This window comes from Rhinolophus sinicus, linkage group LG13 (genome assembly GCF_036562045.2).
Source record: "Rhinolophus sinicus isolate RSC01 linkage group LG13, ASM3656204v1, whole genome shotgun sequence".
NCBI lineage: Eukaryota > Metazoa > Chordata > Mammalia > Chiroptera > Rhinolophidae > Rhinolophus > Rhinolophus sinicus.
In genome coordinates, this window is record NC_133762.1 from 38,011,054 (window position 1) to 38,080,551 (window position 69,498).

Consider the following 69,498-nt stretch of genomic DNA (forward strand, 5'->3'; position numbering starts at 1 on the left):
GCAGCCACAGGACTCACCATAATGAAGCGGATACTGTCCATGACCTTAAGGAGCTCTTGATCAAGTGGGAGAATGGGACGGGGGCAGTGACAATCCAGTGTGGCAGATGCAGTAACGGACCCTGCCTAGGACATGGGGAGGCTGGAAGCTGTGTGTCCCCTGCATATTGAGTGATAACAGGAGTTTTCCAGGCACACTTGGGGACAGAGAATGCACCAGGAAGAGGGAAGAGCTGTTCAAAGGTCTGACTACCCATCATGCACATTTACATGTGCCAGGCACTTTTCTGTCCTTTACAATGATTGCGTCATTTAATCCTCAAATGATCTATGAGTGAGCTTATCGTGTTCCCATTTCACAGATGAAGAGCGAGCGGCACAGAGCCCACCCTGATCCCTCTCCATGCTCCAGGAGGGATCAGCTGAGGCCAGATCATAGGCAGCCTCGAATGCCAACCTGGGAGTTTAGATGATTTCCTGTTGGCGGTGAGAATCCAGTCATTGAAGGGCTGTCAGCGGTGGTGAGAGGTGAGCAGATGAGGTTAAGCATGGGCTAGAGGAGGATGGGAGGGAAGAGAGGAGGGTGGGAAGTCAGGGAGGGGCAGACAGGTGAGAAATGAGGAGGTGTGGGTGGAGAGGAGGGAACAGATGAAAGCATGGTGAGGACTTAGAAAAATGCAGCAGTAGCATGAGCTATCGGGTGCTGAGGGCTTCCTATGGGCGAGACAGCACCCCGAGTGCTAGTTAACCCTCAAATCTTATTACTCTCATCCCCTAGTTACTGATGAAGAAATCGAGACTTAGAGAGATTAAATGATGTGCCCGAGGCCACGTGGCTAGTCAGCAGCTGGGATGGGATCTGAACACAGGCAGCTAACTCAAGCCACTCATTTCACCATTGCACTGTCCTGGACAGGAGTCATGACACTCTGGAAGTGAGAAAGGAGTCAGAAATAAATCCTAATATGTCACTCAGTACACGGCCTGGCATTTAGTAGGTGACAAAAATTGTAGGGTGGGTGGATGGAAAGGAGGGAGGCGGGGGAAGGGAGGAAGGGAGAGAGGGAGAGAGGGAGGGAGAACGGATGGATCAGTGGATGGGTGGATGGAAGGATGGTCACAGAATCATTGTTATTGGTGGACAAACCTCGACATGGACTCCAACTCTCCTGTGTCCCCCCAAGTCCTCTGAGCCAGTTCCCAAAACTTTGTTGGCACCTCTTCACTCAGGCCCACACATAAGTGTCACCTGGGAGCCATTCCCCAGAGCCAAGGAGGCCCCTCCTGAACAGTGGGGGAAAGCCCAGAAGCAGGAGGCAGGACCCCCAGTTTCCCATCCCAACTCTGTCGCTGTTGGCCTTGGGCCAGCCAGGCCCCTCTCTGACATCAGTGCCCCCATTTGCACTATGAGCCCTTGGCACAGCTTTGTTCTGAGGTGTGTCCTCAGCTGATGCGCAGCCAGGAGGAGTCCGTCCAGGGCAGGACTAGGTCTCACTCACCCTTGCTTCCTGGAATGCTGGCTCCTTTTCTCCCTGGAAAACTCCTACTCACCTTTCAAAATTCAACTCAGATGTCACTTTTGAGAATTGTCCCAAAGTCAGAGAGACAAAGACAGACAGACAGAGACCCAGACAGACTCAGAGAGACAGAATGAAAGATAGAGGTAGTTAGAAAAATAGAGAGAAGAGAGGAGGGGGACATGGGGAGCTTGAGGCAGAGGTAGAGGAAGACAGAACAAGACACAGAGGCTTCCCAGGCCAACCAGGTAAGCTTGGGATGTAAAGTTACAATGACGAGGCCCCAAATCCCCTCATCTCCCAGGAACCCCTGCCTGGAGCCGGAGAGGGCACTGGAGGCAGAGGCCAAGGTGGCCCCTGTGTGGCCGGGAAACAGACCAGCCGGGAGGTGTTGACATAGAGGAGTAATTTATTGAAAGCTCAGAACTGGCCACTGAGGCCCCAGAGCTCTCTCTGAAGCAGAGTCCTGTGGGTGGCACTGCAGTCCCCAGACTAGGGTTGAACTGCAGGGCCAAAGCACATGCATGGGCCTGGGTGGATAAGGGACACTTATACTGTCACCAACATAGGCTAGAGACTGGTAGGGAAATTGAGGCAGAGTAGGCAGGTGGAAGGACTCTGGAAGTCAACAGGGAGGGGCGGGTGGCCATCTCTCAGCCTCAGGATGCCACGGTCAGCACAACAGCATTCTGCAAGGAGCAACAGTCTTGGTTAGGCCCTCTGAGTCCTCGTGCCCAACCCCCCCTGCCACGCTCCCCCCCCCCATCTCTGCAGCCTTCTCTGTGTCCCCTACATCCATGCCCTGGGGTTAGCACTGTACCCGGAACACAGCAGGCACTCATTAAGTGAATGAATGAACAAATAAATGAATGAGGAATAAATGACATTCAGTGTGGAGAGGTCACTGACTTCAGGACTGAAGTTAAGAGACCCAAGTTCAAGTGCCATTTCTCCTGATAATTTACCATGTTGCCTTGGGCCAGAAATTTGACCTCCTTCAGCCTGGGTCCTCATCTGAGAAATGGGACCAGAACTCCCTGCTCTGCCCACATTCCAGACTTGTTCTAAGACTCAAAGTTGTGCTGGATTGAAAAGGATTGTGAGGCCATGTCAATATTCAGCAATAAAAAGTGTCATGATCTGTTAGCCATGCCTGCCACAAGCACAGGATAAGGAGAGACAGCATGTTTTTCCACCCCTGGACCAGAGAAACTGTGACTCTGTGAGTGAATCTGAGATTACATCCTATAGGCCAGACATGTCTGAATTCATTAGGAAAGAACTCTGTGATAGATTGACAATGTCTGCCATGGGCAAGTAAGGAAGGAATGGTAGCACCTGTGTCATCTATTTGCCATTCCCAAGTTAAGTAATTTGTAATTCCCTGAGCAAGTTAGAAAATGGTGCTGGAACAAACTGCATGATGAGGCAGAGCACTCCCCTCCTGAGTTTCAAGCAGGGCTCTCCCGAGATGAGCTTAAGGCCCATCTAGACCGCACCTGCACAGGAAACTCACCTCTATGATCTCCAGAACCGCATTGGCAAAATTGACATTGAGAACCTTAGGCAGGGGAATTCCAACATCCAGATCCACTGCAAAGAGGGAATGGTTGAGAGCAAAGATATGTGGAGGGCCAGGGCGGGGCCTGCTGACCCTATTCCACCACTTTCCTTGAGTCCGCCCTTTCTCTTCTTGGGGACTCAGTTTCCCTTATTGGCAGAAACCTACTCATCCTACTAAACCCAAACAAAAGCACCCCTTTTTTTGTATTGTCATTAGTGGCTCCCCTCAGCAGAGCCTCTTTGAGGATCTGTCAGTCCCTTGCACACTCTGGGTCATCTATATTCTAATCATTTGTTTATAGGACTATTTCCCTGTGGGTGGTGGACAGGACCCAGGTCCGATAGCTCTCGGGGCCAGAATCTGGAGTAATGTAATCAAAGTTGTTTGAGTGAAAGCATGGGTGCCTCAGTTCCTGCATCTTAGAAATAAGGAGCAAGCTCTCTGGCCTCAGTGTCTCTAGCAGAACAATGGAGAGAGGCAGCAGATTCAACAATTCCACATTGAGACACTCCACGTGTCCAAGAAGACCACAGAGGCCACACGTACATACCATTGAGCTTCGGCACATATGCCACCCGGACCACACTACTGAGCCATTCTTCTAAACGAGATGCCTGCAACAGACCACACGGAGGGTGGGGAGGTGTGGCTTCACAGGGAGCAGAGCACCCCAGAGAGGGAAATCCAGAGGTCCAGCTGCCCTAGCCTACCCCATGCTTGAGGACACAACTGCTGGTGGGCTGTCCACCAGTGACCCAAAAGGGGACTCTCATTTCGGAGGGCTTCACTCTGGGCCCTATCAACTTGGAAGAGCAGCTTTCCTAGAGGAAGGGTCTGTGGGGCCTGGAGGGGGGCCTGTGCCTGAGAAAGAGGGAGGAAAATGTGCCCAGCTCCAGCAGAACTCTGTGCGGTCTCATCTTAAAATTCCTATCAGTTTAGGACCCCTTCGAATGTTCTAGAACCTGAGACCATTGTGAGATTTCAGAACCTCAGAACTCTGTAAGAAGCAGGAAATGAAGGGTTCTGTGGAGCTCTGACATGTTAAAGCTTTCTGAGTTCAGAAACCTTATTAACTCATGTGAAGTTCCAGAATTTTGAACCCTTGTGAGATTCTAGATGTTTACAACTTTGCGAGGTTCCAAGACCTTGGAAGATCATGAGATTCACTGTCTGAAGGTGATTACTATTTTACACACACCCACACACACCTGCCCTGATGTTTGTCCATTCTGGCTGGTTGGGGCAGAGTCCAGACTGAGGTCAGCTCAGTCATATGGCTCATGTCTCATCACACCGCCTTTCCACCCCCACTTGAAGACCCTCACCACCACCAAGCTGCTCACCCTCCCAAGAACTTACATCAAAGGCGTGGACAAAGGAGGAGGCCAGCTTGACACTGAGCCTGGTGGAGAGAAGAGAGCTGTTGGGGGCCTCAGCCTCCCCCGACCACCTGCTGAGTGGTGCTCTGTCCCACCCCACCCCACCCCACCCTGGCCTGCCCACTCCTAGCTCTCCAGCATCAGGAAACATGGTTAGGGGCCCAACTTTGCCTCTCTCCAACCTTGAATCAGAGATTTGGTTTTCCCACCTGTAAAATGGACCCGGTGAGATCTAACCTCCCTCTGAGATATCATGACCACTACCTCCGACTCCATGGACCTGAAGCCTTGGTCTGACCCCCAGTTGTTTGATCCTGGGCAAGTGGCTGAACCTCTCTAAGGATTGGTCCTCCCAAGACTGAGCATTGGACACAGGGTGCCCTGCATCCAGCTGGCACTCACTAAAGCAGCAACCCATCAGTGGATCGCAGCTAGCCCAAACGCAGGGCCAGGGCCAGAGTCTAGACATTGATCTCTATCTCCTGAAGGCCTGAGGTACGAACTGCCACCAGGAAGAGGAGACAAACCCAGGCAGTGGGTGAGGTTCTAGAAATGGGACAGCGGTGGAGCTTTACAGTGGGGGCAGTAGTAAGTAGCCCAAGGGACCTACATGGGACCTGAAAATGGGGTCCGGTGAGCACCGGGTGCCTATGGCTCAGGATGGGCAGCTCTTAGAGACCCCTAAGAAAGCCCCCGCATGCAGGGGAGGGACAGACAGGCGCCAGGCCCCAGGCCACAGTAAGAGCACTGGGCCTGGAGAGTGGGGCCCAGACTGCAGACCTACTTCCGCGGACAACCCACTGTGTCAGCCTAGGCTTTGCCTGTGTCAGGAAGGATTGTCATCAGCATCAGCATCTTGGTTTTTATCATTATCTTGAGGCCTGGTTCCCATGGGGGTGGAAGATTAGAGAATTAACCAGTCCGCATGAACTACAAAGCATTTTACAACATTCGAGGACAGTTATCTCCCTGGCTAGCCGCTGGGACTGATAACTCAGGAGTTTGGACTCCACGTCCTGGCAGCAGGTTTATCTCCAGGACCAGGTTTTGAGTGGGTGCAGTGGAAGAAGCCTGCTCTGGACGCTGTTTCTCTGAGCTCCAGATGCCTCAACGGTAAAAGGGGCTAACACTGCCCCCTCCCTGGCAGGTCCTGGAGGCAAGCAGGATGCTGGTAAAACACCTGCAACTTAGTTGGTGTCCAATAAATGGGAGAAGGTTCCTGTTGCTTCCTAACTCTTGTTCCTATAGACAAGGCCCAGGATCCCACGTTACCGTTCCAGGGACAGTGATAGGTGCAGCTTGGTGGCAGAAGGAGCCAGCTGGGCATTTAAAATCATAACCTGTAGGGGAAGAGCAGGCAGAGGTTACACTCAAATTCAGCAGAAGGAGCTTGAGGACGGGTCTGCCTTGGCCAACAGGTGAATTTCCACCATCCATTCTCTCCACTAACCCTTACTGAGGCCCTGCTGTGTGTTAGGGTCCATGCTGGGCTATAGGGAGGTACCCGGAAGGTTCTGGTGGTTGATCATTAGAGTATTAAAACTGATGGTGATCAGTGTTGTTCGAGAGAAGCTCTGGGGCTGCAGGAGCTTGGAAAGACCCTCAATCCAGCCTGCAGGGAGGCAAGGAAAGGTGTCCCCAATGAGGTGACACGGGAGCTGAATCTTGAAAGATGAGGAGTTAGCCAAGGGAAGGGGGCAGATGGCACTGCAGGTGGTGGACCCTGCACAAACAAAGGCAGGGAGGTGGGACCTGGTAAGCCTGAGTAACTGAGACTTAGGGTGCAAGGACAGGTGAGGCAGAGAATGAGGCAGAGGGGCAGTGAATGGTGTTAGGCCATGGGGAGCTGGGAGAGAGACTGAGCAGGGGAGGGACCTGTTTTAGCCCAGGTGTATGTCTGGGAAAACTCGGAGAGGTGAGGTAGAAGGGAGCAGACTGGAGCTGGGGGGCCAGGAGGAAGCTGGAGAGTCATCCAAGAGAAATCTGAGCCCAGAGGCTGGGGAGATGGGAAGTCATTCCTGAGAGCCTGAAGAAGCAGTGGACAGGCCTTGGGCCTGGTCACATGTTCAATGAGGCAGGAATCTAAGTGGGCACTGAGGTCTCAGCTCAGACGATGGCAGTGAAGCAGTGGAACTCCCTGTGCTGTGCCACCTGAAATCAATGGGAAGACAACCCCCCAGCAGCCTGGAGAGGGTCATCCCCACTCAGAACCAATGCTGGGCTCCCTGATCTCGGCCACTCACCCCATTTAACTCAAAGAGGGCTTCAGGGGTCCCTGCAGGGAGGTAGGACAGCACATGGATGTTGGCTGGGATGGAGACTGTGGCCTTCTTGTTCTGGAGCATGACTGTAGGTGCTTCCTTCACCCGCAGCGAGAGCAGGAGCTGCTGGTCTGGGGGCAACTTCACCAGGGCCTGGAGAGAGGCAGGGGCAGAGCGGGGGCATGAGGGCAGCTTCGAGGCCCTACTACTAATAGAATCAGTCAGCGAGTCAACAAACACTCATTGAGCATCTGCTAGGCACCAGGCACCACGCGGAGCGCTGAGGTGACAGCTTGAACCAGACAGGTCTGGTCTCAGCCCCCAGAGGGCTGACAGTCAGGCGGGGAGACACCAACCCATGGAACAACCAAGTTAGACTCTTGCTAGTCCTCTAAACTGCCAGGCACATTTCCACCTCAGGGCCTTTGCACTTGCTCTTCCTTCTGCCTGGAAATGTTTTCCCCAGATACCTGCATGGTTCCCTCCCTCATCTCCTTAGCCTTCTGCTCAAATGTCACCTCCTCACAGCCCCCAGTTTAAAAGCACTACTTCTGCGCTCCTAACGTGCCTTCGCCACTCCATTCTCTTTCACCTTCTGACCCTGTGTACCTTCTACTTATGTATTTGCTCAATGTCTGTCACCCCCACCAGAATGGCAGCTCCTTGAACACAGAGGTTATTGTCTACTTGTCACCTTTTGCCCCTTCTGGATGCCCAGCACCCGACACAGGGCCTGGTACATAGTAGGTGTTCAGTGAACATTAGTTGGCTGACTGATTGAATCACACAATCAAGAAATTCTCAGTCTCAGAATCATGGAATTATGGAATTACAGAAGTGTTGGAAACCAGAGTCACAGAAGCTTGGAGTCACTTGAATATTAGAATCTGGGGGACCAACTCCTCAAGCCCAGACTTCCAGAGCTGCAGGATCATACAGCGAGGGAACCACCAAATTCCACCCTCATGTATCCACAGATTCTGAAGCTACAGAACCAGATTCAGAACTGGGGCGATGGGGCTTTGACACTGCAAGGCCAGCAATCGGAGAACACAGGCTTCAGCTTCCAGAGACAGGCCCAGGCTCCCTGAACTGGGGGGATATGGCCCAGCTTGCTGCATTCATGGGTCCCTGCTCCTGACACCTCTGCCTCTCCCAAGTCCCTCTCCACCATCTTACAACTCCTGCCCTCAGGAGGTGCTTCTGAATGTCTAGCCCCAACCTCGTCCCTTGCCTGAGACTCCTATGCCCTTTAGCCAAGAAGCAGAGGCCCCAACCACACTCACTGAGGCTGGTTTGAATCATCACCTTCAAGGATTCACAAAGTTTTTCCATATCCCCAAACTCTGTTTCCCTCTCCATCTTCTCTGGTACAAAACCAGATCTTCTGCGCCTCTTTCCAACCTCTGTGAGAACCTGCTGTTATGTAAGGACCTTGTAGTAGTCATTTCAACTTCAGTAAGAATTCAGACTCGTAGCTGGAAAGTATCTGGTCCAGCCCCAGTTGAATGGACAGGAAAGCTGAGGCCAAGCCCTTCAGTCATGTACTGATGTCCACTAGTCAAACCTCCCTGAATCTTTTCCCTTTTCTTTCCTTCCCAAGGCCAGTGCCCTGAGTCTTCTCTCTGGAGACAGAGAAGACCAAGATGAAATAAGACAGTTGGGGGAGGGGACTCAGTAACCTAGAAAGAATCTTCTGTGCTCTCCCTGATAGAAAAGGAACAGCGTAGGACAAATACCCAATTGACTTCGGGGGCAGTTAAACCCTAGTCCTTTCCACTCTGCTATCAGGAAAGGATACAATGTCAGCCATTCACATTTTAGTGTGAATTGAAATTCAACATTCAGTTGCAGCTATGTGGAGAACCGTATTGAGAAAGATTCTGGAGTCCATTCAGGCTCATCAGGAAAGAGCTACCAGGATCAGAGCTCATGAGAGCACCACTCACCTCAGGGACCAACGCCATGAGGTCTGTAGTTGTTAATGGCACATTGCTGGGAACCTGTACCCAAGACCAAATGAGAGGGGGGGGTGGTGAACACAGAGACAGGATCCCTCAGCACACACAAAGTAGTTTTGTTCATGCCACACCCCTACCCCCATCAATTATATACACATCTCTACAAACATTCATGTTCCTTTCTTTGGCCAGTGATTACTGAGCGCTCACTACATGCCAGGCTCATGCTCAGCGCCTTTGTTAATTTCACATTTACAACAGCTCAAAGATGTGGGTGCTATGATTACTCTCATTTTACAGATACGGAACCTGAGGCTCCTGTCCAGGCTCATAAGTGGTGGCACCAGGATTTGACCTGGGCAGGCCAAACCTACAAACTACTGTGCCTCAGATCGCAATCTGAAGGCCAGGAATCTGACCCCAAACATTTTTGCCTTTTACCTAAACAGTATTTTCAAAAACTATGAATTTGTTTCCAGTATTTACAAATCAGGACATTTCATATAAATTTGCCAGTTTGGGGCTGAAAAATTGGAAAATGTAGTCACACTGAGCCTGTACCCCCGCCCCACCCTTGGAGAAGCTGAGTGGCAGCTGCCTGAGAAATGAGGTGCAGGCTCCCCAGTTCACTGTAGTCCACCAGGCCTGCTTCTCTTATTCTGCTAATCGATAATGGCCCAGCCCCCTGGGCCCTGATGTTGGAGACCCCTGAACTACACATGTCCACTTCTCAGAACAGACCCGTTCACACAGGATAAACATACAGACGCACTCTCTCCTGCTCAGACTCTCACCCAACATAAGGCTGTCACTTGGTGGGGGTGGACAGCACCTGAGGATAGTGCCTGGCCTCTGAGATCTCTCTCTCTCTCTCTCTCTCTCTCTCTCTCTCTCTCCCACACACACACACACACACACACACACACACACACTCACACACAGGCTGCTCAAACACACACTCTCACCCTGAGAGACTCTGCCTGGTTATGACTGCCACATCTCTCCAGTTAGAAGACACCCGCCTCCCAGGTCAGGAGCCTGTTCCTGTGCTTTCTGGACCATATATGCAGGAAGTGAGTGATCAGCCCATATTTGCTTGGGTCTGAGCTGCAGGTTGGGTGGCAGTAGGGGGAAGGGTAGAGGCAAGTGGCTTTAGAGCCCACTGCCTTTGGAGAAGGCTGAGACCAAAAAAATGCCTCTGGGTGAGGCTTCTGGGGGCTGAGCCTTCCAGACCTCTGTGAGGTGTGAGAGGGTCCAGAATGAAAGCAGAGAGATCTCAGAAGCTTCAGAACAAATGACCTTTGGGTCCAACCCTAGTTTTGTTTTCTTCAACTCAAGTCTGCTCTTGGGATAGCAGTAGAAATGTTAGCCATCCACACTTGAGTGTAAAATTGGGCTTTGATTCTAAATGGGCTCATCTGGTGCAAGGATGGAAAGTTGCTACATTTCCTATACCAGTTCTGACTAATTGAAAGTGACTTCCTGGAGCGCCCTGTTGAGAAGGATTCAGATTCAGATTCAGATTTAGCCAGGTAGAGGGCCATTATGAATCAGCAATGTTTGCCGCAGAACAAGAGTGGGCATGTGCATGCTATAAACTTGTCCAGCTCTGTCAATTATAGGGAAAAGGGCCCATCAAGGCTGATCAATGACAACGTGACTGGGTCATGGCTAGCATTACCAGGGCACAGCAGGGCAGGGTGCCGCACTCACCAGCTCTGGGGTGATGTCTATGTCAAGAGCACCGTTGGTTTGCAGGAGCCCAAATATGGTGTTGAAGAGGTACAGAGGCACGGTCACCTGGGATGTGTGGTTCTCCTTGGGAGGCACCTTGATGGGTTTGGGGGCCTTGGGGAAATCAATGACGTCACCAGCTACGCTCTTCACAATGGACTGCAGGGGCAGGAGACAGGACATGGGAGGGTCTCAGGGCTGCTCACCCATGTGGCTTTGACCCAGCATCTCCAGTGTGGCCTCCGCCAGTACCCCACCACACCCCAACAGTGGGCAGGGCCTCGGAGGACACTCACGTTGATGTCCAGCTCTATGTACTGGTTAGAGGTGAGAGGCAGGGTGGCCAGAGTGAATTCCACAGACCCAAGAGCCCCAAGGGGCACCAGACCTGCATGAGGAGAGAAGGAGGACGTCCCCACAAGCCCCATCCCCAATAATAACAGGCCCTACTTCCATTTATTGAGTGCCTAGCACTCTACTAAGTATTCACTTGGGCACTACTGTCATCCCCATTTTACAGATAAAAAACTGAGGCTCAGACAGAGGAAGCCAACCAGCCCAAAGCCACACAAGCCAGAGTGGCAAAGCCAGGATTCCCGTCTTCCAGAGCTGGTGTCACTAACCACATTGATACCCTACCTTTCTCACATAATGGCACATATAGAGACATATCTGTCCCAATTTTTCTTTTCTTACCCTTGCTACGACTTTTTACAATTTTCAAAGCCCTTCTGTGAACACAAAAGGCATCTATGTCTCCAGAAGGCTCAGAGAGACTGGGGGCCACTGTGGCTGACGGGCCTTCGGTTCCTCATTTAAACTCTCTGGTCCTCAGTCACCTTGTCTGTCCAGATAATAATATCTGCCTCATGTTTCTGACAGCGCCAGACACACCACAGGTGCTCAGTATGTGGCCAGAAGCCCCTAGCAGATGGATACCTGGATGGCCATGAGTGCCCACACCCTGCTGAACCAGCCTCAGCCCAGACCTCCCCCATTAGGCCTTCTCAATGTGGTGGCTCATCAGTCTGAGGAGGAAGTGAAAGGTCCCAGCATTCTGCCCTTTCCTCTTCCCCTGGGACCCCTACCCACTGGGGTAATGGGAGGAGGATAGGAGAAGGGGGTGGGGCCCCAACTTACCCAGCACAGTCCCCAACAGCTCATTCACCACGTGTAGCACACTGTCCACCATAGGGCACAGCTGTGTCCAGAAGAGACAGGTGTTACAGGAAAATAAAAGTGGGCCCCAAAAGTGGCACAGGGGACAGCTGTGTTTTCTACAAATGACTTGCTATGTGGTCCCAAGGCTCAGGCAAGGCAGAATGTGGAGACAGGAGGAGGACACACAGGTGGGCGGCACAGGCGGGCTGGAGCTTGACATGTTGGAGAGTAGAGTAGGTGGGGCAGAGAGCCCCTCAGAAAACCTCAAAGGATGCTGGGGGATGGGGGCGACATGTTTCAGAGGCCAGTTGGGACGTGTGGACAAGGCTTTCCCCTGAGGGGGCAAAGGCAGCTATTCCCTCTGAGATCTCAGGCCCCTCGTGCCACCCAGATGGGCACTGGGAAACCTAGCCTGGGCCCGGGGTGTCCACTACACACACTACCGTGTGTTTACTGAAAACCCCTGTGCTGTATAAACAGGGAGCAAGTGGTTCGGCTTCCAGAATCCCGAGTCTGGGAACCACAGAGCCTGAGTCCCACAGCCCACCAGAGCAGGAACCTCAGAGGTGACCCAGTCCAGCCCCTTCCTTTCACAGCAGCGGCTGAAGAAGAAAAACAATCCGCCAAGGTCACAGCTGTCCTCACAGAGGCAAGAGAAGGCTGCCTTTTCACGTAAACTTGGGGCCTGGAAGTCCAGGCCTCTGGGGTCAGGAGGTCACAGAAATGAGAGGAGGAGACCAGAGGGGCTGTGAGGGGTGGGAGGAACAGCTCCCTGGGCACCAGCATGTGACCTGCAGGAAGGAGGGTCCTTGCAGCCAGGGTGGCCGATTGCACAAGAGAAGCCAGAAATAGGATTATTAAGAGAAATCTCCAATCTCTAAATGCTAGTAATTAACTCGTATTTTTAAAAGCTTTTTGAGTCACATAAATCCTGTCTTGCCGGACGTTGTCCCAGCAATTCCAGTTAGGGAACGCAACTTAGACGCAACCACCTCCCTTATTGAAACCCACCTGCTGGGAGCTTCCCTTCTCCCCCTGAGCTGCTTCCCACGGACTTCTTCAAGCCCAGGGCCATTTTCCCAACTTCAGGCTCCCACACCCTTGCTACCTCCACGTGTCTTTCACAAGGACTCACAGAAGAGGCTCTGCCAGGACTGGGGGCCCGGGGGCCTGACTGCCCTGTGCAGCTGTGTGACCCCAGCAAGCCCCTCGTCTCTCTGGTCTTGATGAAATGGGCCTTTGGACAGACCAGCTTTTCTCAAGTGTGGTTCGTGTCCCCTGTGGAAGCCAGAATGGCTGGGACTGGTCATGGACAAGCATTCTGGAGCAGTTTAATCATAATATGTTTCACTTGTGATGTATTAATATACAGGCATGTGATTTTCTGGACATGATTGTCAAGCACAAAGCTCAGCTGAAAATCACTGAGTGACCGCATTTTAATTCAAAGCTAGATTAAAGCAAAGTATAAAGTCAATAATAATACAGGTGGCGAAGGCAGAACAGGGGGTAAATAAGGGACTTGGATTTGGGAGCAGAGGACTCAGGTCATCTGAAGCTGTAAATTTAGGACTCAGGAGGGATTGTGCCTGTTCCCCTACAGGCTCACAGTCCAGGAGGCTCCTGGCTGGCAGTGGAGAGGCCAGGGCAGGATTATCCAATGGGCGTGGAACGGAAAGACATCCTAATCCTGCCTGGCGCCCAGATTTACTCAAAGCTGGGGGAGGAGAGGCATAGCCTGGGGGAGGGGCACGCCTGGCCCAAGGCCCCCACACTCACCAGTTCCGGCAGCACCTTGAAGAGTGTCTGTTCCACGACCCCAAAGAGCTGCGGAGGCAGCAGCCTGGGCAGAGTGAGAAGCATGAGGATGCAGCCACCACCCGGGGACAGTGCCAACATGGGTGATGGGCAGGGTGGGCACTGGGGGCTCTGAATATTTCCTGTCTCCATTCTTGGTGGCATCGGCTGGGGCTTTGCCGACTGAGTTTAAATCTTGGCTCTGCCTCACCATGGGGCCCAGGGGAGGATTTCAGTTTCCCTGTCTGTACAGCACCTGCCTTACAGATTTGTTGCTGCTGAGATTCAATGGGAGTGTGTATGTATCAGGTATCAATCTGTGCTCATAATATCTGCTCCCTTCATGTTCTCTAACGTTTGTAGGCAAGTGACATTTGGGCCTAGAATAGCACCTGGCTTTTAGAGTGAGGGTTCAATAAATATTTATTGAATAAATATTTATTGAACTAATGAATGAATGAATGAATGAGAGGGTGGTCTGAGGATGAGAAGTACATGTAGGTGGGCTCGGGTCTGTTTGGAGACTATGGAGGTACAGAGGGAAGGGTGACAACCACAGAACCACAACCACAGGACACCAACACCATCCCGCTGGCCAACCATTGGCTCCCTCTAGCCCAGAGGAGCAGGATGGAGAAGCTGGGGTATAAAGCATCCAAAGACACCACCTGGAATCCCCTTATTAACGCCCTTCTGGAGACAGGAGCCACCCTGGCTCACCCTATTCCTGGGTGCTAACACAGAGCTGTCTGATTACCCATCTCTTCTCAGGGCCACCTAACAAAGAGGGGATTGAGGGTGGGATTCAACCTGGAACATAGAAATTAATGGTGGAGACGTGAAGTGTGAGGCAGGGGAGGAGGTAGGTGTCACTGAGGGTGGGCACAGAGAGATGGGGAAATCCCTGGACCTGAGTCCAGAGACCAGCCCACCTCCATCCCCACCTCAATCTGTGTGTGACCTTGGGCACTTCCCTTGCCCTCTATAGGCCTCAGCTGTCCCACGGAAGTGATGATTTGACACAGTGTGAGGAGGGCCACTGTGTTCTGAACAGTTGGGGGAAGAGACAGATAGGAAAGTGCCAGAGGCTTCACGATCATCAAATGTAGGTCCTTATTATACAAATGGGGACACTGAGGCCCACACAGGGGAGGGAGTTCTCCTGGGGTCACATAGAAAGTTAAGGGCAGAGCTGGATCTCTGATGTGCTGAGTGCAGGGACTGAGATGTCTGCAGATTAAGGGACCACAGGAGATCCCTGCTTTATCTGGGAGAGAGGACGGCAGGATCGCAGGGGCCAGAGAAGGCAGAGCCCAGGAGTAGGTGATGCAAGCTGTGGGCTGGGCCAGAATCCCAGTCTGTGGTGGGTTTTAGTCTGCAGGTCTGTGCAGCAGGTTGAAACCGCGGGACGGGCGGAAGGCGGAGTGAATTCAGGCCCCGCAGGGCCGGCCGCTCCCAGGAGACCCCGGAGAGCCAGGAGATGGTAGTGCGCGCACCCAAGGTGAGCTGGAGCTGATCCGGACGCGGGAACTCACCCTGAGAGCACGCTGATGTGGCCCAGGAGCGTGCTGCAGCGCTTAACGATGAGGATAGGCGTACCCCGCGCGTTCATGCCCAGCGCCACCCGCGACGACACGTTCACCTCCGCTGCCAGCTGCAGAAGGCCGCCCAGGGGGCTGCGAGACCCCATGCTGGGGGCGTGGCCAGGATGCCAGGTCCCACCCACCAGGGTCGGCCTTAGCCACGCCCACCTCGGGGTGCATGGACCCTGATAAGGGGCGAGTTGGGTGGCCCTGCAAGTGGCTTCGTCCCCATGCCCTTTTCTCACCCCATCTCCCTGCATGCCCCCTGTTTTGCATGTCCCTAGGCCCTCTTCCCCCAACCCCTCCAGTAAGCTCCAGGCAATGGGGTAGGGGTCTCCAGGAAACATGAGATGGAAGTCCTTGGGGGTCAGTGGGATGGAGGTCTCTGGGAAGGGGTACAGGGGTGGGATCCAGGGAAGAAACAGTAGGGTGGGAGTCCCTTGGAGAGGAACTAGAGTGGGAGGAAATAGGGGGGCAATGGAGTACGCATTGGGAGACAATAGGGTAGGGGTCCCCAAGGGGCAGTAGGTGGGGTGGGGAGCAGTAGGGTAGAGGTTCCCAGAAGCACACTCACCCAGAGCCACGCAGGCGCACCTTGGTGTGCAGTTTCAACTGCACCCCAAACCCTGGCAGCAGCTTCAACGACACCTTTGGCAGTGTGAGTTCCTCGATCTTCAGCCTAGGATGGGAGTCCAGGGGAGGGTCACTCATTTTTTTCCCCACTTCCACCCTCCAGGCTCATGCACATGCAACTCAAGTTGGTTCTCAAACATAGCTTCCCATAGTTATTTTTCTCTGTCTTCTGGGCTTTTCCCCAGGCTGTGCTGTCTGTCTGGAACACCTTTCCCTTGACTCTTTTTCCACTCTGCTTCCACCTTCAGCTAGCTGACACCTCTGGGCTCTCCTGATTTCAGCTAGGGTGTCTCCTCCTCCAGGAAGCCCTCCTTCCTGCTTCTCTGACTCAGGCAAATGCCCTCCTTTGAGCAGCTCCCACACCCTGTCTGGGCTGCCTCCATCACTGCCCTGAGCTTACAGGGTCATCACTGTTGGACTCAACCTCACACTGGGGCTCTTTGAGGCAAAGATGATGCCTGATTCATGTCTGAGGCCCAGCCTCATCCAGCAGGGAGGACTCTACAGTGGGAGGGAGACTGAAGCTATTAATAATAATAATAATAAATAATAAATAATACTACTGAGCATTTACTGTGTGCCAGCCTCTGTTTTAGCTCCTTAACGCAGATTAATTCACTGACCTGACAACAACCCCATGAGTAGCTGCTCATAGTGCAGCCAGTAAGAGCCAGACAGTTCAAATCCTAGCTCTACCACTAACCAACTGTGTGACCTTAGGCAAATCACATTGCTGCCCCATGCCTCAGTTTCTCCATCTGTAAAATAGAGATATTGACAATTCCAACCACAGAGTGACACATAGTGATTCTTGAGCAATGTCAGCATCAGCCCTTATCATCTCCCTTTCCAGCCATCCATTTGCTGTTTTGAGAGCTGGGCATCCATTCTCCCTTCTCCCCTGCCAGCACCTCATTTCCTCCTGTACAGTGATCCTTCCCCATACCCTGGCTCCTGGCCTTCTGTCTTCAATTTGGGGCCTGTTATTTGATCTTTCCTTGATTCACCACCAGCTGTGGGCTGTTTTCCACCTGCTTAGCGCAGGCAGTATGACCTGTGATTAAACACCCAGACACCACACTACCACCATTCCCTAGCTGGGTGAACTTGGGCAGGTCTCTTTACTGCCTGAGGTCTCAACGTCTTCGCCTGTTAAATGCGGTTGATAACAGTTCAACCTCTGGATTCTATGGGATAATTCATTTACAATGCTAAGTGCAGTGCCAGGCATACAGAAAACCCTGGCGAGGTGGTATTAAGTTGTAAATATTAACTATTACGTAATTTCATTCATTCAAAAATATTTTTGAGCATCTATTATGTGTCAAACACTATTTATAATACTGGGGACACATCAGTGAATAAACCACACAAAACTTCTAGCCCCCTGGGGTTTCTAATCTAGCAGAGAGGACAGGAAATAAACCAGTGAAATTTATGGGGTGCGGGTGGAATGTTTCCTGGAGAACTTGAAGGAGGGGAGGGGATAAGGAGGAGCTGGGCAGAGCAGGGCTCTTTGGAACAGATGCCTAAAGGAGAGGAGGGAGGAGCTGTGTGGTTACCTGGATGAGCCCAGAGAGACTGAGCAACTTGCCCAGATCACACAGTGAGTAACTGGAATTGACCCCAGAGCTGGAACCCTCAACCACAGGGGCATGCTGCCATTCCTATCTTGGACTCATTATTTTCTGACTTGGGTCCTGGGACTCCCTATCCAGGACTCTCCACACCACCTTTATTACCTGCCAATGAATTAAAAAGAAACAATCTCTCTTCTATTCCCTGAACTGAAGAAAAGACCAGGCTTCAGGTAGGGCTCACAGTAGGTGGGTAGTCAAGAGGCCACACTGCAGGGACTTACCCAGAGAGCTCTTCAACGATACCAAAAACCCCTCCGTAGCCCAGCAGGCCACCTCCGCCGAGCAGGCCCGTGGAGCCCAGGAGGCCCTGGTTCACTGATGTGACCGAGCCCAGCACGTTTTGTAGAATGGGCCCCCCGATCAGTGAGTTCTGGATGGCTGCAGAGAAGGTAGGGAGAGATAGGTTCATTTTACAGGTGGGGAAACTAGGCCCCAGAGAGGGACAGAGCCTTGCTCAAAGTCACACAGCAAATCAGGTTTGAGGCCAATAGCATGACTGGTGCTCTTGACCCTGGGCTGCCTCTGCAGCACCGAAAAGGAGGACAGAAGCAAAGGAAGGAGCACTCAGCCACCAAGGCTTGATCGAGATGCCGCTGGCCTGACTGTAGATTGTGAGAAGGGCGAGACAGAAGGGACCCCCTCATGGAGGGTGGGGCAGGTGGGGGTGGCCTCCCTAAAGCATTTCCTATCCATGACTCCTCCACTCTATCCATGAGACTGTCACTCTGTCCCATTGGGCCCTGGAATACTAAATGTCTAGTAGAGTTCCCGCACCCCAGCCAGGTGGGGCAGAGATACTGGCCCAGCCAGCACCCTTCCCTTGATCTCCTCAACCCCCATCCCCATTCCTGAGGAAGGCACAGCCCCACATGGCCTGAGTCCATCTCATCCAGGCCACGTTTCAGAAGAAAGTGAACTGATCACCCACTGGAGCCTGCAAGCAAAGCTTTCACCCCCTAAACTCTCTCAGCAGTTGAGGATTATAACCTGTTCTCATCTGTTCCTGAAAGCAGATGCTCTAAGCATATCAATGGAGTTGTTTATACTACGACTGGACCCCTCACAGACTGCCCACTGTGGGCTCACCTTTGCCGAGTTCATCCTGGTCAATCCGAGCAAGCGTGCCCACCGTCTCAAGCAGTCCCTGGCATGGAGTCGCCAGACCCCAGAGGAGAAGTAGGGACCACACGCCCAACATGGTAGGCAGCACACCTATCAGGGGTGGAAGCAGGAACTCTAAGGTACTCCTCGTGCCCAAGCCTTTCCCCTCCCTGTGCCCCATCACCAACCTGGGGCCTTCCCACTGGCCTAGTACAGTTCAAGTCCAGCTTTACTCCCAGGAAAGCCCTCTCCATCCAAATGCAAGTAGTGGCTCACGTGTGCATAGCACGGTACAGCTTCCATTGCACTCTACAGTCTCCAGGGCACTTTCCAAGCCTCTCCCTCATTGGATCCCATTTCACAGATGGGAAAACTGAGGCCAAGAGAGGTGGGAAACTTGACTGAGGTTACAGAGCTAATCAGTGACAGGGCCGGAATTTGAGCCCAAGTCTGTCTGACTTAAAATGTCCCATTTCTCTTCTCCTCTGCCTCCATCCTGAATCATGCTAAAGAAAGGAATGAAGTGGGAGGTGAGAGCGTGACTAACTTACTAGTTTCACAGAGTAGGATTTTTCTTTGTGGAGTTCCATATATACTCGCTCAGTCACATACTTTATCTTCTCATGTGACCCCTGCTTAAACTCCACTCTCCACTGCTCTTGGGATAGAACCTAGGTTCCTTACCTATACACACTAGGTCCCTACCTGCCTCTTTGACCTTGTCGGTCTTAAACATGACAAGCTCCTTCCCACCCAAGGGGCCTTTGCACAGACTGTTCCTTCTGTCAGGAAGGCTCTTTCTCTGATTCTCTGCATGACTGACTCCCAATGCTTCAGGTTCTGAATACATGTCCCCTCCTTGGAAAACCCTCCTTCCTTAACCATGTCTAAAGGAGCCCGTCTGTCACTAGACATCACCCAGAATATTTATTCTTAAGACATTTTTCACAATTTGCAATTATGCATTGTATTTGTGTCCCTGCTTACCTTGTAAGTTCCCAGAGACAGGGACTATGTCCAGGGCCCCAGGCATAGTTGTATACTGGAGGGGGTGCCTCTTGAGGGGGCAAGAAGGGATGGACTTCCTGTCCCACTTTGCTTGCCCACCTTTGCCCTGGCGCTGGCTGTGTCTGCCCAGAGAGGGCATCTTTTCCTCATTTGCACCAAGGTACAAATGGGCGCCATGCGAACCAGTAGCAGTCTTGGCAGTGTCTGTCTGCTTTCCCCAAGCGTGCTCATCCCAGAATGGCTCCAGTAAACTCAGGGTCTCTCACAGAAGGAAAGATTCCCACAACGGGAAACCAGTCAGTTTCCCTGGCTTAGAGAAAAATGGGCACCCCTTGAGCACTGTGATTCTGTCCTCAGGCCACCCATCCCTGCTTTTGCCCCTCTCTGAGCCCCAGTTTTCCCATCTGTAAAATGGGCTTTTTCTCCCATTACCCTCCAGGCACCCCCAGTGCCCTCCTAGGGTAAATTCTTTCTGTTATTCAGATAGGACAGCAGGATGGTCGCAGGGTCAATGGTTGGGGGCCTGGATAAGGCCAGAGCTACTGCAGGCTGCCTTACCCACTCCTGCAGCTCCACGACAGGCAGGTGGGGGTTCTTGGCCTCCTGTCAGCTCCTTCACCCTCTTGGGCCTAGGAGTGGCTCTTATATACCCACAACAGCTCTGGGGACACAAAGGGGGCACAGCCGCCAGAAACCCGTCAATGTGTCATGTCAGAAGCAAATTGCGGTTTTCCCTGCAGGCCTAGCTAAGCCTTCCTTCTGGGGAGAGAGAGAAGGGGAGTTGGGGTGCTAGGATGGGTGCCCAGGACTGCAGAGGCAGCCTCCTCCCCCAAGAGCTGGGGCCAGGGGTGGAGCATTCAGCCCACTATAGGGTCTCCTTCCAGGGTTCCCCAGGGTTCACCCCAGTGACACAGAAGCCACCCTGCCTCCCCACCTACCCCAACTAAGGCACAGGGAGGGAAGGGAGGAGCTTAAGTCTGCTGGGTCTTCTAACCCTCTGCCACCCCCCGCCCCAGGCTTGGCATGGAGCCGACCCTGAGGCCTGCAGCGAGGAACTCTGGACTGATTTGAAGGAGGGGTACCCACTCCACCTCCACCTCCCAAGTCCCAGAGCAGGCTGCTTTGTCCCCTTCCTGAGGCTGGTGCAGATGATGGTGGAGAGAAATTCATTTATTCATCCATTCATTCATTTTTCAGCAAGCATTTATGCAGCACCTACTGTTTGTTAGGTGCTGGGGATACAGCTGTAAACAAAAGAGACAAATCCCCTGCCCTGAAGGAAACGACCAGTGAAAATACAATGCAATTAAACATTTTCTAGTAAACACATTTTTTAAAAAGGTAAAAAGAAACAAGTGAATTAATTTTAATAACGTAGTTTATTTAACCCAATATATCCAAACTATTATCATTTAACACTGAATCAGTATAAAATTATTAACAAGATACTCTACATTTTTTTGCTCATGCCAAGTCCGTGAAATCCAATGACAGGACAGCAAATTTGGACTCGCCACATTTCAAGTACTCAGTCACCTCATATGGCCATCATATGGGACAGCACACCTGGAGGGAACAGATAAGAACATGATACAGTAAGTCAGAGGCTGATGACAGAAATAAAGCAGAGGAGGGGGTGCAGTTTTCAATATGGTGGTCAGGGAAGGCCTCGTATTGGAGCAGGAGGAGGGTGAGTCAGGTGGATGCTGGAGAAGGGCAAGCCAGGCAGAGGGAAGGGTAAGTACAAAAGCCCTGAGGCAATGTGTCCAGGAACCCCAAGGAGGCCTAAGCGGTGGAGAGGAGTGGGGGGACATAGGGCCAAGGAAGTGACGAGCCCCGCAAGTTACCGTACAGACTTACAGACTTTGGCTTTTATTTGCAATTCTTCTGCAGGTACTGGTTCACGCATCCCCTCCTCCAGGAAGCCCTCCTGACCCCCGAGCTGGTTATGACCCCACAGTCCCCTGGGATTTCTTCTCCCAGAGTCTGTGACATGCTGTACTGTAACCATATTTCTGCATGTTTGTGGGTCTGTCTCCTGCACGGGACCCTCAGCTCCTGCCTGGTGAAATGGGAAGGAAGGATGGTATTTGCCTCATTCACCTCATAACCTCGGAACCCCTAACGATGCAAAGTTCATCCTGATGACTTCAGAAACTGAGTCAGGTTAATCAACCGCACCATACTTTTTCTAAGATAAACTTTTTATTAAAATAGAAAGCCCATACAGAGAAGGGCCCAGGTTACAAGTGTACAGTTTGATGAATTTTCACACACCCAGTACTCTAGAAGCCCCTCCAAGTCACTGCCTACCAAGGATAACCACCGTCCTGAACTCTCACACGATGGGTGAATCCAGTATGCTCCTGAGGGTCGTAGAAATGGAATGGCACGTGTGCAGTCAGTGTGTGGCTTCCCTCACACTCGATGTCTATGAAATTCACTCACGTGTGTGAGGCAATCACTTGTTCTCCTTTGCTGTATATCACTCCATCACACACCACACACCACAGTTTGTTATCCATTCTCCTCTCTAGGGGCACCTGGTTTTGTAGTGGTTGGTTATTAAGGAGAAAGCGTCTATGAACATTATTGTCATGTCTTTCTGCGTACATATGCTTTCTTTCTCATTTGGCTGGAGTAACTGGCCAGGAACAGGGGTGCCAGGTCGTAGTACTGCATGCACACGTTCAGCTTTCCCAAATACTGCCAGGACTCTTCAAAGTGGCTCTGCCACTGGGACTCCACCAGCAGTCTGGGCCGTCACTATTGCCCCACATCCCACCAGCACTGGGTAACACCAGTATTTTTAGGCATTTGTTTGAGGGCGGAAGCTGGCACCTGGCATCTATGGAGCCGTTACTGTCTACAAGGCACTGACTTGTGAATCGGTATAGTCGCCACAATGGCTCGTGAAGTCAGCAATGTTGTTATCTCCCCATCTTACACTCGAGGAGCTACAACTCTGCAAGGGGAAGCCACTGGTCCCAGGTCACACAGGAGTCCAGCCAGGCCGTCAGGCTCATCATCTTAAGCACTTCCCAACCCGCCTTTTGAAAGGGAGGAAGATGCTACCTAGCTTCTGGCCTGTTTTATCTTCCACAGTTCTTTCCAGACTCAACTCCAGAGGAGACTCTCACCCCTACCAGCTCCCCAAGCACCTGCAAGCCCCCTCAGGCACGGAAGCCAAGTCAGGGATTGGGTCTGCCCATGAGAAGGGAATCATAAAATACACATCTTTGCAACCATGTCTCAACAGGCCAAGGAGAGAGGGCCTGAGAACTGCCATATTTAATAAGCCTCCAGGGCAATTTGATGTGCAGCCCTTTCGAGAGCCCTATTGAGGGTGATGGGGAGCCAATGAAGGGACCAGAGGTCGGAAGGGACTCAATGAGGAGAAATATCCCTGGGCTTTAACTCCTAGAGTGAAGGCTCTGGAGCTGGAATTCCTGGGCTCAAACCCCAACTGTTACTCACTATCTAGTGACCTACCTCACTGAGCTGCAGTTTCCCCATCTGCAAAATGGGTTGATATTAAATGTGCCCACCTTCACCTGACTGGTCTGACTGTGAGGACAGGCATCCTGGCAATGGACTTTCGGGCATCAAGGGAGGGGTGCCAAGGGTGCCAGAGAAATTCAGACCAGAGATTTGACAAAATTCAGAGAAATTCAGCCAGATCCCGGGCAGGCTTTCCCAGAGGTACCTGCACTGAGAGGGGGCTGGGAAGGCAGAAAAAGTGTGAGTGGTGACTGTTGTGGACACAGATGCCGGTCATCTTTGTCTTCCCAGGTGTGGGCTGCCTGGCAGGCCCCTCAGGGTTGATAGCTATGGGCCCAGGGTCAAAGACCTGGTTCTGCTCCTTTCTCGCTCTGTGACCTTGAGCCAGTCACACACCCATCTGGACCTTGGTCTCTTTAAAGAAGGATGATACACCTACTTTTGAATGTGGTGTGAAGGAGCAAGGAGGAGACTTGGACTCCATCAGATGGGGTTCAAGTACCAGCTTCAAACATGCGTGCCCTCTCAGAGCTGCCACTTCCTCATCTAGGGTGGGGAGAATCTTGGAAGGTGAGCAGTGCCCACAGGCACAGAGCCGCCATCATTGCGTCCCCAGGAGGTGGGGTCATGGTACAAGGCTCCCCTTGCCAGCCCAGCCCCCATGTCCTGCCCAGGGTAAATCTGGGGTAACTGACACTCAAAGAATGTTGAAATCAGATTAGAGGTAAGAGCGGCCAACCCCTCTGTCATTTTACAGATAAGAACACTGAGGTTCAGAGAAGAACTGCGGTTTGTCCAAGGCCACGTAGTCTGCTGTTGGTTGTGCCAAGGTGAGAACCCAGACTTCCTGACTCTTACAGCTTTGTGCCTTGGTTTCTCCATCTGCGCACTGAGCCTGGGGAGGATGGCAAGGTGGCTTTAGGTGGCCATTAATGGACTGTGTGAACATCCAAGGGCAGGATTTGGGGAATGAAGGGGGTGTCTCTGACATGCCTGGAGTTGGGCCTCAGCCGCCCATGGATTACCCAGGCGTCTATGTCTGCCAGGCCTGTCTCAAGGCTGCTATTGTTCCAGAGGCGGGAAAATGATGCGTGATGGGATTAGGGCTGACAGTGAGGGACAAGGGGACGGCCCTGTCACCCAGGCCAAGGCAAGGGAGGGCCCTCCTTCCTCTGCGGCATGGGCTTAGGTCAGGCTGCGATGGGGCTGACCTGCTAGGGCCCCATGGGCTCCACAGGCACTGGCCTCATGACCACGCTCCTGGCCACACCATCAACAGACACCTGTGTGCGCCAGAGGTGACCCTCCCCCTCACAGTCCTACTCAGACCCCCCACATACAAAGACTCACCCCCACAGAGACAAAGACATTCTAATAAATTCATGCAACATCACCCAGACACCCCACCCTGATACATGGCCACCACCCCAGTAATTTCCAGGGCTGGATCACGGAAGCCCTTGATGTGCATTTCTTTTTCAAAGCTATGGGTATTTTTATTACATTCTAGCAAATAACAGTGATTTTTCAGGGTTCATTTAGGATACATTTATTTTAAAATGTATTTTAACTGTATTATGTAGAAACACGCATTTACTTGTAAACGGAGTCAATTTAAAGAATAGTATCGATGTCAATCCCAGGAGAGGAAATGGAGCAAATATGATAAATATTGGGAGCCGATCCTCACATGAATGTTGTCTGTGACACAAGGAAACACCGTTGGCACAGACAACGTACTAGTGAACATGCGAACATGCAAACATGGACGGACGCCAGAGGTCTTTTCACACGCAAATCTCCACAACTGGATATTTGTGTCTGCACAGACGCTCCAGGTTGCCCTGATGCGTAGGCCGTTTATACACTGACAGCTGCTCACAAAAGCACATGCTGCAGGGGCATGGTCTTGCCCCGTTACCCTCCCCCACTCCAATACAGACGCCTGTTCACATTGCTCGCGGCCTCAAAAGCTGACCTCTGGCTAATATTTTTTAAATATTTATTTTGTACCGGGCACCATTTCATGATGTAATTAATTTAATCCTCATGACAACCCTGCAGAGTTTGGTAATGTCATCATTCTCATGCAGGTGAGGAAACTGAGGCTTAGAGACACTGAGGCACACAGCAGTGAGGAGGCAGAGCCAGGATGTGGACCGAAGCAGGCTTGCTCCAGAATTCCAATCCCATCTCTGCCCTTGACTTACCAGGTGGCCTAGGACCAGTTGTTCAACTTCTCTGAGCCTCATGCTCCACATATTTGAAATGGGGACAGTTCTCTTCTCCCTCAGCTGTTATGACGATTAAAGGAGGTGACACAGGGAGGGCTCCTGGGAGCACACTGGGCCTTCTAAAGGTTCCCTATGAATAGGGCCATCCTTAAGTTACCAAGATGTGGGGGCAAGCAGCTAAAGTGAGGTGGGAAGAGCTCTGCCACTTCCTAAATTGTGTGACTTTGGGCAAGGCAGTTGACCTCACTGTGCTGCAATTTCCTCCTCTATAAAGTGAGGATGGCCATGGTGCCCTCCCCTCACAGGGTTATTGTGTGTATTAAATGAGATCGTACAAGTAAAGCCCTGACTATGGCATTCAGCGGGTACTCGATATATGCTCAAGCCTGCCCCCAAGGCTGTGACCAGCTTCCCTCAGACCCCAAGATGGTCCTAGACCCCAAAACCCACCAAAGGAGAAGAAAAGCCACACGTTGATTTGCTACAAATAACGAGGTCAAAACATTAGATGTTTGTGAGGGCCTTTCTCCTTTTTATTGCCAAGGCCCCAGCCCAGGCCTGCCCTGTTCACTCCTTGTCAAAGAAAGCAGCCAGCTATGGTAGGGAGCCCAGCCCACCGGCTTCAATCAGGGGCTCTTCCATGGGTGCAGCCAGTTGGTGGCGTGTAGACAGCTGGCAGGTGACTCCTGCCCCAATCAGTCCAGCTTCAAGTCCAGCACGAGGGTGTTCTGGCAGGAGGCAAGAGATTAGGTGGGGGTAGAGAGAGCAATGATGGCGGCCACCCAGGCACAGGATGCAACAGACCAGGGCCGTGGCCAGAATGGAAGCCAGCATGGTGTTTAAGAACAGAGGATGAATTAGGCTCACTTGTGACCCTTCACCTCTCTGAGCCTCAATTTTCTCAATGGTCAAGTGGGGACAAGCACCTCTACCTCCAGCGTGGAGAGATGGAATGAGCAAAATGCACATTTAATGCTCCGAGCACAATGCTTGGCATGCAATGTAAAGCTAATATTTATTGAGCACCTACTGTATATGTTTAGGTGAATTATCTCAATGAATCCTCACAACAACTCTCGGAGATGGGTACCCATAGTATCATCCCCATTTTCAGCACAGAAAAATAGAGGCATAGAGAAAAGGGAAGTAATTTGCTTGAGGTGGCAGGAAAAGAAAGGAGCAGAATTCATGTTTCCTTCTGGGGACGCCCTGGCCAAGGGTGGGGATGCAGGCTCTGCGGGGTGGAGTATTGTTAAAGGGATTGCAGGGATAGTACTGATGGCCCCTGCCCTCCTCAGCCCTACTCCCCCCAGGTTGAAAGAGGCAGGCTTTGGCTCATCACTCATTTGCCAAAAGTGTTGACTGACATGGCCTTCCCCAGCTCCTTTCCTCACCTCTACTACATCCAGCTCTGCCAGGTTGTAGTTCATGTCTAGGAAATCCGGAAGTGGGAGGCCGACTTGGAGCACATCTGAGAAATACATTAAGAGTCATTTCAGCCTGACTGCTCTAAAATTAATTACGGAGTGGCTTGCCTGGAGCAGAATAATGGGCCACAGTGCAGTGATTGATTCATGATGCCTGCCAGCTGAACAGGCATAGAAAGCATAGGCCAGATCACCAAGTATTTACCACCCAGGTCTGGGTCATGATCAGGCTCCTGGTGTGGGGTCAAGGGTCAAGGATCTCAACTGTGACAGGGGCCTTTGTCCCTAGACAGGTGATATGAAGTTGACGTTAGCCGCAAGGATTCAGCAAGGGCCATCCACTCCCCTTTAGACTCCCCCTTCTGGGGTCAGTGGAGGGGCTTTGAGACCACTCAGGAAGCATCCCCTCCTGCTTAGAGTGCTTCTTGGCACGAGCTAAATCAAAGCCTGTGGGTGCCCTCACCATTGACGGCTGGGATGTAAGCTTCTTGGAGAAAATCAGTGATGAAGCCAGTCAATTCCTTCTCCTGGGGGAGAGAGAAAACACACACATCCCATCATTCAATTCAATTCAACAGATTTTTTTCAGTTCTCACTCCAACTGGATCTGGGGACTATAGGAATGAATATTAGAGACAGCAAATAATTTGTTCAGCCAGCATAAAAACTCAGCCCGACCCCTGTCTGGCTGTAGGTGGATGCCCTTCATCTCTGCTTAGTCCCTGTTAGGGTGACATGTGGCCCTTGGGTCATGGTGCAGGCATGGGGGAATTCAGGAGACACTGGGTGGCTTGTGGACCCCACTCCTGCTCCTACAGAAAACTCAGTAGCTTTGATTCACTATTTCTCTTTACCTCAGTTTCCTCATTTGTGAAAGCGGAATATAACAGCACCTACTCACAGGTACCTATGAGGATTCCATGAGTTTGGGTAAAGCATATAACACAGAGCATGTGCTCAGTACATGTTGTTGTTGCTGTTAGCACCCATTGGGTCAGGTTCTATACTGGGCCCTGAGGCTACAGAGACTAATAAAAATGACAGCTGGGCCAAACGAGCCAGCTCAGGCTGTTACGCAGGGCAACATTTTTAAAATCTATCCAAGGAGATGTCCAGATTCTATCCAGAAAAGGAAATAGGGGCTCAGAGAGGCTAAGTGACTTTCCCAAGGTCACACAGCAAGCCAGGAGCTCCAAACCCCACAATGACCTGCTCTATTTATTCTGCCTCCATTTCAGGGCACTTCCTAGCAGTTCCAAGAGACAATAAGCCCAGTCTTATCAAACCAGGCAGAAACACTTGGGACACTTACATCGAAGGCACCAATCGATGAGGACCTCCGGGACAGGCTCAGCAATCTGTGGGGGAGAAGGAAACAAGGAGTGGGAAGGGCAGTCAGAGCCACTGCCTCTGGTCTTGGAGAAAGGGAATCTCAAACATCTCAACCCGTTCCTGACACAGAAGTCCCCCCTACGCCTTCTGACTTGGTGTTCACAAGTTCTCTGCTTGCATGCTACCTTTGATGAAGCACTCACCACCTTTTATTACAGCCCATTCTGTTTCCCACAGCTCACACTACTGCCTCCTCCATTGGTCCTGACTCTTCCCTCTGCCCGTCTATTGCTCCTGCCCAAGGCCAGGTATGCAGAGATACGCGGAGATTTGCAGTTAGTCCCAGATTCTTGCAGGACAGTTAGGATCCCTCACGTAGCCCCATACCCTGCACAGTCTCCAGTAGGCACTAATACATGTTGGCACCAAAACAGGCCAGGTGATGGTCATCTGGTGGCTTTATCTTCCCAATATCTATTCTCTATTCTAGTAACAGACTCTCCATTTTCCCCTCTCATTCCAACACATTCAGGTGGGGCTAAACCCAGAGCCGCCAGGGTGAGCACATGACCCAGGACTGGCCAATCAGAGCATTCCACTTCTCAAGTCACAGAGATGGGCTTAGCGTTGGTCATGTGATCCATGGTAGACCAATGAGAAGCAGTTTTGGTAATTTTGTTAGAACCATTGGACAAAAGGCCTCTCTTGTTGTTGGGGTCACTTTGCCACCACCTGGGGAGAGGCTGCTTGAGAATTTAGTCAACAAAGTGAACAGCAAGGACCAAAGGAGGAGGGAGACAGATTCTTGAAGAGTTCATTTGCATACCTAGATCCAGTCATGCCTGAAAGCAAGTCTACCTCTAGAATTTTCAATTATATGAGCCGAAAGATTCCCTTTGGGGCTTAAGTTAGTTGAAGTTGGACTTGTCTCTTGCAACTGAAAGAATCTTGGCCTAATACAAGTCAGATCAAAGATTAAGGCAGATACAAAAAGTAATGAGCAACCGAAGGTAAGGCTAGGATGTTGAAGAGCAATAATGAACATAATGTAGGTAGCCAGTGCCTCACATATAGACAGAGCTCTATAAATATTAGCTGTTATTAGCATAAAGAAAGGCTGCTGGAGGAGGTATCATTTTAGCTGGCGCTGGCTGATAGGTGGATTTGGACAGCATGGGCAAAGTCCTTTTAAATGGAAAAAGGTTCATGGGCCCATAATCAGATTCACTGTGCAAGATCCTAGTGGCATAGTGGGAGCAGTGGTGGGAGAATTTGAGAGGAGCCTTGAGTGCCAGGCTAAGATTTGAGAAAAGATCGTGTAGACAATGGGAAGCCATTGAGGGTTTAGAGCAGGAATAGTAACCAGAGCAGCCTGGCAGTGTGGGGTATACTGGATGGATCAGGGAGAGACCCTGCAGCAAGGGAACAAATGGTGCTGGTAATGCCCATTCAGGGGTACAGGGATGCCAGTGTGGGCAGCAGACTCCTACCTGTGCAGGGAGGTAGCCATCTGTAGCCGGTTCTCGTGCACTGAGTACTGGATTTTCAGGTTAAAGTGCTGGCGTTGGGGGGAAGCAGGAAGAAAGCAGTGGGCCTCCCTTCAGGACTGGTAAAACCAGAGGCTTTACCATCTTCCCAGCACCACCACTGCCAAGACAACCGACGTCTTCCTCTGTGACCATCCCACCTTCAGGAACTGAACCTAGCAGTTTCCCCATGCCCCCAGCCCAGGCTCTTCACCCCCTCCCTGTACCTGGCATGTTTGTAGATTCCTGCACACACCATGTTCTTGTTCTAGGGCTTTGTACACTCTGTAACCTCTGCCTGGAGTACCTTCCATCACCAGCCTCCCCAACATCAACCCCTTCCCCAGCCCATTCCTGTTCAACCTTCAAAACATAGCTCATGCATCACTTCTTCTGGGAAGTCCTCTGTGATTTCCTCAAACTGGATTTGGGATCTCTCTAGGTTGCCAGAGTCTCCTGGTTGAGCCCTTCACTGCCCTTCTAGATGCTAATGAATGTTGGAGGGAAGGAGGGAGGGAATGGAGGGAGGGAGGGAAAAGGAAGGACTAAACTATTGACCCTCAGTTTGTTGATCTTTCTAGACATTCAAAGTTTCAATGGCAGAGCCAAGGATCAGATATCAGGTGACAAGGTCTGAGAGGTTAGGACCACACAATTGAGATTAACTAAGAACCTTTCAATCCATTACTTGTCTATCAATTAAAATCCTACCTTTCAAGAGGTTGGGCCTAAATGGGGAACGGATTCCACTCACAGCTTCCAGGAGAAAGAGGGGTACAGGAGCCTTGCCCCGCCGCCGAACAGCGAACATCTCCAGGGTGCCATGGAGGTGCAGCAGGCTCTTGCCTGTCTTCATGGAGACTTTGGGGGGCTTATTTATTCTGATCTGAGTCACCAAGGGCTTCGGCTTGGGATAGGCCTCAACCACCTACAGAAACCAGGTCCAAACCTCAGACAAGTGGCTTCAGTTGAAACCAGGAATTCATCATGAAATAGGTGATTCTATCTAGGGCACAGGAAGTACGGCATGAAAAGGCTGGGGTGTGTCTATCAGAAAATAAAAGGAACAAAACAGCCAATCTGGCTATTTCTATACTGGACATGGAAAGTACAATGCACAAATGCTGAGCTGTTTCTATGCTGGACCCAAAGGGTACCTTATGGAGAAGTTGGAATGATTCCACATTGGACCGGGGAGATGTGGCATTGAAAAACTGCCTCCCAAGTCCCTTGTCCCTTTGACTGGAAAACAGGGCAGGGCAGGACACAGTGATCATGGGTAGCGGGGCACTCACTTCAGGGATGAAGCCAGCCAGTGTCTCAGTGGTTTGTGGGGGCAGCTCACCAATCTACATGATGAAAGTCAAAGTTAGAATTGCTGAAGTCTTCCCTGAACCATCCTAACAACACATCTCCTCTGACTCAATAAGGTGTGCTCTCTGAAGGTGTGCCCTTCATCAAAACACTTGTCACTCTGTGACTAATTAGATAATGAACTCCTGGGTAGCCCTGTGTTGGCTTACACACTGCCTTGCATATTCCAATTCCCAGAGCTCCTAGCACAAGGTCAAATGCTGAGAAAATGTTGTTGGATGAAAGGGGGGGGGGGGCAGATAGATGGAAGTGAGTAGATGTAATGGGCTGGGGGGCAGGGGTGAGTGGATGGGAGCATGGATGTTTGGATGAGTGTTTATGTAGGAGAATTAATAATAAATAGATGGGCAGGTGGATGAGAAGGTAGAAGAAAAGGATGAAAAGAATGATGAATGGGTGGATGGATAGATAGGAAGATGGTAGATGGAAGATGCTGATAAATGGGTGAAAGAATGGATGGATTAATGGGTGTAAGGATGGATGGGAAGGTACATGGATGAGTGCATGGTGGATGCATGGTAGAGGGATGAATGGATGGATCAGTCGGGATGGATGGTTAGACGGATAGACGGATGGATGGATGGATGGATGGATGGATGGATGGATGGATGGATGGCTAGGAGGATGGGTAATAGAGAGTTGGGTAGGTATATATGGGTGTTTGTGTGATAAATGGCAGATGCATTGATTCACTCTTTCAGTAGTATCAGGTCCTATTCTAGGTGTTGTGTGGATGATATGAACAAATGGATGATGCCAGCTGGAAGGATAGAGCTTAGGGATGACCATATGGAAGGCAGATAGGTGGATGGGTGTATGATGATTGGATCAAAGGAACATAGGTGACTGGCCAATGCATGAGAGTTGTAGGTTGATGAACAAATAGCTGGTTGTATGGACAGGTGAATAGATGGATGAGTAGATGGTGGTTATATGGACAGAGAGATGGTAGATGGTGGGGTGAACTAATGATAGAAACCTAAATCAGTCCTGGCATCTCCTAGTCCTAGTGTGGCCCACATCCCAGGATAATTCTCAGAATGGACACACCAGACAGGGACTGTCATTACAGGGGGCAGAAGCAGATGGGGGGCAGCTTTGGGAAGCTCACCATTGTATCGTGAACATTCAAATTGAAGGACTTCTGCAGAAGGGCCAGCTCTGCTGTGAGGAAGGCAGCTGAGAGCAGCAGCTGCGAGGAGCCTTCAGCATAGTCCTCGGGGAACCCAGGGACCACCCCGGCATCAGCAAGCTCAATGGTGTTGCCGTCTTGCTGCTGCACCACAGGCTGTGAGACAGTGGAAGAAACTCAGCCTTGGCCATGAGGGATTGTGGACAGGGGTGAGTCTCAGTCCTCCAAACCAATGGCACTCAAACCAGCCCTCAGCCAGACAGTCATCAGATGTTACAGCCAGAGCAGGCTACAATGGCTCAACCTTCCCAGGGTGCAGATGGGTAGACAGAGGCCTGAGAGGCTAAGGAAGTCAGTCACTAATCCACTGGTGGTTTCTCCTACAATAGCTTAAAGAAACCCAGTAATCTGACTCTGGTTGAGCCCTCATTTACACAGAATGTGTTTTGTTTTATTCTCAGAAGAAAGAGATAAGTGGAAAACAATGCAGGGTCTATAGGAAATCATGCTGAAGGAAGACTTTGCAGGGAGGTAACTTTTCAGGATTTCTCTTTCCCTACCTGGAAGATGCATCTCACCTTGTCATCTGGGACTCTGGAGACCTGGGTGAGGACCTAACTCTGCCACCAACTCACAGTGAGACCCTAGCCGAGCCCTGCCTCTTCCTGGGCCTCAGTGTTCCCATCTGTACAATGGTGAGGTGCAACTGGGTGAGCCACTCATTGAGAGAAGAAGAGAGCCTTGGGAGAAGGTGTAAGTATGGAGTTGGCAGTCTCGGAAATCAGCTCAGGGACTCAGGGTTCAAGTTGAGAGCAGAAAAAGGGAACGGGCCCCAGTGTGACTATACTCTCATAGTGGGCCTGGTCTGTAAGGGCTTGCGGGGCCCTCCCACCCTCCAGACAGCCCCCACCACTCAGGCCGGTAATCCTGAGACCCCAGGCCCCAGGTGACCCCTGGCGCTTACACTGAAGTCCACTTGGATGTAGCTGGCTGTGGTGGTCGGTATGGATGTCAGGACATACTTAACACTGCCCATCTGGCCCACGGGAATGGGGGCTGTGCAGAGAGGAGGTTCCACTCAGAGAAGTGCCCACCTTGGGGCAGCCCAGAGAAGCCGGCACCAGCCAGCTGCCACCTGAACCTGGCTTGGGTGCCAGGTACCTTGGCCTTCTGTGTGACCCAAGGCAAATTACTTAGCATCTTTGGGCCTCAGTAATTTCATCTGTAGAATGGAGACCACGGTGCCTGACCCGGAAAATCATGCCCTTTCCCATCATTCTGCAGGCACTGAGCTTGAGAGTTCACCAAGGGTTGTCACAGCTCAGTTCTCATCACAGACTGGCAGGGTCAGGAGTATCAGCTCTGTTTTACAGATGAGCAAACTGAGGCTCAGAAGAGCAAAGTGATTTGTCCCAGGCCACACTGCTAGGGACATGAACCTGTCTTCCACTGGACTTTTCTCTCCCCACAACACTGGGGAACCTGTGGACCCCGAGATGATGGAGGCAACAGATCCTCTTGGCAAAGGAAAGAAGTATTACCACCCTTGTGATTACTATTCAGAGTGCAAGGTGTGTGGATGAGCTCACAATGGCCGCTGTCATTGGGCTATGGGGGTGATGGATAGAACAGTGGATGAAGGGCTGAGAGGTGAGGACCCCAGAGACCCTCAGGGCCTCAGATTTTCCATCAGGACAGATGCCATGACCTCGGACCTCCTCTAATCCCAAGGATGGGCTGGGAGCAAGCACTTGAATGGGGAGTGGGGCATCAAAGTCCTAATGCCCGTTCTAATGTACCCATGTGGGAGCAGAGCATGGCTAGGACTACTCACCATTTAGGTTGGCCCACTTCCTGTTCACATACACCAGGACTGCATCAATGGCTGGACACATCTGGAAGCAGAGAAGGCGCTTGCCTGAGGGGGCCCAAGCATGGAGGGCCTCACTTCTCACAGCTGAACGGCACTCCACAGGGAGTCCCAAGAGCCCTGGCAGGAGAGGGAATGGACGCATAACTGAGGCCACAGTCACATGGAAAGTCAATGGCAGAGCCTGGACTAGAACTCAGCTCTCCTGACCACAACCTGCAAGATCAGTGAGGACTCATTCCCCAGTGACTGGAAATCTGAGCAGGGTTGGCAAACTGTGATGTGCAGGCTGCCATGTCCTCCTCCTGTGCTCATGGCAGACATCACTAGATGATCATGGCACTCTCTCCCACTGAGCCAGCCACAGCCTCAGAATCCTCCTCAGCCAATATCAGTCAATCAAGATCAGCATCTGAGATAAAATGCACTTGCCAGCCCTGGTCTAAGTACTCCCGCGGATGAGGGGTAGAGGCGTGCTCTGGGCACTCACCAGGCCAGGGAGAACTTTGTGTAGAGTGCTGTCCAGGAACTTGTTGATAACATTAGGCATCATGCTGGACACAGAGAGTGGGGACAGGGACACAGATGGCAGGAAGTTAGGCACAGGACAAACAGGGCATGGATAAGGAAGTGCAATGGCCCAGGAAGTGGGATGCTGGGCCAGTGTGACGATGTGGACCCAGCCTTCCTCCCCAGTCACAGAACCTCTCACTTGCTAGGCAGGTTGGTCTTCACGCTGACCAGGATGACCTCACAGCCCTCGCTCTTGAACTTGGGGAGGCCTGTCTCCTCATCCTGCAGGAACCGGTTGGTGGCTGTGATGTTCAGGACCACGACGATCTCCATGTTCTTACCTATGAAGCTGGAGAAAGGGGCAGGCAAGCATCACGCACATCTCTGCCACTGTGGCCACTAAGCTTGTCTCCTCTTTGCCCACATTCTCGGCAGCTCCAGAAGGGGAGCAGGGTGGAGGGGCCACCCTTACAAGACTGGAAAGGGGATAGGACATGCCCAAGGTCACGAAACAAGTCTTTCCTCTTCTCTCTTGTTTTCGTGAACTCCTATACATTCTTCAAAACCCTGCTCAGCTGTCATTGTCTCTGATCCCCTCACTCTGCCAATACTTCCTCTATCCCAGGCTAATTATTTAATCTGTGATCATCTATGTTCAGTCCTGGTTCCCATCAAAGTTAGGAACCAAATTTGCATCATCTCAGACCACAGCTCCCACGTCATATGCAGTGGGTACTCAATACATGTGTATGTAAGGGAAACAAGGGAGCCATTCTCCTCCTCTCCTCTCCTCTCCTCACCTGCCATACTCACCTCTTGCCAGTGATGGTCATGCCGGTGGACACGCACTGGAAGATGCCCCCACCAGGCATGAAGCTCAGAGTGATGACAGGTAGTTTCACATCCTTCACTTTCATGCTGGGAGGGGACAGACATCCACAGCAATGAGAACCAGGCAGGTGAGACCTTGCCAGGCCCCCAAATCGCTCCTCCACCACCTTGCTTGGGAGGCCTCGGGTAAATCCCATATCCCATGTAACTGGGGTAAGCCTGCCTCATGAGACCATCATGAGATACAAACAAAAGGCTGCACAAAATATGAACCAATCTGTGCACAGAAAACACTCATCATGTGTGAGTCGGGATATCTGGCTGACTTAGTGACCTTGGGCTGCACTCTTCCCTTCTGTGGGCCTTAGTTTCCCCACTGGCAAAATAGGGAGGTTTGCTATGATCAGGGTTTCTCAACAGGGGCACTCTTGGCATTTTGGACAGGAAAAATTTTTGTTGTGGGGCGCTGTCCTGTGCACTATAGGATGTTTAGCAGCATCCCAGCTTCTACCTACTAGAGGCACTAGGTGGACCTCCCCAGCCTCACCCCTGCAAGTCATGACAACAAAAAATGTCTCCTAACATTGACAAATGTCCCTTGGAGGCAAAATCACCCCTGGTTGGGAACCACCAGTCTGAGATACAGGATAACAGTGATGTGGCACATCCACTCTCACCTGCCCATCCTGAGCTCTTGGCAGACATTGCTAATCGATCACAGTCCTATTTCCCTCTCTGTCCAGAGAGTGCCTCCCCAGTACGTCATTCCAGTCAGTCCTTAGCCATCAACCCCATAGGGCACTTGCCACGGAACCAATTTGCCTCTGTCATTAGATGATTGTTGATACCTTTCCTGCTCTGCCATTTGAGGATTTTTTTTGTTTAATTGCCCATACATTCAGTGAGCTCCTGCTGCATGCAGGGAGTTGGAGCTTGACTTTTCAGCCTCACTTCCTCCTCCCAATGACCCTGCTCACAACAGGGCAGAAATTGTCCCTGGTGGATGACTGAGGAGACCGAGGCCCAGGCAGGAGCAGTGACCTTCCCAGGGTCACAGAGCAAGCCAGCAGCAAGGCAGGGAAGAGGTCCTATGCCCGGCACTTGCTCTCCCACCTGCCGTCTCAGGTTCAGGCACAGCGCTCCCCACCACCCTGTGGTAAGCTGTCACCCCCACTCCAAGCGCCTCCCCTGCTCACTTGGTGATGCCTTTGATGGGTTTCACCCCCGGCTGTTTCTTGCCCGCCTCAGCTGCCATCTTGTCCAGGATGTGACTCTCCTCCATGGCACTCTGGACCTCTGGATCAGGGCAGGGTCCAGAGAGACACTCAGTTGCGCTCCTTACTGCTTCCCTGTCCCGGGCCAATCTCTTAGGTAGCCCAGGCCTAGGCCACACACAGGTGGCAAGACTATATGCCTCACAGTCACTGTGGCCCACCCTGAGCTGGATGATCCAGGGACCCAGAGATGAGTCATGCCAGCCCATGTCCTCTTCCAACCTCATGGGGAAGACAAAGTGACCAGCAATGACAGTAACGAGTGATGAAAGCCATAATAAGTTCAGGCTGCTGGAGGAATCACATGAGGGTTTGGGCCAGCAAAAAAAGAGCTGGGGAAGGCTTCCAGGAGGAGGTGACATGTCAGTTGGTCCTCAAGGGAGGAATAGGAATTTTCACCAGGAAGCAAAAGAATAAAGGGGCTACTCTGGGCAGAGGGCACAGCAAGTACAAAGGTGGGGATGGTGGGGGAAGTGGCATGGTGAGGGAAAAGTGAGAAATGCAGCTTGGCTGGAGAGTGGGGAGGGACATGACAGGGAAACTGGAGCAGTTTGCAGGGGTCATAGCATGGAGGCCTTGAATCCCAATCATCCAGGTGATTAGGGAACTCATCTAGGATCTTGTTAAAATGCAGATTCTGTACCTGAAGCCAATACATTCTAATTCCCCAGGCCTGGAGGTCCCAACCCCAAATGACACTGCCAGAAACACCTCCATATTCATCTTGAGCTAATTCCCAGAAAAGGGACAAATACTGAGCTGGTAGAACTGTCATTATCCCTTGGCACCTGGATGTGACTACATTTCCCTTGAAGTTATAGAGCTCAAAAGTAGAAAATGAATTTTACTCAAGTCCCTCCAGGCGATTTTAATCTATTTCATTTGATCCTGCCAGATAAAGACTGGTCACCCTATTTTACATTTCTTTACATTTTACATTTACAGATGAGCAAACAGCAACACAGAGAGAGTAACACAGAGAGGGTAAGTAAAATGCCTGAGGTCACACAGCAAGTTATTGGCAGAGCTGGGATTTAGCTTATGTCTGTCACCCCCACAGCCCACTTGCTGCCATCGGGGCCAAGGAGAGGCTACAAGGAAACAGGATTTCCAGCTATGGTTCAACCTTGTGGGGGGGCCTTGGGAAAGTCACCCCATTTTCTCAGGAATAATAGTTACCTATTGTTTATAAGCTTATAAGTGTATTAGGAGGATCACAGGATGCTCAAGGCCATGCATACATGAGCAGTCACTTCGTACCTGCCACCGCCTCCTATCCATCCCCCACCCCCACACCCAGGCCTGCCAGCTCACCGTGATTCATAATGTCCATGCCCAGTCGCAGCAGTGCCCCGGGGTCAGCTCGTGTGCGGGGCAGCAGGCCACAGAGTGCCAGACACAGGATCCACAGCATGGCTTCACCTGTATCATGGGGCCTGAATTGGGAGCAGACCACCAGGCCCTGCTCCCCCTGGAGACCTCCAATGCTCCAGAGCAGACTGGGCCCTCTGAATGAGCTCTAGCCAATTCAGCAAATCTTATTACTGCCTTCCAGAGGGGTCAAAGAATGTCCAGATTAAACCCATGGCCTCTGGAGTCACCGCAGGAGGGTCACTTCCCTCCCTAAGCCTCAGTTTCCTCATCGGTGGGCATGATACATTGTAACCATTCTCCACTATGGGGTGGGTGGGAGGTTCAGCTGCAGTTTTTCATGAATTCAAGAGTAGTTCAGTGCCTGCCAGGCAATGCTGGGGTCACAGAGGGAATTCCAACCTGGTCCTGACTCAGGGAATTCCCACCGCAGCATGGGAGTGGGGAACCCCCCAATTCTCCCCACCTTGGTACTACAGCCAATGGCATCCCCCACTTCTTCCAGCTCAGTCTCACTTCCAAAAATCTCAACTCACAACCCCTTAAGCCTCCTTGAGACATTGCCTCACCAATAGGGAAACTGAGGCACACACCCACGGTCTCATAGTTACCCCTGGTCCCCCAGAAATCCCTTCCTCCTACTTACCAAGACCTGAAATTCTCCAAACCAGAGGCCAAGCGTTTATTTCAGGTTTGAGTTGTGGCTGAAAGAATCAAGGAGGAGTGACAGGCCTGGCCTGTGTTACCAGGGAGAGGGAGCTCCAGCTGGATTTCTGCTGACAGCAGGCTCAAGCCACTGAGGGTCCCACTGGCCCACAAACAGAGATGGATGCCTACTCTGAGCCCATGCATGCACGCATGCAAGCGTTCATTCACTCATTCAGCTTGCACTTATTGAGTGCGCCAGGCAGGCCGGGCTACGAGGTAGACACGGCAGAGATAGATCTGCTGTCCCTGAATACTAAAAGGAAGCAATAGAATGGGATACGCATGTGTGTGTGTGTGTGTGTGTGTGTGTGTGTGTGTGTGTGTGTGTGTGTCTGTGTGTGTGTGTCTGTGTGTGTGTACCCGTGCATGCTGGGGGTGGCAGGTAAACAGGGAGGGACTCTGAAGAGGAGATATTTAGGCTGAAACATCAAGGATGGGAAAGTAGCCAGAATTTAAAAAGCCAGGGGACCATTTGAACCTATAATCAATATTTACGAAATGAAAGTATGTATTTCTCTCTCATCCCGTTCAATTTTTAAATGTCTATCTGGGCTTGACAATAATCAATCTTGGTGTTTCCTTAAACCCTGTGAATACACACCTGTGTGCCATGGGAATGTTGCCAGGCACACGCACACCCAATACCAAATCTCTTAGAAAATAATCTCCACAGGGACCCTGGAGTTCAGTGCCAGAGTGACAGAGCTGAGAGGAGCTTGCTGAAGGTCTCCTCCAGCCCCAGCCCCATCTCCCATTTGGGGAGACAATGCTACCCCAGTTCCCCCCATTCCCAGGTCAGAACTGATGCCAGGTGTTAAGGCCACTCTGGGCAGGATTTTTTGCCCTCTTAGAATACTAAGTGGATTGAGGTAACATTGTTGGGTGGGTGTTTCTGAGACCAACAGTTAATGCCAAAGTTTTGTTTCTGATTGTGCTTGTGTTTTCGCCTAAGCTGTCTGACCCTCTTAGAATGTCCTCCCTGCTCCCATCCGTGACCTGCTCATCCCTCAAGCCCTAATTTCAGCCTCTGCCCTCCCACCAGGAAGTACCCCTTAACCCCCAACCACCCCCATCCTCAAAGACCACAGTTTGAACCTGACTGCACACCTAATCCATCCCACCCCAAGACGAGTGTTTCCTGCTGCTCCCAGGTGCATTCTTTGCTCACACATTTTCCTCCACCTAGAATCCCTCTGTCCCTTTCTCTGCTTGGTAAATGTTTCTAGATGCACCGACCCTCCTCTCCATCCGCCCATCCCTTCCCCGTTGCCCCAGCTCAGCTCTGAGCTCCTGCCAAGCAGGACTTCTCTGGTCTCCCCTCAGCCTCAGATGGGGCCCAAGGAGGCCTCTCATATCTGCTGTCTCCTTGATCTTGCCCAAGTCCTACAGCATCTGAAGGTTGCCATGTCCTGCGGCTTCCTATCAGGTGAGGAGCGCTGGGCAGAGGTCAGGGCATAGAAACAAGCCCTGGCCCTGCCACCCACTTTCTGTATGATCTCAGGCAAGTCCCTTCCCCTCTCTGGGCCTCAGTGTTCTCATCTGTAAAATGCCAGTGCTGGATAAGACACTCTCTGGGGAGAGTTCCACAGGTGGGGCCTGTCCTTACCTTGCCGAGCCTGGGGACGTCCTGCAGATGACGGACCCCTGCGTCTGGACTTGGAGATGAGGAAGCCCTTATATTTGGGAGCCTGATTAGCTGCTTGGATAATTAAGGGTTTAATAAGGCCCAGATAATTATCTAGAGGCCTGGAGAGTAGGGGCCCCAGTGTTCACGTGACGCTTCGGTCTGTGCCAACGTAAATAGCACAGAGGATGAAGGTGTCTGGGAAACCCGGTGACTGCACAAGAATGGGCACTGGGCGGTGGGGGGTATGGTCACTGCAGTGGGCATCAGGGCTCACGTTGCCCTAGGCCCGGAGCCTCCCGAAAGGCTGGGCACACAGTTGGAATTCATCCGTTTCTGCCACAAACATTTATTGAGCAGCTGGGACTGTACAGGGCACTGGGGATGCCTCGGTGAATAGGCACTTGGGGCTCCTGTCCTGAGAGGGCTCCTGGCACCTCCAGGGGAGGATGGCTGCTCCACAAGTCAGCAATCACAAAGCCAGGTCATTCCTGGGGAGAAAAGGGTGATGGCAGCCACTGAACCAGGAGGACGGAAGGGCAGGGAGGGAAGAACGCGGACCCCTGGAGTGGGGATGTTGGAGCCAGCTCTGCAAGCCAGGGGAAAGGTGTCTCAGCAGGGGGCCAGCAAGTGCATCAGGCCTTGTGCTCCCACAGACAGTCACGTATGAAGAGCTAATCGTCCAGTGGGGTAGCCTCAGGATGCTCTTGGAAGACATGCCAGGTGGTGATAAATGCTAGGGGGTGGGGGGCAGCTTCTCTCAACGTTCAGAGCTGAAGGGCAATGAAGGCAGGATGACCACAGGGCCACACAGTAAGCTGGCCACAGAGCTGGGACTAGAACCCAGCCTTGGGGTGCCCAGCCTCTGCTCTGCTGTCCATGAGGCCCTTGGGAGGCCTGGCTGGGGTCACCTCAAGGGTGATGAACAGTCCTGGGGGGCTGCTGAAGAGCTAAGGTTTTCCTCATCCCTCCCACAGGGAGCTCACAGGTCTGGAAGATCGAGGAAGCTGCTCTGTCCATTTTGTACATGGAGCCACTGAGGCAGGGGGTTGGGGCCAGGACCTGCCTGAGGTCAGCGGGGTGAAATCAAGGTTGGACGGGGGAGAGAAGGACCCAGGTCAGCCCAGCCAGTCTCGGTCCTGATCTGGGCCCTGAGCTGCAGGAGCCAGTCTACAGATAGCATCGTTTTATACCTGTGGATCGGCCCCTAGCGACAGAGGGACAGGCTGGCCTCACTTCCTCCTCCAGCAAGCAAATCCACCAGAGCGTGCCTGTGGTCACCTGGCCCTCCCTGCCTCCTCCCAGGGCCGTCCTGGGTATTGTGAGCGGACGCGGAGGTCGGAAGGACATGGGGTTGGGGTGAGAAACCCCCTTATGAGGAGTCAGGGATCTGGGCCCCAGCCCAGCCACTGCCCTCACAAGCTGTGTGGCCTTGGGCGGCTCCCTCAACCTCCCTGGGCCACTGTTTTATCCTCTTTATGATGAGAGGACAGAATAATAATAGTAATTCTGGGCAGGAAAAGGAACAGTCATGCCATCCCCTGTTCCCTTAAGTTCAAAGTAAAGTGGTCCCAACCAATTTCCAGTGGCCAGATAGGTGGCAAGCTCCCTAAAAATAAAATTATTTTAAGGAAACAGAGTCTTTCCCGGGGTGCCCAGAATGTGGTCCCTCTGCGACCTAGCAGCTGCACCCTGGGGACAGCCTGTCTGCACGTGGCCCTTACCTAACAGAAACCAAAGACCTCACCAACCCCCATCTTTCTGGTACATCCACTCTGATGGCCTCTTGCCCACCCAGTGACCGGACTCCCTTTGTCAGAGTCCTGCGAGGCCACTTGTGGAGCAGCTGCTACATCTGCAAGCACAAGCCCCCTCCCCGTGATGCTCCTCCCCTCACACCATGCCGCTTGCACTCTTGCACGTGGGCTCTGGAGGTCTTAGCTGCCTATGATTTGCCCAGCAAATCCGGGCCAGCTCAACAATACCCTCTCCAGTGCAGTCTGAGCTCCTCCACGTTTTCCCTTCCTTGGGTGCCCTCCCTCAGCCCTGGAATACCAGAGTTCCCTTCTAGCTTAGAGTTACTCGTTCACCAGATAATAACTCCTCATATGAAATGTTCCCTGTTTAAGCTACCATGTGGTTTCTACCTTCTGAATGGACCCAGATTGCAGCACTTATCTGTGCCTCTCAGCAGCCAGCGGCCAGTGGCCAGCGGCCAGCAGGCTCCTAACTGAATGGCTGAATGGTCCCTTAGGATCTGGACCGGCTCTCTTTGACCAGAACATTGCTTCTGTCTAGGAACAGAGCTTGATTCAGATGTTGTGTCCCCCTCCTCTTACAAGAACATATATCATAGGTCCAGACACATCATGGGTACAAAGATCTAGCCTGTTGGAAAATGATGGATAAATGGGTGGATGTGTGAGTGAGACGATGCAGGGACAAAGGAATGGGTGGGTGTATGGATTGATAGGTAGGTAGATGAATAGATGGGTGGAAGGAAGGAAAGAAAGAAAGAAGGGAGGGGAGAGGGGGAGCGAGGGAGAGAAAGGGAGGAAGGGAGGTAGGGAGGGATAGAGGGAGGAAGGAGGGAGGGAGGGAAGTTTGGACCATTGGACTGAAAGACGGCTTAATGGATACGACCTGCGCAGTGAGCTCATGATCTTTTTCTAGGTCATTACTTCCTTTATTGACTGTGTCTGTATATTAAAATTTTTGTCTCTCCTATTCCAAACCACCTAGCCTTGGGCTGAGGCTATGTTAAGTCCCAATAAAAGTAGGATTAATGGATTAATTAACTAAGCGACCAAATGAAATAAAAGCCATGCTGTCCTGAGCAAAATCATGAGGCTGGATTTTACTGTCTCCCCCTTTCCACTCTCTCACCCCCACCCCATCTCTTCCCCACCACCAAGACTCTGGGCTGGTCCCAGGTCCCTCAGCCTGTCACACTGAGACTTTAGGGATGAACCTATAACCCGTATGGCAGGAAAGGTGTTACACAGTACCAAAGGTTTTGCTTACTGATGGCAGAAATTTGGGCACATTTTACTCCCCAGGGAAACATGAACAGAAAATGAATTCTTATATCTAGGCAGGAAGGAATACTATCTCTGGCTAAGAGACCAGCTTATGTAGGGGAGAAAATTACATGGCTTTGGTTGCTAGTGTTTGCATCCTCGGTCTTCTCTAGGTCATCTTGTATATGACCTGCTGGGTTTAAAGAGCTTTTGGAGGGAAAAAGAATTAGACACATTTGGTGAGGACATAGGCCCAAAAGGCCCAGAAGGCCCTGCCTCCTTCAAACAAAATACTTGCTCATGACCTGAGTAAACCAAAGATGGAGAAGCTGCCTGAGAAGGCAGGAAACTCCCCATCACCTGAGACTCGTGACCCAAAGACAAACCCCAGGTTGGGGTGCTGGTGATAGAAGATAGAACTAGACATCATATGTCTGGATTCCAGGAAGGTTGCAGGCCTAGGGACCCAGCTCTGAGATTCTGGGAGCATTCTTCTCCTTGCTGGGCCTCAGTCCCTGCATCTGTGAAATGGGACTCCACACCCTGCCTGCCTGACTCACACAGCTCTTATGAGGTTCTAGGAATAAGATGGGATGTGACACTGTAGAGAGGCCCACCCCAGTGAGGGGCCGGGAGAAATGGACAGGCAGGCCACATAGACACACATGAGATGTGCCACCAGGTAGGGAGAAGGGCCTAGACTGTCACCATGGCATTCATAACTTCCAGCTCATCCGTGTTGCTCTCCAGGGTTCTCTTTCAAAATATGAGCTCCCCGGGCATGGAGGTGATGGAGTGAACAGATAAGGTCAACAGAGATGTGGTCACATCTTCTTCCTCTCCCAGGCAGCTTTGGTGGCTCCAGGGACAGGCAGGACCCAGGGACAGCATGTGGGGAACTGGCCTTAGGTATGCAGAGAGTTCACTGGGGCTGGCTGGAAGTCACAGCTCAGAGACGGTGTTTAATGCAAGAAAGAACAGGTCTGTACAGCCTGGAGGAGTGATTTGCTCCCCACAATGAGGGGGATGAAAGAAGGAGGTGGGGGAGGTGAGAGAAGAGGGAGGGGAGAAGCAGGGGAAGGACAGGATGGGAGGAAGTGGAGGAGGGGAACCCATGCACGCAGTGAAGATTAAACAGCCCAGCTGGGCCATCCAGCTTGCTGGAGATGACGAAGTGTGGCTCTGCCTCAGTTTCCCAAGTGTCTTGAGGCAAGAGGGTCTCCAGAGCAGGGAGCTGGCCCACTCTTAGCTCTCCCAGTGGTCCCGCCTCAGCGCTGATAAAGGAGTCCACTGGATACCACCACATAGCCCTGAAAGGCAAAGAAAACCATGGGCCAGGTCAGAGGCCACACAAGGACTGGTAGGACCCCCCAGCCACCCCATCAGCCTGGCTCTAAATTCATGCTCTGCCATTCTTGCTGTGTGTCCTGAGGACAGTCCTTTGCCTCTCTGAGCTCAGTTTCCTGCTCTGTCACTTGGAGATGGTAACAGCACCCACCTCAAAAAGCTACTATGAGGATGCAGTGAGATCACGCAGGCAGAGCCCTCAGCATGGTGCCCGCTTTGATGCGTGCTCCGAACATGGTTGGTGCCACCACTTTTTTATGACTGGGACTCCAAACCACTGAGTGTCTTCTCCAAGTCCAAGTCTCCCCAGTAGAGCCAGGCATCCCCCACGTGTCCCTTCCTCTCTGCATTGCGCTGCAGAAATGCCCTGCAGGGCCTGCTGACCTGTCATTCATTCAGTCAACGAGTTTTCATTGAGCCTCTACAAGCCAAACCCTGTACCAGGTACTGAGGACCCAGCAGAGAACAAGCTACACCTTGTCCCTGCCCACGTGTAACCCCTACATGGTCCAACGCGGTAGCCATTAGTCACAGTGGCTAATTACATTTAGGTGAAATGAAATTTAATTTAATTTAAAATTCAGCTCCTTAGTTGCACTGGCCACATTTCAAGTACCCAGTAGCCACATGTGTCCAGTGGCTGGACAGTGCAGAGGTCCATCCTTGCAGGAAGTTCTACTGGACGGTGCTGGTCTAAAGACTTTTAACTTCGGACCCAACTGGCTGGATTTGTGAATGTCAAGGTGGGTCAGCCACTGACCATGCCTGCTTGGGGATGTCTTGGGGAAATTCCCACTAGTAACTCTGACTCCTCCATGTGCCTGTTCTTCCTTCTTAGGGCGGTGGGTATCCCCAGTACCTTGGGACCATAGTTCTTAAGCAACAAGGGCATCCTTCCTGGAAAGACATCAGTGGAGGGGTATGAATAACACTCAGACGTTGGGCTGGAGGGTCCTTGGCTGAGCTTTATGTCCTATGCATGTCTTGTTGAGTGAATTCGGAAGAATATTTCCTTTTTATATCCCAAGTGAAACAGAAGGAAGTTGTAGAATCTCACCTTGGGCAATGGTTGTGATTGAATTTCACCCTGGGCCCACAATTTCTGATCAGCGAAAGTGATTTTAGAAGGGTCAGGAAGCCCCTTCCCCCATTCAGCCTGCAGAGGTTTGTGTACAAAGCTGGAAGGACCCCCTTCTGCCATCCTCCCCCAGACACCAAAGGGGCTGTGCCTACCCCAGAGTACAGAATCAAGGGATAATTAAAGGCTCTTGAGTGTGGCTTGGTGTGATATTTGATGAGGACTCAAGAGTGGGTGAAACCCTCCCACCAGTGGCTCTCGACATCCTGAATTTTGCATTCATGGCATGGTCTTGGCAGGAGCAGGGGGCACCCCCAGGCCTGGCTGACTCCTAGGCCCCACTGTTCACACTAGTAGGGAGAGAGAGAGGTGACCCCCACCTCTCTGAGCCCAGCCTCCTACCAAGGGTGGAGGAGGCCCCTCTGGTCACACCTACAGACTCTCACCTCAAGGACAAAGACCTCAGGGGTAACGTAGTGGAGGTTGACCACATTGGGGAGGGCAACCCCCATGCCCAGGAGAGCTGCAGGAAGGAAAGGAGTAAACAAGTTCAGCTGGGAGGCGGTGCCAGAGCACCACGTGGAGCGCAGCCAGTGCCAAAGTCCTCTGTGCATCGTGACACTGAGTTCCAGACACCCAGGAGGAGGCGGCCATTATTATCACACCCACTTTACAGAATGGAAAACTGAGGCCTAGGGAGGGAAAGGAACTTAGCTAAGATCATACAGTTGCTAAACAGCCAAACCAAGATGTGCCCACAGGCAGCTGGATTCCACAGGCCACCCTCTTAACCTGTGAGCCTGAGCGGCGGGAAGGGGGCTGGGACTGAGCCTGGAGTGGGTGTAGCGCAGGAGGGGAACAGCGGGGCCATCCTGGGGTGGAGGGCAGAGCTCACCATTGAGGTGGTCCAGCAGCGGCTTCTCAAACACGGTGCCCACAAGTGCACGCAGCTGATCCGTCTGCAGCCACGGAGCCAGGGAGATGGGCAACCAAAGGCCCACCCCATTGAGGGGCCGGGAGAAATGGACAGGCAGGCCACATAGACACACAGATGGCAGAGGCACAAGGGCAGGGAGGAGAGCAGGTCAGCCCTGTTCTGGCTTCAAGCAGAGCCCAACAACCTCCTGCGGCCAGATCAGCCTTCTGAGGTCAGGTGCCCAGGAACTGCTCGCCTGAGGGGAGGTGTGAAAAGCCAGCAGCCGGCTGACTGACACAGTGTAACCAAAAGGTGGCTGGCAGACTGCCTGATGCCAGGAGGCTGGCTGCCCTGTTGGTGCTGAACGATGGACACATGGGCTGACCATGGATAGACTGATGGGGATACTGACTGACAGGCCAACCAACAAAGGCTGATGATGGTGACTCAGCCATGTCATATGACCAAAGGCACAGCAACGCAGTCTGACGCTGACTTGTCTGATTATCAGTGGTCTCAGTGATTCTTGGCTGGTGAGGCACTGACCACCAGGCAGGATGGCAGGCAGGCCAGGCTGACTGACCCCACTGAAGAACCAAGGCTGACTGACCAGCTGACCAGCGGACAGAGCCTGGGAAAGACTGACTATCAACGGGTGGGTCCACTGACTGACCACTGTCCTAAAGCACCCCAGGAGGAAGCCTGGTTATGGCAGCATATACAGGTTTCCCCAGGCCCAAGGCCTGCCCTACCCGGTGAGGGCGGCTCTGGAGGCCCCAGCCCCACACTCACATCAATGAAGCCCACATTGGAGGAGGCCACGGTGAGCTGGACTTCCCTGAAAGGGAAGCAGGAGAGTTAGAGACAGGACCCAGTGCCCACCCCCAGCCCCCAGTACTGCACCTGTATTCCAACCTCCTCTGACCCTGTGACTGGTGGCACCGTGATGGGTGGTTGAGGGCCCACTGTACAGAGAGACACACTGAGGCTGCTGGGTCCAGGGGCCTTGCTTACCCTAGCACAGACGTGGTCCCCTGCAGCTTCGCTTTGGACACAGAGAGCTGGAGGCTGAGGTTCACTCCCTGGACATGTGGGGAGATCAGGGTCAAAAGGTACAAAGCCACGTGGGCGCTTTCAGCTGGCCACCGGTGACCCCCGCCTCCCACCCGTCCCCCCACTCATTCAGGTGTTTGTGCATCACAGGCCAGTGTGGGAGGTGAACAATAACCAAAGTAACCAAACAGGATGCTTTCAGAGAGTAGTAGGAGCCACAAAGGCAGAGTGGTGGCATGGAAAGGGTTAATGAGGACCATCTTTCTCAGGGTTTAAGCTGAGACCTGAAAGATGAGGAGAGGCCAGTCATGCCAAGAGCCAGGGAAAGAGTCCCTACGAACAGGGTACAACATGTGCAAAGGCAGGGATGTCCCGGCACATTAAAGGAAGAGCAAGGAGACCAGTGCGGACAGAACAAAACAAGTGAGAAGAGTGAGGCAGGAAGCGAGGTCTACTTGAGAGTTGCCACCCTCCCAGACAGCCCCACGCAGCCCACTTCACTCACCACATTGAGGGAGAAAAGGGACTGGAAAGCCGAGTTGGAGGCCACAGCCAGCACTTCCACGAAAGGCTGCAGCCACAGTGTGGCGTTGTTGGTATGGAGCGTGACCACCGGCGTGGTACCCAGCCTCACCTTGAGCACCATGGGCATGGGATTGGGGAACTGGCGCGCCACCTGGGGAAGCGGAGAGGGAGAAAGGAAGGAGGGCACCTGGAGACAAAGCCTAGATGGTCTCTGTCTGTACTTGTCATTCCTCTGCTGTTGATCAAGCCACCCTTTGTACCTGACTAGCCCACAGAGATGGGGCCACCACAGGCCCCTGCCCTCGGGGATACCCCGTCTGGGATAATAGGCGTGAAAACAGGCATAGCCTGTGTGGTCTGTGCTAAAAGGGAGGGACACTCAGGGGCCATGGGAGCTCAGGGAGTCTCCTAGACCAGACTAGGGGTTTGGGCCTCCCCTAGGAGGTAATCCCCAAGCTTGCTCTTGAAGATGCATAAGGGAAAGGAAGCAGAAAGAACACCCCAAGCAGAGGGCAGTGCTTGAGCATTTTTCCACAGAGAAAAGAAAGTAGCGTGATGTGGGCAAGCGGGGCCATCCCTGCGATGGAAGGGGTGCAGATGAAAGAGTAGATGCTGAACCCCTCTTGGGACAGGTATGAGTCAGCAGAAATCCTACAACCCAGAGAGCGTCCCAGCCCAATCCTGGTTCTTGGCTCCTGATATGACCAGAAATGTCACCAACCTCAGGGATGAGTTGGCCCAGCATGGAAGTGTTCAGCGGGTTGTCATCTGACTTCTGAAATCAAAACCCCCTCAACACCATGACTGGCTTTAGGGCACCACTCCCCAAGCTAGACCACCTCTTGCCTCCCCCAAACTCTCGTTTAACCCTTCAAACAGCCACCCTGTGGCCCCAAAATTCCAGCCGCCCCACCCACCCCCAGTTGGGCCTCGGTGGGCTCTCCCCTGGCTGGGCCACACGGTGCGCCTGCCCCATGTGCCCCAGGCAGCAGGTCCGGCCCTCACCAGCTGCCCTGTGATGTCCATGTTGAGGGCACCAGCCTTCTGCATCAGCAGCAGGGCAGAGTCAAACAGGTCCTGGGAGAGACCCACGGTTGCCATGGCACTGTTGGTGCCCACATGCTCTGGCAGCGTGAAGGGGGTGGCATTCACAGGCAGGACAATAGGCTTGCCCAGCAGGAAAAGAACAGCCTATGGGGAGGTGGGGGAGAGGGAGACAAGCAGTGGGGCATCAGTAGGGAGGTGACTCCATCATAGAACCGGGGCTCTGAGATGCCACCCACCCCAAGATGCCATATGTCCAGTCTCACACCTGGAATGCTGTTCCAGCTTCTCTCCCCTCAACTTCCCTGCTCCTTTAAAAACCATCCAGAACATCAAGGACTCCAGAGGCAATAAGCCTCCAGCTCTGGGCTGACAAGGAGGAACTTACGTTGATATCCAAGGAAATGTATTCCTTAGTGATGTTGGGCGCACTGATCATGTAATAGCGAATCTGGGACTCAGGACCCACAGGGTTGAGGCCTAAATGAAAGCAGAATAAAGAAGAAAAGATGGCACACTTAGCATCATCTACCAGTACCTCATTTATGCAGGAAAATCAGTTATCTGACGAGGTTGGTTAGCCAGACCCAGGCCAAGAAAAAGAGAGGGGGAAAGATTCTCGAGGAAGCAAACTGAAGTTGCAAAGTGCACACACCCAAAGTTCAGGCAGTCACAACCTGTGGACTCTTAGTTTAGACACAATTCTCACAATTTTGGTTTCTGCTTTCCCATTGGATAGAAGACTAGAGACCCCAAATTAGAAGGAAGGAGAAGGGTCACACTAGGCACAAACACCCCCTGTCAAAGGCAAGAAAGAACCACAGAAAAAGAAGGAAGCTCACATTTACCAAGGTCCAGATATTTGACTTATACTGCTGTCTCATTCAGTCGTCACCACAGTCCTGTAAGTGTAGGAGCCCATTTTACACACACACACACACACACACACACACACACACACACACACAGTATCACAATGCCTCCTACAGAAACTCAGAAGGCACAGGCCCCTGGGTCATTCAATGTAGAGCACAGCAGTGCCTGCACCCCAAAGACCCTTTAAGGTAGGTGCATCTGAGGGCCCAATTCCTACATGGCGGGTTCCCCCAAGGCTCAGAATATTCTGACTGAGAAGGTTACAAAGCATGAATCACTTTCAGGAACCATATCTCTGGTCATGGCAAAGTTAGACAACCTGGCAGGTGAAGGCTCCACCCCACTGTCAGGAAAGCCAGTGGCTCCTCCCCCAAAGACTCAGGAGAACAGGTTTTAGTGCAAGTGTGTGTCCATTTCAATGTCTTTCTGATTTTCTATTGTCTCTTCTGGATTTAATTTTATTTTCTCTAATATTTTGGAAATTTCTTATAATTGTAAAAGCAGTATAATATGATCAGTGGTTGTCAAAGATTGGGGAGGGAAAAGGGGGGCAGCTCAAAGGAATTTTAGGGGCTGGTGGAATGTTCTGTATCTTGAGTGTGGTGGTAGTTACATGACTGTATGCATTTGTTAAAACTCACAGAAGACACTAAAAAGGGTGAATTACTCTATGTCTTAAAAATGAATAAAAACATTCAAAATTTTAAAATGATAATACCTAGTCATTGTGGACATATAGAAAAATTTTTTGAAGATGGAAGTAATATAACCTTGAATCTAATTTCTTTTTCAGTATTTTCTTATACAAAAATAAACTTTTCCTTCTCTCTCTCTCTCTGTCTCTCTCTCTCTCTCTCTCTAAAACTGGAGTAAAGCTATATATAGCTTTGGTCCTTCTTTTTTTTTCTTTACAGAATGACATTATACCTTAGTTAAGAGAACAGGCTCTCAAGGCAAACTGCCTCAGTTTCTTCATCTGTAAAATGGAGCTAAGGACACTACAGTAAATATTAGCTTTTATTATATTGTATTTTTCCAGGCATGTTGCTTGGTGATTAAACGCCCCTTTAAACTATGCTTTTTAATGGCTCCTGTCACTCCATGCTCTAGGTGTACATGACTCATGTAAATAGTCTCCCAAGGCTGGACACTTAGATTTCTTTTACTTGGCTTTTTTAATTCCTCAAGACACAAGAAAGGGCTGGTTTTTGGTATGAACCCAATTACAAGGAATCTTAAAGGAGAAAACACTGCTGAGAAGGAAGAAGGGAAGGACTAACATCTGTTGAGCCTATTGTGCCCCAGGCACTTAACCTGTGCTTATAGCAACCCATGGGATAAGCAGGGATTTTGATCCCCATTTTTTGGATTGGAATGGTTAGGCTCAGAGAGATGGAGTTACTTCCCTAAGGTCACAGAGCAAGTGAGCAGCAGGGCCAGACTTTAACCTCATGTCCTTTGTTTCCAAATCCAGTTTCCTTGACCTCTTGGTGCCTCTTATTAAGGTAATATAGGGGTTGGGCAGTGAGGGGAGTGGGGGAAATCAAGGAATATTCCCCAGACAAGCTGACTTTGAACTGGGCTATGAAATGTGGGCAGAGCAGTGGGTAGATGTGAGGAGGAGAAAACCAGGGTGAGCTGGTTCATGGGTAGCTCTAGCACCATGCTGAGGATTTCAGAGTCAGAGCTTCTGGTTTTCCCACCTACAAATTGGGGATGATGATGTCATGTCACAGGACTGTTGTTAGAAGTTTGCACGAGAAAGCCAAAGCTGCCTTAATATCAAAATATTCACTGAAAAACTCTCCACTATGGATAAAGGTAGACCCTGCCAGGCATCCCTCCTGGCTTAATGCCAGCCTGCTGCCTCCCCAAATCCTGTCCCACACCCCCACACACCTGTCCCAGACTGTTAGAAGCAAACCCCTGACTCAAAGGCAAAGCCAATGGATTGATTGCAAAGTGCAACTGCCAACAGTCACCAGCTCTGGATCTCACAAAGTCAATGACAGCGGCGTGGGAGAAACACTAGACTCCCAGGCAAAGCAAACAGATAAGAGAAGGTGTGCTTCAAACAGGAGCAGCTTCCAAACAGGCTTGTGAGAAAACAGAGGAAGCCCTGGATGATGCTCAGGGCTCACCGAGAACGTATCACCCCCAAATCTACAGAATATATTCTTTGATCAGTCTGTGGAAGGGTGGGGAATTGCCAGTGTATTTGGTAAATACTGATAAACACATACATTGCTAAAAAGAAGCTGAACTACTTTCATAGCTTTTAGTTTCCTGTTGTAAGATGAAGTGCTGATAGAGCCTCGTTTGGGACGCACTGCGGCCACAGCTCTAAGTGGACTAGCTGCAAGCACCTGGGACCCCACCTGCGTCTGTGGTAGTGGAGGAAGGTGTGTGGGCGGGGCGAGGTGACCAATGACTGATGGGAGTGAGTAGATGTATACCCCAGCTCCTGCCCCTGGGAGCTTGTTAACAGTGTTCTTCTCAGTCTCCAAGAGCCCCCCAGTGGGAGTGAGCCCCAGGAGCCCACAGCAGTGTAGCTGCTCATTAACACACCTTCCGTCCCTGTCTCACTGCTTCCCTCCCCACCCAGTGGCCCCTAGGACCACGCCCATTTGAGCCACTTGCCCTAACATCCTCATCTCAGGGGCCGTTTCTGGGGGATTAGCTAAGATAGTAACCTTCTCCTAGTATATTCTTAGTACTCCTTGGATAATGGGGACCCCCTGAAAAATCCAGAGGTGGGACATGCCTGATGGAAGATGGAGAGGAGAGAGAGCCTTGACTCTGGGTGGTGGGTGGTCCCTGAGAAGGGAAACAGAAGCAAAGGCACTTGGGAGCAGAAGAGCTTGCGTTCTGTCAAGGACATGTTGAGTGGGAGAAGCCTGTGGGACTTCCAGGAGGAGGTATCCGGAAGGAAATGGAATATAAGGGTCTGAGCCCTGAATGGAGGGGAAAGGGAGAGAGTCTGACAAAGAATGTAAGAGATAAGGGAGCAAAACCAGAGGAGGAGGGGGGCCTCTGAATCTCCAGGCATGTATTCCCCCTACACACACACACACACACACACACACACACACACACACACTAAACATTCTGAGATGTGGTTCTAGAATTCAGAGATTCACAGAATTCGTCAATAATTGTTCAGTCATCCTACATTGACCTCCCAGGGATCTACCATTATCCAGAGGGGGACTTAAATGGTCTTGGGGACCCCAGAGTTCTCTTCCCCTCTCCCTGGGCTCCCAAGTCTTACCAATTAAAGTGCCCAGGTGGACGTTGAGGCCCTGCACCAGGTTGGAGATGCCCAGGCACAGCTGCAGCAAGACAGAGGAGCAGGGTTAGGGTGGCACTCAGCGCTGGGGGGGCAAGGCTGGGACGATCCAGGATCCCTGTCTAAAAGCCTCCCCCAACCTAGACATCAAGGCCTGGGATCTCTGCCTTCCTCCACCACCCAGAGGGCATCTTCAGGCACCTCCTCTGAGCACTAGGGTGTCAGAGGGGAAGTTGGGGCCCGTGGGCATTGAGGAAAAAAACAGGGGCCGTGAGACACAGCAGAGGTGGCCACAGGGGGGCCTGGGCAACGAGGCAGGGAGCCTGTTGCATCAAGGCCCAGAGGGCCAGCTGGTGGGAGGGTGCTACCTGAAGTGGAGGCAGGCAGAGGTCAGCAAGCCAGGCCAGGGAAACTGGAGTTCTCCTAGGCACAGTGGCAGCCAAAGAAGCTTATTAAGCTGGGGGTCACTGAGACAGAAAGTGGGGCCGAGGAGAGAATGCAAGGCCAGGGTGGTCACTGTCTGGTCCAGGCAAGAGCTGGTGAGGCTGAGCCAGGTGAGGCCAGGAAGCAGAGGAGTGGACCAGGTCTGGCTATACCGCCTTTAGCCCTTAGGCCTCAGTTTTCTCATCTGCAAGACGGGAGTGCTGAGGCGTGCCTACAGGTGGGTGTGGGACGGATGCAGTGGGTTCATTTGGCCTCCACTACTGCCCCTTAAAGGAGTTGGAGGTGAGGTGGGAAGGGGCAGAGATGGAGAACCAGCTGGCTCCCCCTCGGCAGAAGACCCCTGGCCCCTGGGGCACCATTTCTCACCTAGTCAGCCACAGGCAGCTAAGAACAAGAGCTAAAATAGCAACAAGAACAGCAGCACTCACTCTGCACAAACTGTCCTAAACCCTTCATGGCTGTTAATTTGCTCAACATCAAGCCAGCCTATCAGGATGTTTACTGTGTGCGTTGCCGATGTGGAATCGGGAGCAGTGGGAGGTTAGGCGACCTGTCCAAGGTTCAAGCTGGGAAGGAGCGGAGTCAGGATTCAAAGCCAGGCCCGACCAGACATCGATCTGGTTCCAGTGCCCATGCCCTTGTCCACTTATATGTTGTCTCCTTTTCACGAGCCACATGGGCCCTGAAAGCATTGCCCCCATCTCGCCTTCTAGTATGGAATTAGGGCTGGCCCAAGAGGGCGAGCCTCCCTCCTCTGCCACCACCCCCGAACCCGCCCTTGTTTGAGCCTCCCTGTCACTGCCCTGGACCATCACCCCAGCCTTTTCCCTGCCCTCATGGGAAAATTGGAGGAGCTTCACGAAGGGCCTTCTATAACTAACTAGATAGATAGATGATTGATTGATAGATAGATAGATAGATAGATAGATGATAGATGCATAAGAGCAGTAACCATCCCAATCTCCCCATGCCTGCATCATTCACCACACCTGCTGAGGTAAGCGATGCCCTCCTTCCCGAGAGGTCTGGCAGGGGATCCTTTACCTTGTTACGCAGGACAGCTTTGATGTGCTGCTGTACCCGGACCAGCAGTGCGGGAGTCACGCTAAGGGAGAGACACGGGAAGGACTCCTGAGCTCTAGGTCGATATTTGTGGTCCTGTCTCTCTTGGCAAAGCTGCCAGTGTAATTTATATCCAACTTTTCTCTGGGGAAAAGTCCAGTCCAAAATGCTCAATGACCTCACAGTCAACCCCCGCCCAAGTGTGAGAAAGTGTAGACAAAATGGAGGGGATTCACAGGCAGTGAGTTAGTCAGGATTTAAACCTGGCTCCAGCATTTGCCAGCTGTGTGATCTTAGGCAAGTCACTTAACTGCTCTGTGCCTCCATCAGTTCTCCTGTAAAATGGGGGAAATACTTACACCCTCCTGGCAGGATTATTGTGAGACAATGCTCAGAAAGGGCCTGGAACGTGAGCAGCACACAGCAGGTGCTCTGGAAGCGGAAGCTGCTGTCAGCATTAGATGAGGACATGAGACGCCACCTCATACGGTAACAGTTTGGCAGGTCCCAGCCCCCTGGGCCTCAGACTCCCTATCTCTGCAGAGAGGGGGAGCCCTCTGAGGTCCCTAATAGAGGCATGAGCCCAGAATCCCTTCCTGAATAGTACATTAAATGCTATTGTGCATTGTCACACGGTGAGGACACAGGCTCTGGCTGCACACTCACTGTGTGACCTCAGGCAAGTCCCTACCCCTCTCTGAGCCTCAGTCTGCTCAGCCATAAACCAGGTGTAATAATGGGGGTCTCAGACCCATTGTGGCAATTGGACGAAGGCTTGAGTAGGAAGGTGAAGAAATGGCACCACAGCCTAGCACCCACCTGTGATTGCCATGCAACACAATGGCATTGCTGAGGAGTGAGAGGCAAGTGGAAATGCTGACCACGGGGGTTCCAATGGAGCCCTGGTCCACGCGGGCATCGGCCAGCAGTACCATGGGAAGGATCAGCTCCAGCGGCTCTGGGACTCTGCAGGAATGTCAGTCCTGAGCCCCGGCTGCACCGCCCAGCAGAGCCCACCTTGACCAATTCGAGACACTGGAAATCCCCAGCCCATGCCTGCCCTACACTTGACACAGGCAGGACCCCCACTCAGCATGAAATGGTCGCATCTGAGTGGACCCCCAAACTTCACTTAGGGTCACAGACGTTACAGCACATGGGTATGAACTCTGGCTCCCCATATCCTTTCACTGTGAGACTCTGGGCCAGTCATTCCCCATACTGAGCCTCAGTTTCTTCTTCTGTATAATGGACATAAGGGAGTTTTCTATGAGGTAGTCATGTGAAAACACCCTGCATGGAGCCTGTCCCACAGTAAGCACTTGTAAAATAGCAGTGTGAGGAAACAGGAGTTAAAATAAGAGATCCCTTTGAAGGCCTAGCTCATAGTTTGAAAATTAAATGCATATAAAGTGACTGATGCACAGAAATAATTCTGATAGCTATATTATTGAGTACCTACTATGTGCCTTGCACTGTGAAAGAGGGGATGTAATTGTAATTACAGCAATGAATCCATTCGCTGCAACCCTCATAGCCCTGCTGAGAGGTTTCATCCAACTAAAGGTGTTGGAGAAGTGAAATGACTCTGATCATCCCTGGAAATCCTCCTGACCCTCCCCCAACAAAGAGAGTCACTCACCGAAAGACCTTGAAAGTAAAATTGGCTGCTGCCAACAAGCGTACCCCAAAACCGTCAATGAAGTTTAGGTGGAGGTGGGTCACCTGGACATTCAGAATCTGAATTCTGCAGGATAGGAATAGAGGTGGCAGGGTTTAATGGGGAGCATTAAACCATGGAATCAACTCTGGTGTGGGTGCCCTGAGCCATATCCACACTGTTGATTTTATAAAGGACTTTCTGACTATTGGAACCATGCGATGAGGAATAAGTAGTGAGCTCTCCATCATAGGGGGCATGCAAGCCATGTATGGACAACTAGCTGGCAGGGAAAGTATGCAGAGAGGACCCCAGTGCTGGTTGGGAATTGGTGAGGTGATTTCTCAGCTCTTGGAGGGATTTCAGTATCTGACTGAAGTCTGGACAGCTGGGAAGGTGGGAAAAGAAAGCCTTCAGGACCTACAGAAGGCAGAAATCCCCTCCATAACATTCTAGTCAACAGCTTTGGCTTGTAGCCCTCCAGCAACAGGGAACTCACTCCCTTCAAAGATGCCTATTCTGATTGCTAAGCACTTGCCAACTAATTTTTGATTTCTTTTTTTTTCCTAAAAGAAATTCATTTATTTTCCTGCACAGTAATAGTAGATAGGGATTCAGATACTACAAACTATAAATTTTAAAAGTCACATCAAAAGTCCACCCTCAAACCCTCTCACCGTTAGTATTTGAGTGTCATCCTTCCATAATTCTCCTTAGGATACAAGCTGACCTAGAACCTGTTTTCTTTTCACTCAAAAACCATGCTGGGTGTGTTTCCACAGCAACAAACAAGGACCCTCCGCGCTATAGGCAAACAGTCACTTGCTGAGCAGTGGGGTAGATAGTCCTTTATGTGGCAAGACTACAAATCATTTAGGAACCTCGATTGTTAGGTATTGTTGTCATTCCCAGTTCTCCACCATTATCAACCATGCCATGAGCAGCATTCCACCCCTATCCTAGGGGCCTCAAACTGGGGGGCCGCCTAGCCAGCAGCTTTTTTTACCCACCTGTATTAAATGTTTTTAAATTAGTTGATTTTTTTATATATACTTCTCTTGGGATTCCAGAGAACTGGCATAGTGAGTCTGAGTCCCCACATGGATGGGGACAACTGACCCAACCCCTGGAAGGGTCTGAGTTTGAGACACCCCCACCTACCTCTGTCTTTGAGTCTCCATGCATTACAGGGGGTATGGGGTAAATTTCGCTCAGATTTGAGGCTAAATTCAGTGTCTAGCTTTTGGAAGCAGTAGCCAAGTGTCCTGATAGCCCTGGGGACTCAGAGCCACAGTCTTGGCCCTGGAGGCAGAAATCTATTAATTCAAAGACGCCAGGCCCCCCTGTTTCCACCTTGGTCCCATCTCCTAAATCCTCTGTGACCACTCACCTAGTAGGTGAGAGTATCTAACCTGGTGAAGGAAGCCCTCATCTAGCTGATGGGGAAACGTTCACCTATATACGAGGGTACTTGCTTAGTGGGCTGGGGCATTTTTCCCAGAGGGTGGGAGGACTCACCTGGCAGGCGGGAGCACTCACCTGGTTGGCTGAAGCACCTCTCCTCTCTGGTCCAAGAAATGTGGGACAGTGACCTGCAGGGCCCGCTGCAGAGGGGCTTTCCCAATTTCAGACACTGCAGCCAGAGGAGGGTGCGGTCAGGCTGCCCTCAGGAGCCACCCAGGGAGACCACACCACCCACCATCTGCCCTGCACCCTGAGCAGAGAGGACTCACAGACTGGAAGGGGTGGGCTTGTCCATGGGCACACGGGGGCCAGTTGGCTCCCCACTAGCCCTCCCCGGGTGCGCTCCTCACACCAGGGCTGCAAGGCACGCCTTTCCTCTCTTGCTCTGCCTCTCCAAATCCTACTAGCTACCCCACTCCTCAGAAACAATAACACCCTTTGCCCTTTTGCAAGACTCTGATGGGATCCCACATCCTCTGGAACGTCCCCAAGTCCCCAAGCAGAGGGGACCATGAAACAAGGGTGGGGGGCCTGGGGGTTAGAAGCTGAAGACTCTGGAGCCTCTCAGATTCTGGGTGCAGACCCCAGCTCTTCTACTCACTACCTGTGTGGCTGCTCTGTGCCTCAGTTTCCACGCCTATAAATTTAGTGGTCATAATGGTGTCCATCACATAAGGTTCTTGCCACGGCTCAGGGCACAATCAGTGTTAGCTCTCCCTGTTGCTTTCTATTTTTGTGATAATAATGGCTATCACTTCTATTGGGCCTCCTTTGTGCCAGGCCCTGTTCTGGGGGCTTTGCTTTTCCTCACAATTCTGTCTATGGCACAGGTACTGGATTATGCCCAGTTTACTGAGAAGTGAGGACACGTGGCAAGGGGAAGTCAGATCTGTGTTGAGGCACCTGGCTCCCCAGCCCTTGGACTTCCTCGTGTACCTGTGTTGCTGGGCATAGGGAGATGCTGATGAAACAGGAGTAGAATTAAAATGAGAGGTGGTGGTGCTGCAAGAGAGCGTGGGCTGAGCCAAGAGGCCTGAACTGTGCTCAGACTCACTGTGTAACCTGGGGAAGTGCCTGTGCCTCCCTCGTCCTCAGTTGCCCCAGACCCGAGCATCAAGGTCTTTATGCTCCCAATGCCCCTCTCCAGCCTGACCATCTGTGGCTGAGGCAAGACTCACACCCAGGCCTCTGGACCTGTCTACAGTGCTCCCCAACACAGGGCTTGAACTCTGGGACTTGCAGACAGGGATTTGAAAGACACCATTAAGAAGCCACTCAACCTGGCCTTGAAAAGACCTCTTTCCAGAGGCATAGGGCCTCCTGCCGGGTTTCTGCCAAGAACAAACACAGGCAGGTACACCCGGAGGGCTCTCAGGGGACAAAGGAGCCTCACATGGAACAGGCGGAGAGAGGGTGGCCAGTGGAGGGCAGTGGCCTCATGTCTCTGCCTGTAGGCATCCGTGCGTGGCACCGTGTTCCAGTCACACTCGAACACGGATCACTGACCCCTTTCAGTGCCGGCCCATCTTCCCGGACACAAGGTCCCAGAGGCTGTGTGCGCACCAGGGGCCCTGCTGCTTCTCTGCTGCTTCCCTGTCTCACTGCTTCCTATGTAGCCTGGGCCAATGACAGTCCCTTCTACTGTCTGACCTGCGTCCCTTACACTGTAATCTGAGTTTGGTCTGGCCTCGGGGCAAACAGCTTCTGATTTTTCACCCCTGACCTACCTTCAGTAGGACCCCAAAAGCCTCCCCAGGAGCAGCTGGAAAGGGGGGTTGTGCAGATTTTGTCCCTTCCTGGGCCTAAGTTTTCTCACTGTGCTTTCCCCAGGGGGTGGAGCAGATTCATAGGACAGCAGTCTTGCCCGACATGGGCCCGGTCAGGGGTTGGTTCTTGTCACTGTGAGCAGAGCAGGGACCTATCTCCATGCCCCCTGCTAGACATCCCTTCCCCGCACACGTGTGCACGCAGGCTCCCCACGCACACACATACAGCCAGGCTGTGCAGCCACACCTTTATACACACATCCAGGCACCATGGCACTTGCACATGTGCCCATGGGTAGGCACCCATCCAACACTCAAGTACACACAAGGGTCCATCTCCATGAATTTTCAAGCTCAGACACACACAAGCAAAAGTAGCCACTCAAACCGACCCATGCCCACCTGACTGGACCCGTGAGCGGGCACACTGGAATATGGGACACCGCATACACCCGCATTCAGGAATTCACCTAATAAATGTTTGTTGAGCAGCACTGTGCCAGACTCAGGAATTCACCTAATAAATGTTTGTTGAGCAGCACTGTGCCAGGTGCTGTGTGGGAGCCAGGGACACAGTGACAGAGAAGATCCGGGCCCTCAGGGGGCTTTTGAGTTCACACATACCCATGCACACAGGACTGTACACACACAGGCAAACATGGACTCACGTGCACACACTCATGCACAGAGACACACGGGACAACCCAGCATCATGTCTCTTACCATAACTCAGCACGGCCTTGTTGAGTCTGACCACGGTGCCCGGTATGGAGGCGCCAACCACGGGCAGCAACAGAGCCAACAGCAGGCCCAGCCCGCATGCCCGAGCCATGGCGTCCTGGCCAGTGCCCCTTAAGATCTGTGGGCTGGGGTGGGAACAAGCATCAGAGAACTTGTCCAGAATGCCCCACACACACACACAGCCTGGAGGTCACAAGCTCTGAGTGCTGATCCCGCCCTAACCCCAAGCCCCACATGTCAGTTTAGTATCTCTGCATTGGGAAGAATCGCTTTCCCCTGCCTGCTTCATCAGGAACTATGGAGGGATCCAGTCTGGAAATGGCCTCCAAGGCCCAGAGAAGATATGGCCTTGCCTAAGGCCACACAACAAACTAGAGCTGGTGCAGGACCCAAGCCATGCAGGAGGAAGTTGGTGACACTCTCAGATTGGGAGACTGACGACAGCTTCCTGTCCTAAGGAAAGAGTCCAGGCCCACCATCCTGAGACCCAGATCCCAGGAATCCAGCCCCGTTTGACACCCTAGCCCGAACCCAGCCAGGGGAGGATCAGAATGGCTCCTATCTTCATCTCATCCTGTGCCAGGTAAAGAATGTCCGGAAAGTGGGCCTCTTCACAGCCTCCTGGCCTCTCCTGACCCAGCCCAGCTGATTGGGCAGATCTGTGTTCAACGGGGAGAGAGGAGCTAGGTGGGAATGAGAGGCCACTGCTCGGAATGGCTGAGTCCCGACCTGGGAGGCCACGCTCCTCAATCAGTGGGCAGCACTTCCCCAGAGTCTTACAGCAAGACCAGGGATGGGCCCTTCTGCAGAAGGTAGTTGGAAGTAGGATCTCCATTAAACAGATGGAAAAGTCGAGGCTCCTCTTTGGAGGAGTGCCAGTCCATCCCCAGTCCTACCTCAGGTGGTTTCTGAAACAGGTAGACTCTGAGACCCAGCCAAGCCCTCCTCTGCCACAAGCAGGTGCGGAAGCTGCTTTATGAAGCTCCCTGGTATGCAGGGCCCACCGGGAAGGGATGTGGGGAGGGACAGGTTTGCTTGTGGTTGAAAGTGTTTTCCTTGCAAACATAGCCTGTGCCAGAGTCTCATCTCACATGGGCAACGGGGCTGCCACGTAGCCAGGCCCAGCTGCCAACCACTGCAAGACCCTGGGGTTGGGCAGCTTTGGGGCCTCAAAGGCCAAAAGATCTCTGGAAGGAGGGCTTCTCCAAGGAGGCTCCCCTCATTACCCCAGACCCGGGAGGAAGGGGATGCCCAAAGTCAAAGGGATGGCTGCAGTAACCTCTCAGGCCTGGTGCCTCCAGGCTAACCCAGAAACATCAGCTTTTTTGGAGGAGCAGGAGGCTACCTGAGCCCAAACTCCAGGGACTGACTGAGCCCTGATCCTGGTCACACACTGAGCCCTGACCCTTGTCATAGACTGAGCCCTGATCCTCATCAGACATTGAGCCTGAACTCAAAGGACAACAGACAAGAGGGTGTGGATGACCCAGTCCCTGCTACGTAACAGCCCAGCGTATCCCACTCTCCAAATGCATATTCCACTCACAATGGATTTAGCCCATTCTGTCTTTCCACACTACAAATTCCAGGCTCCCCCTGGGCTATCTGGGGCCCAAAGAACCGTGTGCACATAAAGGAGTTTATATGTACATGTGTGTAGAAGGGTTACGTGTGTGTTTACACTATGTGTGTGCATAGTCGTGTACACATGTGCATGAGGCCATAATTACTGGCATCAGAGACCAGTACGTGTTTGTGTGTGTGTGTGCACATGAAATGGGCATGCTGACATATTGGTTCCTGGTGCTACATGCCTGTTTACATGACCCTATCTGAGTGCAGGTGTGGGGAATTCTGTGTACAGTATGTGTACGTGGGCTTGGTGCACTGAGTGTGTCTGCAGATCTGTGCGTACTCCGTGTTAAGAGCATGTATAGATGTGTACATGTGTATAGTGACTATTTCCCGGTATTAAGGGGTGTATATGTGTTTGTGTGTGTACGTACATGTGGGCATGGGAGGTGGCATAACTGCAGGGAAGACCCCGTCGTTTCCGGCTCACCTGGGGTACAGGCACAGGGGACCTTGAGGACTTCTCCCACACCAGAGCCCTCCATGGTTCCCAGCAACTCCACACCAGTCCAAATACCATGCCCAGAGCCCAGGTCCACCTTGTGCTGGGTCCCCACTAGTGCCCACAGAGCTGACAAGTCCACAGACACCATTACACTCTCCGCTGAGAGGCCAGAGCTCCCTGGACCAGACCTACTTCCTAGCCAGAGTTCCCCTGCCCTATTCTATAGGCAAAAAGGAACGAAAAGAGCCACCTACATGCTAATACCCTACTCCTAGCCTCAGTTCCTCCATTGCCTAAGACCTGCCCTCCGGGCCCTCACCGTAGCTGAGGCAAACAGCCAACTCAGTGTAGAGGGGCTCAAATATTGACCGAAGTCACTCTCAGTGTTTGCTCTCCGCATGAACACTTCCTCTTCCTTGGTATTTCCAGCAAAGGGAACACTGGGGGACAGTCAGTAGACACAAAGGAGGGAGATTCTCACCTGCCCCACCTCCCTACAGTAACGGCGAGAGCATTGTTCAGTGGTACCTGCTCCGTGCCAGGTGTTCTGCCAGCCACTTTACCCTCATCCCAGTCATGAGAGCTGGTTCTGCTCACCTCTGCAGCCAATGCCTGGAACATACCAGGTGCTTAATACGTATTTGTTGAATGAATAAAAGAATGTACAATTGAAAGACCCTTGTAACAATTATAGTGGCAGCATTTCAGGGCTTCCCCTTCACCAAATATTCTTGAGCGTACTGTATTAGTTTCCTACTGCTGCTATAACAAATTGCCACAAACTTAGTGACTTAAAACACAAATTATTATCTTTCAGTTCTGGAGATCAGAAGTCCAAAATGGGTCTCCCTGGGCTAAAATCAGGGTCTTTCTTCCTCGATCTGTTTCCTTGCCTCCACTCGTTAGCTCATGGCCCCTTCCTCCATCTTCAAAGACAGCAAGTTGGGCTGAGCTTTCCTCAGGCTGCCATCTCTCTCCTCTTCTGCCTCCTTCCACTTATAAAGACCCTTGTCATTACATTGGGCCTACCTGGATAATCTAGGATATTCTCCCATCTCAAAATCATCTTATTAGCAACATTAATCCCATCTGCAAGCTTTAATTCCCCTTTGTTATGTAACCTAACATATTTACACGCTCACATTTTAGTACACAGACCTTTTGGAGCGATCATTATATTCAACTCACCCCAGGTATTTAGCCTGCAATTTGAGCAACTGCCACCAGGGGGCAAAAGTGAATTCATTTCAGCTTCACACTCCAAATAGGCTCTCCACAGGTAAGGTTGACAGAAAAAACATAATCAGACATTTCCACTCTGTTCTTGTTTTCCCCCAGTAAAACGTGAACTTTATTAAAACAGCAACGCACATACATTCTTTTGTGTTATGTAAAACATCCCCCAGTGAGAAGCCCAGCATTATAAAACGTATTCACATACAACCAAGGAAGGTGGCAAGTCTGGGAAGCTTGGGGCAGGAGGGGGCCTGGAGCAAGAAAAAGCATGGCCTGGATATTGGAGCCTCAGCTCTCACCCCTGCCAGTCCCTGAGACCGTGGCATGGCCCTTCCTGTTTTGAGGCGTCAATTTCTCCAACTTTAAGGTTGGTCAGAATGGGTTCCTCTGAGAGGAATTTCCAGGGCTGAGCTGGAGACTGGGCAGAATACCCCCCCATGCATACCTGCTCTATGAGGTCACAGTGCCAACAGCTCCACTTGACCCAGGCAGATTCCACAGGGCACCTTCCAGGGAACGCTAGGAGGCAGCAGTATCAGCCACTCCCTCCTTGCCAACTCCCAGAGAGCCCCACCATTCCCCCGTCCTAGAGAAGGAAACCGATGCCACGCCCCTCAAGGAGCCCCAGGGACCCGTGTGACCCACTTGACAATGCAGCCCACCCCTGCAGGGATCCCAGGCCCAGGAGGTAAGGACAGCAGCTCCTCTCTCTGCCTAGCCCTTTACAGTTTACAAAATGCTGCCCTCTCATTGGAGGTGAGCGAGCATTACTACCTGCACTTTTTAGATGCAGCAACTGAGGTCAGAAAGGTTTGACAGCGGCTTTCCTAAAGTCTTCTAGCCAGGAAATGGTGGGGCAATCACCCCTTCGGCCAGTGTTGACTGAGTGCCAATTTGTGTGCCAGGCACTGGGCAGTGTTGGGAGCACAGCTGAATTTGGGGTCAACCAGACCTAGGTCTGTTCCTGAGACACAGGCTGGGGGTCTTGGGCAAACGTCTCTGCAACTCACTTTCTCGATCTAAAAGGTGGGAACACCACATAAAATGCCATTGTGACTCTTATCAGTCCCAGGGTCGTCCAACGTGGCCGGAATGCCTGCAGGATAGCAGAGGAGTCCTCGCTAAACACGCGTGAGCAAGGAGGGGAGAAGGGAGCCCTGGGATCTTCGTGGACAGTGAGGGGCTGAGGCTCCAAGATGTCAGATGGGCAACCCAGGGTCACCCAGCAAGGAGCAGGGCAGGGGGCAGGGATACTCTCACCAAGCTCTGGGTGTTCCCCAGGGGCTGCAGCCACCATGTCCCAGAGGACGGCAGTGACATAACAGCTCTATGTTTTCTGCAGATGATGCCTTCCTGCTGCCAATCCGTCTCAATGGCCCACCCCCAGGCCTGACTCAGTGCATCCTGGGTTGCCTGTGTACGTATATACTGAAGAGCCGCCTTGGCCACCAACGTGGCCCTGGGAAAGGGCCCAGCCTCAGGCCACACTGACCTGGGAGGAGGGGGTTAGGCCTGTGCTGGCTCAGGGGAGGGAGGAAACCATAGGGTGAGCTTTAGAGGTCTTCCCATCAGAGGTGTTGGGGTGCCATTCCAGCCAGAATCTCTTTAGTGGTTGAAGAGAGGGAGTATGAGGGAGACTTGCAATTTGGGGGAGGACCTAACTGTCAGCCCTCCCCTGCTCTGCCACCAGCCTGGCTGCTGGGCCAGGAGGCCCTGAGGAAGGCATGGGAATGGTTTGAGGCAACCCACCCTCACTTCAGGGACATGGTTCTGACCACACCCTAAAGATCAGTCTGCTTTTATGTTCATCCACCCATCTCTCCACTTATTCATTCACGAAGTCGTTTATCCAACTATCTGTTTATGTATCGATCTGTTGTAATATCCATGCAGCCTGTGAGCTCACTCATCCATCCATTCACCGAGCCATCCTTCAATTCACCCAAACCTTTATTTGTTAACATTCACATCCATCCAGCCATCCATCCTTCTATCTTTCCTCTCATTTCCCATCCTCTCAGCCATCTTTCTATTCATCCATCTTCTAAACCACTCTCTTACCCACTCTTCTGTCCATCTACGTATCCACCCACTTACTCAGCCATCCTGATTTCCTACTTTTTGCCTAGCGCCATGCTGGGCAATGCTGGGCACCCAGGATGAACCAAACAAGAACCCTGTTCTTGAGAAGCTCCCAGGGTCTAGGAATGGGCATTCGCACATCCCAGACTTTTTGTGCTCCTGTGTCACTCTTAAGTATCTATAACTGCCAGTTGCAAGCAGTACTCGCTTATAGGACTCATTCCAAGCTGTCACTTACTCATAAGCAGAGCAGGGCTTCCCTGAGCTCAACTAGCAAGTCGAGGGGGTCTCCCCACCCCAGGGTCTACCTCAGCCCCAGGACAGTCAGTGAGTCACTGCAGGATAAGGGTGCATCTATTCACTGGTCTCCTGTCTCCCCTGCAGCCTGGGTCACCTGCCTGGCCTGCTTCCTGAGGACTCAGGCCCATCAAGTTCTATTCAACAACTGCAGGTGAGCAGGTACAGGTGAAGGGAGGGTGATGGAGGCTGGGACTGTGCAGCTGGTGACTATGGCAGCCCCCTCACTGGTTTGAACCTTCCCTTGATCTCCAGACCAGATGAGCTATCCCAAACCTGGCTTTTATCAGATCCCCCTCACCCCAAAACCTACTGTGGCTCCCCATTGCTTCAACAGCTCAGCCAGCAGCCCTCTGAAATCCTGCCCAACCCTTTCTTTCTGAGCTGCCCTCATTCTGCTTCCTGCTGGGGAACTGTTGGGCCAGCAAGGCTAGGGTTCTCACTCCCGGAACTCACTATTTCTCTTTTATTATTATTATTAGTTTCAGGTATACAAAACAATGTAATAGTTAGACATTTATACCCCTCACAAAGTGATAACCCCCTCCCCCAATCTACTACCCCTCTGACATTGTATATAGCATTACAGTTCCACTGACTCTATTCCTTATGCTGTACTCCACATCCTGTGACATCCTATATATATATAAATTATAGTTGACATTCATTATTATTCAGCTTCAGCTTCAGGTGTACAGTGCAGTGCCTGGACCCACTATTTCTATTCCCATCTCCACACCTTTGCACACACAGTTTTTGCTGCCTGGAATGCCCATCCCATTCCTCCCTCTACCCTTCCTGCACCTGCAATCTCCTCTGAATTCTTGCGGAGATTTCCACCTCATTCATTCACTTGAAGTTTATGCACTCAACATTTCCTTAATGCCTACTCTGGGCTCAGCCTTGGCCCCCATCACTCACGAGCTCCCAGTCGGGTGGGGAAGGCAGACACCAAAACCAGTGCCAAGCTGGGGGTGTGGGAAGTGTGACTCCAGAGGTCACAGGAGGAGGGGACATTTGAGCTGAACCCTGAGGGATGTGTTCACCAGGAGAGAAGAGGGGAGGGAGCAAACAGTCCATAGATGGAGAAAGAGAGTGATGAGGACCCAGGAGACCACTGTGAGTTGACCTCTGATGGCCCCAGATGCTGGGGTAAGAGCTTTCTTTTCCTCTGTGATGCTGTAGAGCCGTAGGACATGGCCAGCATCTTGGAGAGGGTGTCACTGCCCAGAGAAGGACCTGCCCTTCAGGGTGGGAATGGGATGAGGGCCAGACAGAGACTGGCCAGCCTGTTCAAAGCTCTGCCTCACCTTCACCACCAATTCTCTGTCTTCCAGATGCAAGCTGCTCTTCCAGAAGCTCATGGAAAACACAGGTGTCCTGGTCGTCTGTGTTTTTGGTGCGTCCCCAGGGCCCTGCCCCATCCCAGATGGAGGCATCCCTGACTGTCGCCCACTGTAGGGAGAGAAAGAGTGAGGGCTCTAACACTATGTGACACTGGATGACACACTGCCTCTCTATGAGCCTCAGTTTCCCCACTTATCTAATGAGTGTTGCTGTGAGGATTAAATGAAACGATGGCCAAGAAAATTTTTGAAATCTAAGAAAAGCTTTCAAAAGTGTAAAGCTCTCCCCAAACCATGTCATGATAACTATTCCTCCCTCTCTCTGGGTTTCTGTGGCTTCCTTCCGGCTACCACCACCTCCTCCCACGTCACAGCTCTGCTTTCTCAAGCAAAGGAATCTCCTCCCTCCCCTCAAACGTAAGGGGAAGGGGGTGAAATCCTAGGAAATTAGAAATTCCTAGAAAACTTAACTCAACAAATTAGATGCTTTTAAAATAACCCCTTTGTTGAGATACAGTTCACATATCATAAAATCACGATTTTAAAGTGTATTGTTCAGTCATTATTAATACATTCACAAAGTTGCACATCCATCACCTCCATCAAATTTCAGTATTTTCACTACCCCAAAAAGCAACTCTCCAGTCTCTGGCAGTCATGCCCCATTCCTCCTCCCCCCAGATCTAGGCACCACTAATCTCTTTTCTGTCTCCACGGATTTGCTTATTGTAGGCTTTTCATATAAATAGAATCATACAATATGTGGTCTTTGTGGCTTCTTTCACTTATCATAATGTTTTCAAAATTCACCCATGTTGTAGCATATATCATGAGCATTTCACTCCTTTTTATGGCTGAAAACATTCCATGTATGGATATGCCATATTTTGTTTATCCATTCATCAGTTGATAGATACTAGGGGTATTTCCGCTTTTTTGCTATTATTAATAATGCTACTATGAACATTCTTGTAAAATTTTTGTGTGAACATTTGTTTTTAATTCTCTTGGTATAAATTACTGATCATATGGTAACTCTATGTCTAACTATCTGAGGAATTGCCAAACTATCTTTCAAAGCAGCTGTACCGTTTTACACTCCCACCAGCAAAGTACGAGGGTTCCAATTTCTCCACGTCTTCATTAACACTTGTTATTGTCTGTCTTATTTTAGTCACCCTAGTGGGTGTGAGGTGGTATCTCATTGTGGTTTTTATTTCATTTCCCTAATGATTAGTGATGGTGAGCATCTTGTTATGTGCTTATCAGCCAGTTGTATATCTTCTTTGGAAAAATCTCTATTCAAATATTTCCCCATTTTTAAATTGGGTTATTTGTCTTTTAATACTGAGTTGTAAGAGTTTCTTGTACAGTTTAGATACAAGTCCCTTATCAGATAATATGATTTGCAAATATTTTCTCTCATTCTGTGGGTTGTCTTTTTATTTTCTTGATAGTGTCCTTTGCAGCACAAAATTTTGTAATTTTGATGAAGTCCAATTTATCTATTGTGCTTTTGGTGTCATATCTAAGAAACCATTGCCTAACCCAACACCATGAAGATTTACTCTCATGTTTTCTTCTAAGATTTTTATAGTGCTAATACTTACACTTAGGTCCATGATCTATTTTTGAGTTAATTTTTCCATATGGTGTGAGGTAAAGGTCCAATTTCATTCTTTTGAATATAGATATCCAGCTGTTTCCGCACCATTTATTGAAAAGACTATTCTTTTTCCCATTGAATTGTCTTGGCACCCTATTGAAAATCAGTTGACTATGCATGTGAGGGTTTATTTCTAGACTCTCAATTTTACTCCATTGAGCTATATGTCTATCTGTTTGCCAGTGCTACACTGGATTGATTGCTATGGCTTTGTAGGAAGTTTTGAAATCTAGAAGTGTGAGTCCTCCAACTTTGTTCTTTTTAAGACTGTTTGGGCTATGATGGATCCCTTATGTTTCAATATGAATTTTAGGATCAACTTTTCCATTTCCACGGGGGGGAGGGAGAAGGGCCATTGGGAGTTTGATAAGGATTGCATTGACCCATAGATAAATTTGGGAAGTAGTGTTAAGTATTGTTAAGGTGTCAAAAATACTAAGTCTTCCAATCAGTG

At 51.5% G+C, this 69,498-nt stretch overlaps 4 protein-coding genes across 4 annotated transcripts in view; 1 reads left to right on the forward strand and 3 right to left on the reverse strand.

Annotated features, from left to right (window-relative positions):
* Positions 1-2,175: 2,175 nt before the first annotated feature.
* Positions 2,176-18,427, reverse strand: BPIFB3 (BPI fold containing family B member 3). The gene is made up of 15 exons (XM_074318021.1): positions 18,316-18,427; positions 17,451-17,607; positions 15,531-15,635; positions 14,909-15,049; positions 13,356-13,419; positions 11,556-11,616; positions 10,712-10,803; positions 10,395-10,574; positions 8,670-8,723; positions 6,703-6,873; positions 5,732-5,799; positions 4,440-4,482; positions 3,631-3,694; positions 3,033-3,109; positions 2,176-2,205 (listed from the first exon to the last, which is right to left on the reverse strand). The coding sequence occupies exons 1-15, from the start codon at positions 18,425-18,427 to the stop codon at positions 2,176-2,178; spliced, it is 1,419 nt and encodes a 472-aa protein (XP_074174122.1).
* A 7,245-nt stretch (positions 18,428-25,672) lies between these two features.
* BPIFB6 (BPI fold containing family B member 6) lies at positions 25,673-40,116 on the reverse strand. Its single transcript, XM_019715878.2, has 17 exons — positions 40,038-40,116; positions 38,370-38,427; positions 37,667-37,774; positions 36,275-36,374; positions 35,061-35,165; positions 34,447-34,596; positions 34,225-34,288; positions 33,699-33,759; positions 32,829-32,920; positions 31,844-32,020; positions 30,654-30,707; positions 30,113-30,286; positions 29,323-29,390; positions 27,813-27,858; positions 26,964-27,027; positions 26,468-26,544; positions 25,673-25,801 (listed from the first exon to the last, which is right to left on the reverse strand). Exons 3-17 carry the CDS (start codon positions 37,764-37,766, stop codon positions 25,769-25,771), a joined length of 1,365 nt encoding a protein of 454 aa, XP_019571437.2. The 5' UTR covers positions 37,767-37,774; positions 38,370-38,427; positions 40,038-40,116; the 3' UTR covers positions 25,673-25,768.
* A 3,990-nt stretch (positions 40,117-44,106) lies between these two features.
* Positions 44,107-60,431, reverse strand: BPIFB2 (BPI fold containing family B member 2). Its single transcript, XM_019715877.2, has 15 exons — positions 60,323-60,431; positions 57,909-58,002; positions 56,352-56,456; positions 55,529-55,675; positions 54,692-54,752; positions 53,186-53,246; positions 49,427-49,518; positions 49,000-49,185; positions 48,716-48,769; positions 47,971-48,145; positions 47,431-47,494; positions 47,209-47,254; positions 46,396-46,459; positions 45,947-46,023; positions 44,107-44,385 (listed from the first exon to the last, which is right to left on the reverse strand). Exons 1-15 carry the CDS (start codon positions 60,429-60,431, stop codon positions 44,344-44,346), a joined length of 1,377 nt encoding a protein of 458 aa, XP_019571436.2. The 3' UTR covers positions 44,107-44,343.
* A 3,824-nt stretch (positions 60,432-64,255) lies between these two features.
* Positions 64,256-69,498, forward strand: part of SUN5 (Sad1 and UNC84 domain containing 5) — a 15,980-nt gene continuing 10,737 nt past the window's right edge. The window contains exons 1-5 of the mRNA XM_019715880.2: positions 64,256-64,341; positions 64,726-64,784; positions 64,996-65,070; positions 66,120-66,186; positions 67,370-67,431. Coding sequence (XP_019571439.2) covers positions 64,256-64,341; positions 64,726-64,784; positions 64,996-65,070; positions 66,120-66,186; positions 67,370-67,431 — 349 coding nt within the window. The remainder of the gene's footprint in view (positions 64,342-64,725; positions 64,785-64,995; positions 65,071-66,119; positions 66,187-67,369; positions 67,432-69,498) is intronic.

Excerpts from the sequence above, each read along its gene's own strand:
- BPIFB3 (XM_074318021.1), bottom strand. The coding sequence starts at position 18,427 with ATGTTGGGCGTGTGGTCCCTACTTCTCCTCTGGGGTCTGGCGACTCCA. Across the intron at positions 10,804-11,555 it reads GCTGTTGGGGACTGTGCTGG|GTCTGGTGCCCCTTGGGGCT; the intron begins GTAAGTTGGGGC and ends CTCCTCATGCAG. Across the intron at positions 8,724-10,394 it reads TAGACATCACCCCAGAGCTG|GTTCCCAGCAATGTGCCATT; the intron begins GTGAGTGCGGCA and ends TCTTGGGTACAG.
- BPIFB6 (XM_019715878.2), bottom strand. The coding sequence starts at position 37,766 with ATGCTGTGGATCCTGTGTCTGGCACTCTGTGGCCTGCTGCCCCGCACA. Across the intron at positions 36,375-37,666 it reads CATGGACATTATGAATCACG|AGGTCCAGAGTGCCATGGAG; the intron begins GTGAGCTGGCAG and ends GCCCTGATCCAG. Across the intron at positions 27,028-27,812 it reads CATCGATTGGTGCCTTCGAT|GAGAAGGAATTGACTGGCTT; the intron begins GTAAGTGTCCCA and ends TCTCTCCCCCAG.
- BPIFB2 (XM_019715877.2), bottom strand. The coding sequence starts at position 60,431 with ATGGCTCGGGCATGCGGGCTGGGCCTGCTGTTGGCTCTGTTGCTGCCC. Across the intron at positions 56,457-57,908 it reads GAGGTGCTTCAGCCAACCAG|AATTCAGATTCTGAATGTCC; the intron begins GTGAGTGCTCCC and ends CCTATCCTGCAG. Across the intron at positions 55,676-56,351 it reads TTTACTTTCAAGGTCTTTCG|AGTCCCAGAGCCGCTGGAGC; the intron begins GTGAGTGACTCT and ends ACATTCCTGCAG.